This window comes from Eublepharis macularius, chromosome 3 (genome assembly GCF_028583425.1).
Source record: "Eublepharis macularius isolate TG4126 chromosome 3, MPM_Emac_v1.0, whole genome shotgun sequence".
Classification (NCBI taxonomy): Eukaryota; Metazoa; Chordata; class Lepidosauria; order Squamata; family Eublepharidae; genus Eublepharis; species Eublepharis macularius.
The window spans coordinates 83,264,088-83,329,856 of NC_072792.1; the positions used below are offsets into that span (position 1 = coordinate 83,264,088).

At 42.4% G+C, this 65,769-nt stretch overlaps 1 protein-coding gene across 1 annotated transcript; it reads right to left on the minus strand.

Annotated features, from left to right (window-relative positions):
* Positions 1-14,846: 14,846 nt before the first annotated feature.
* LOC129326233 (cilia- and flagella-associated protein 47-like) lies at positions 14,847-60,193 on the minus strand. The gene is made up of 21 exons (XM_054974395.1): positions 60,011-60,193; positions 57,961-58,112; positions 55,237-55,352; positions 53,214-53,352; positions 48,047-48,275; positions 46,394-46,554; positions 43,462-43,595; positions 40,626-40,861; positions 39,828-40,020; positions 37,168-37,339; positions 36,668-36,820; positions 35,279-35,462; positions 31,726-31,822; positions 30,657-30,873; positions 29,505-29,749; positions 28,106-28,236; positions 26,499-26,621; positions 26,189-26,320; positions 20,269-20,346; positions 16,758-16,902; positions 14,847-15,034 (listed from the first exon to the last, which is right to left on the minus strand). Exons 1-21 carry the CDS (start codon positions 60,191-60,193, stop codon positions 14,916-14,918), a joined length of 3,339 nt encoding a protein of 1,112 aa, XP_054830370.1. The 3' UTR covers positions 14,847-14,915.
* Positions 60,194-65,769: the final 5,576 nt, after the last annotated feature.

Here is a 65,769-nt window from a genome sequence, read left to right on the forward strand (position 1 = left end):
TCCCTATGTAGGGACTGGAATTACAGCTGATCTCCAAACTACAAAGATCAGTTGCTCTGGACAAAACGACACATTTGGAGGATAGACACAATGGTGTCATATCCATACTGAGTCTCCTCCCCTCTCCAAACTCTGTTATCCCCAGGTTCCACTCCCATATCGCCAAGAATTTCCCAAACTGGAGTTGACAACCTCATTCTTCAGACGTGCAGGAAAACAGTGTTGCACTTACCTGTAACTGTTGTTCGTCTAGGTCTTCATGCAGGCCCACATTGGGATTGTGCAGGCTGGCCACCAGAAAGATTTATAAGCTCTCAAGCTCTAGGGGGCACTCCCTCTTGGCAACACTCATGAGCAGAGCATTCCCACCAAAATGGGGCCGCAAGTACCTGAGTGTCTCACAGCAGGGTAGGAGGGATGGAATGTGTCCTGCACAAAAACCTAGACAAACAACAGTTATAGGCAAGTGCAACATTGTTTTCATTGTCAGTCTTCAGTGCAGTCCCACATTGGGAGTATAGAAAGCTACTCGCCAATGGAAGAGGGTGTGAGATGTTTAAAATAACAGAGAGTGTAGGACAGCCATCCCTACTGCTGCATCCTTCCTGGCATTAACATCCACAGAGTACTGACGAATAAATGTGTCTGCTGATGACCAGGTAGCAGTTTGGCAGATGTCCTGTAAAGGGGTCCCTCGTAGGAATGCAGCTGATGACTGCACTCTAGAAGAGTGTGCACTGAAGGTCACTGGGCAGGGAACCCTGGCTGAAGAATAACATTGTCTGATGGCTGCCACAATCCACCTTGAGAGGGACTGATTGGCCACTAGAAGACCATTGTGAGGGCCTGAATAACATATGAATAAGGCCCTAGACTTTCTAAAGGGCTTTGTTCTATTGATATAATATAGGAGTGCCCTCTTTACATTTAATTTATGGAGTGTACGTTCCAGTTGTGAAGATGGGTTGGGGAAGAGTACTGGAAGGATGGCCTTTTGTTGCAAGTGAAACTTAGAAACTACTTTGGGCAAGAATTCTAAGCTAGGATACAGTATTACCTTTTCATCAAAAAATTGTAGAAAAGGAGGGTCTATGCGGAGAGTCGCTAATTCACCCACCCTTTTACAGAAGTGATAGTCACTAAAAGGGCAACCTTCCAGGAGAGCAAATTAAGGTCGCAATGGGATAGTGGTTACAAAGGTGCTAGCATGAGTTGTCCCAAAACTAGAGAAAGACTCCGTTGGGGGTAAGGGAGGCCTCCTGGGTGGGAAGGTGTTTGTTACCATTTTCAGGAATTGTTTGGAAGCCTAGTGTGAAAATACTGTCTTGCCGTCAATGGTCTCATGAAATGCGGAAATAGCCGCAAGGTGGACCTTAACTGAGGAAGCAGCTAGACCATTCTTCAGTAGTGATGATAAGTACTCAAAGATAAAAACGAGTGGGCAGGAAAAGGGGGAGAAGATAGTTTGTGCTGCCCATGCAGAGAAACAGGACCACTTGTGGCCGTAGGAGGACCTTGTTGAAGGTTTACGGGCATTTAATATGATCTCAGTCACCTCCTTGGAGAAGAGCGCAATATCAGGAGCAGAAACCAGGCCATTAGTTTGAGGATGGCCACATTGTGGTGGAGTATTTGCCCTCTGTGTATAAGGTCCGGTACCTCAGGTAGGTGAATGTATGAACCCCGAGACATCTCCTACAGGGATGGGAACCAGTCCCTGCATGGCCAGAAGAGGGTGATGAGGATACAGTATGTTCTGAAATGTCGAATTCTGCACAATACCTGGAGGATTAGGGGTACCGGTGAGAAGACGTAGAAAAGGCCTCAGTCCCAGGGGATCTGGAAGGCATCTCCAAGGGATCTTGAGTCTGTGTCCGCTATGGAGCAAAAGGCTCTGGCCTTGGAATTTTCTGAGGTCGCAAATAGGTCTATATCAGGCATCACCCATTCCTGGAATGTGGGGTGTAAGTACATGGGGTTGATAGATCATTCTGGTGCAGTTTAAACACTGCTCAGGGAGTCTACCTTGTTGTTTGCAGTTCCAACTATATGTATAGCCTAGGGAAAGATGTTGTTTTGAACTGCCCAGTGCCATAGCATTGTCACCTCGGAATAGAGGATCAGTGAGGCCGTTCCTCCCTGCTTGTTGAGATAATAGAGGGTGGTTGTGTTGTCTGTGTGGACCTGTACCCTCTTGTTGCAGAGAAGATCTGCAAAAGAAGTAGGGGAGTAACAGATTGCTCTTAATTCTAATAGGCTGATGTGCATAGAACATTCAGAATGTGACCATGTTCTCGGTATCGAGATGTCCCCACAGTGTACACCCCAACTCATCAGGGAGGCATCAGTGGTGATAGAGGTGTTGGATAATTGGATTCCAAACAGTATTCTCCTTAGGAGATTAGACTCCAGAGACCACCAGTTAAGCGATCTAATTATTGTCCTAAGAATTGAGAGCCCCTTTCATTGAGGGTCTCTGAGGGGGTCGAAGTGCCTTAGAAACCAGTTCTGAAGTGGTCTCATACGGAAGCAAGCAAAGGGTACTATGCTAGTGGTAGCAGCCATGAGCCCTAGAAACCTCAGGATAAGTAGAGCAGGTTGGAAACATTTGCTTTGGAATCTGGTGATTAGACATTGGAGTGATCTGATTTTGTTTAGTGGCAGGAAGGATCTCCCCACTGTGGGATTTAACTTGGCCCCTATAAACTGGATAACCTGGGTGGGCAGAAGTGGACTTTTTCCAACTGATAACCAGCCCCAAGTGAGACATTGTTTGAATGGTAATGTCAATGTGTTCTTGGAGGAGGCTCCATGTATGGGCAACCAGAAGCCAGTCGTCCAGGTAAGGGTAGACAGAGCAGCCCTTAGACCTCAAGTGTGCAACTACAGCCACTAGACATTTTGGGAATACCCGGGGGGCAGAGGAAAGGCCAAATGGGAGGACTGTGTATTAGAAGATCTCTCCCTGGAAGTAGAATCTGAGGTACCGCCTGTGATCAGAGTGTATGGTAATATGAAAGCAGGCATCTTTGAGGTCAGTAACTGCAAACCAGTTACCTGGTTCTAGATATTGCAAAACACTGGAAAAGGTTAACATTCTAAACTCTTAAACTTTAATAAACAAGTCTAATTAGTGGAGGTCCAGCATAGGGCAGAATCCTCCATCCTTCTTTTGAACCAGAAAATATCTGGAAAAGAAACCAAGTGGGGAATCTCTGGTTGAGATCCTCTGAATGGCCCCTTTGGAGAGGAGTTCTTCAATAACAGGGGAAAGGGCTTCTACTGGGCACGTTGAAACATTGGAAGGTGGGGATAACTGTGGCAATTCCATAATATGCAGATGGTAGCCATAACGAACAATTTGAAGGACCCAAGAGTCCGACAAGATCAATGCCCAGGAACTATAGAAGGAAGTAAACATGTCTCTGAACGAGAAGGGTTGTAAAGGTTGTGGGGCAGTCAGTCAGAACAACACCTTTTGCCCTTGGCTCGATTTCGGAAAGCCAAGTTGAGGTTGTTTGGATATAGGTTTGTTAGGCCTCTTCATTCCTGTACAAGAGTAGCTGGAATAACCCCTCTGCGGGTAATGCAGATACGTGTACCTAGAGCATTGTTGGTATGATGAACAATTCTTTTAGTGATGCCTGAATGAGTATTGCTACTGTTGCTGCTGAGGGGTGATAACCCCCAGGGATCGTGCTGTCTGTTGGTTTTTGTCATTTATTTTAAGGACTCATCAGTGTGTTCGTAGAATAGGAAGGAGCCTTCAAAGGGGAAGTCCTCAATCTTATTGCATTTCTCCTGGGGCAAGGCCATGGAGCGAAGCCAGAGTGGCATCTGAGGACTAAGGCAGAAGCCATGGCTCTGGCTGAACAATCTGCGGCATGTTTACCTGCAGACATTTGCTGCTTGGTGAGTCTCATGGACCCTGGAGTGCTCAAATAAGAACTCTCCCTTGTTCGGGTAAGTCTTGGGTGTAGTTGGACAGGTGGTCCCAAAGAAACAAGTTCTACAAGCCCATTATAGCCTGGTAGTTCACAGTGCGCTGAGGAGTAGATCTTGCACCCCAGGGCATCCAGTTTGCATCCTTCCTTATCCACCGGAGACAAATGGGAGCCACAGTGGTGTCTAAACTGGACTTCCTCTGTAATGAGAGAAGATGGACATGGATGAATGAAGAGGAACATGCAATCTTTTTGTTGGAGTTTCTAAAAGTTCTCAGTCTTACGAGAGGTAGCAGGTGATGATGCTGGCTTCTCCCAAACTCCATGCTCAATGTCAAGGAGATTCTCCACTGGTGGGAAAGCTACAGAGGCTGGTGAGTTGCTATAAAGTGACTGGCATACCTTACTCTTAGGCTTTGGTGTTGCTGATGATACGTCAAGGTTAAGTGCACGCGCCATTCTGAGCATCTGCTCAGAGAACAGTTGGGAATGAACAGAATGAAAAGTCACCCATGGTTTCTTCCGGGGATGGGTCCGAGGCTAGATCTGAAATTGCATTGGAGTGTCAGAAGCCTGCTTTTTCCCCATCATCAGAGTCAGAGAGAGGGGGTGAGTGAGCATGGAACTGATGGGATCCCGTGGAAGAGGGTGTTGGAACCAGAGGTACTGAAACTGATGATGTAGGAGCCATTCCTGTTGGAACTGAAGGCAGAACCAACGATTAGAGAAAGGGAGCAGCTTGGAGCTAGGAAAGTCCTGCCAATTTGGGACCTGAGAATAGGTCATACTCGGTGGCCAAGGTGTGGTGAGGAGAGCCCGAATCCCGGATGGCAGTTTTCACGCTGGAGCAGGTTGACAGGCTGAGTCCAAAATAGAAGCAACTGAGATCGCTGGAGGTGGAGGGCACGGAACTGTACTTGGATGCAGTGAAAAAGCCAGGTGAAGCTTGCGCCTGCCCAGTCCCAATGTGGAACTGCACTAAAGACTGACAACAAGCTCATTTTTAATTGACTGTGACTTAAACCAGCAGTTTCAGGGTATCTTCCCACATTCCACTAAAAAGGATATGTGAAAGCTCCAGAAAATGTATATGAATACACACACACCATCTTCAGGAATGAATCATACTTCATGAAACAGTGAGCACAAAGAACACAATTTACTCTTTTTAAAATTATGCCCACAATTCGAAGAAATCTAAATAAATAATTTCAGACAGGAGTCTTCTGTTTCTCATTTTAAATGACAGCTCATCTTCAGGGGAAATGAAAGTGTTTTAAAAGATTGCTGAATATTTATGATTATTTTAAACTGAAAAATGATATCCAGGAAAATGCTGTTTTAACAGAATACTCTTGTAAATAAACACTGTATCTCAAGGGATCTGAGTGAGAAAAACATAAATGTATCTGCTATTAAATTCTGTATTCTAGCTTAATTCAAAATAAATTCTTGGTCTCTAAAACCTTCTTATGTTTTAAAAGCAATTTTAAACTCCTCCTCAATGGCCAATGTTAGAAAAAGACAGAATGATTGTACTAGACTTGACCATGAAAAGTTGGGTTCAAATTCCTTCTGAGCCATAAAACTTCCCAGGTAGTCTTGAATATGTCACAAATCCCTCAGCCCATTGACTCTCACAGAATTATTGTGAAGGTAAAATGTGAACACATGAAGCTGCTTTATAATGTATTAGACTATTGGTCCATCAAGATCAATATTGTCTACTCAGACTGACAGCTGCTCTCCAGTGTCTCAGGCTCAGGATCTTCCACATCACCCACTACCTCATCCTTTAAACTGGAGATGCCAGTGATTGAATTTAGTACCTTCTGCATGCCAAGCAGATGCTCTACCACTGAGCCACAGCCCCTCCCTGGTATGTTCTGCCCTCATTTCCTTGAAGGAAAAGTGGCATATAAATGACATACATATATAGAGTGGGTTGGAACCACTACTCCATCAGAAGAAGGAACTGGTGGTCACAGATCTTTCCTGCATTCTCTTCTTTACAACAGTCCCTGGGAAATGTGATTCCTGTGGTCACAAGACCCACAAGGACTAACAGCCACATTGGATGGGGAGTTGCAAAGAGGATAGGGGAGGGGATTTCTGCACTCATAGAGGTGGTAGGAAAGTACATCTCTCCAGCCAGCATGGCCTATGAAGACCCTACAACCCCAGGAATTAAATTTCACACAATCAGAAAGGATTATTGAAGGGAGAGAATTATGAGAAAGATCTACAATATTTGTGCCCACAAATTGTCAGATCTAATGCACTGTTTAGCCAAGAATACATGTTGGGTATTATTTAAGATGCCCTGACTTGGATAGCCCAAGTGAGCCTGATCTCATCAGATCTCAAAAACTAAGCAGGGTCGGCCTTGATTAGTAATTGGATGGGAGATTTTGGACAAAGAACAGGGTTGCATAGGCAGGCAATGGCAAACCATCTCTGTTTGTCTCTTGCCTTGAAAACCCTATCAAGGGTCGCCATAAGTCAGCTATGACTTGGGGCCATTCTCTACCACCACAACCATTATTTACGATACTTTAATTGAATGCATATTTAGGTATTAATGATTTATTTAAAGTTGCCCTACCCACCTGTTATGAGCCTGTACCAGACATGGTGGTCTAGCAGTGGAATGGCCTAAATTTGGACCCGGTGAGAGGCAAATCGCTATTTGGCCTTAACCTTTTTCTAAGTGGCTTGCCAGAGCACACAAGTGCTCAGTAAAGGTACTGGTGAAGTTTTGTTTATTTTCTTAGCTGTCAGGTCAACAGGATAGCCAGGCTAGGAAGAGGAGTGTATGTTTCTCTGTTCTGGGAAAGAAAAATTTGAGATGCTCCCATTCCTAAGAGCAGAACCTAGAAGCGGACTGCTGGACTAATGTAGACTATGGGCGCACTGCTGGTTGAAGCAACCATGTCCCAAGCAATGTCACCTCTGAGTGAAGAGACCTTGTGTCTCCAACTGCAACTCGGGGTGGAATTAGAGAGAGCTCGGCTGCAGAGAGATGAGAAAAAGAATGCAGCCAGGATGGAGCTGGAAAGAGAAAAAAATCAAGCTGGCACATGAGATTGAACTTGCAAGGACTGAAAAGGGGCTGCTTCCTCCAGATGCTGCTGTGAAGGGAGATAACCAAAAATATCCTTTATACAAGGTAGGGGAGGACATTGAAGTGTATCTGCAGAACTTTGAGCAAGTTTGCATGGATAGCAAGGTCCCCCAGAATTGTAAATGGAAAAGTTGAGACCTCAGCTTAGGGGAGTTCCGGCTTCAGTGTCTGGACAAATGGAAGGTGGACAGAGTGTGTGAGAGGGTAGGGGTTCCAAAGAAGGAGCCCACAAGAGATTTAAGGAAGTAAAACCTGAAAACAGGGAGTCGTACCCAGAGTTAATTTATAGACCGGGGAAGGCCTATGATATATGGGTTGAAGTAGCTGCTGTTAAGACCCTAGCTGATGTAAAGGCTCTAATGTGCATCAATCAGTTTCTGACTCTCATTCCTGAGCATATTAGATGCTCGCTTATAGATAAGAGCCCTTCCACCCTCCAAGAAGTTGGACGGTGGGCGGAGCATTTGGTGGAAGCAAATGGGGGGGGGCAAAGACCCAACAACCATCATGATCGGTGCCCAAAGGAACCTCTGAAGCTCCCAGCATAGACCAGGGAGTAGCCAGAAGCTAGAGGATAGCAGCACAGACAACAGCATCCTGATTCTTCAAGTATTAATGTGCAATTGCCAACAGGAGATTGGAAAGCACCCCAGTGTTATACATGCAATGAGCTAGGACACTTCCATAGTAAGTGCCCTAAGTCCAGCACGAATGCACACCCCATGTTCCCGATGGATATCCAACCCACTCCTCCTGATTTTGATCCAGAATATATTCCTAGGCACCACCGTAAGAATGTCGAGGTAAATGGATGTGATATCGTAGCCTGGCAAGACACTGCTTCCCTTTTGACCACAGTCCATCGCCCTCTCATGGATCCTAAGTATCTCATTCAGGGTGAGGAAAGACGGGTGTGGTGCCTCCATGAAGCAGAGGAGATTACCCTTCCCTGTGGCCAAGATACCGATTCAATACGAGAGGTGGAACGGACAAAAGAAGGTTCCTGTGTATGATTACACCTCAGTGGCTATGTTTGTGGGGGAAGATTTGGCAGAACATGTGCTCCAATGGAAAGAACAACAGGGATTGGGGCCTTCAAAAGCTGAGACTGATCCCATGATGGATGTGTACATGCAATTGCTAAGAGGCTTTGGGGCTACACCAGATTATCTCAGCCCAGGGACTGAGAACTTCATAGAAGTGTTAACTTGCAGCCAGACAAAGAAACAGCCAAAATGAGAAATAGCCACGGTAACCTCTCCAGACCCCATCATAGACCAAGGTGAAATGGAATTTTTTCCAGTGACTACAGCTGTTTCCCAGAAGGAGCAGGAGGAGAAGAGTCTTGGGGAAGCTCATCAACAGGCACTGAAGAATAACCCTCTAAATGAAACCCTCCGTTCTAGATTTGTGTTGGACCATGGTTTGCTGTATTGGGAGTCCCTTCAATCGGGGCATAAGAGTGAGTGGAAAACGCACCTGCAGCTAGTGGTACCAAGTAAATATCGTCTCCAGCTTAAGAGTCTAGCTCACAATCACCCCACTAGTCATACTGGAGTGAGAAGCGCCAAGGACCGTCTGGGACAACATTTTTATTGGGAAGGAATGGGTAAAGACATTGGCAAGTTTGTCTAATTCTGTGAGGTGTGTAAAACTGTGGGGAAAGCCCAAAACAATAAGGCTCCACTCCAGCCTTTACCGGTCATGGACATTCCCTTCCAACGGGTTGCTATTGATATGTTGGGGCCACTACCTAACAAGACCCCAAGGGGGAAGCAATACATTCTGACTGTGGTCAACTATGCCATCCACTGGCCAGAAGCAGCAGCACTTAGCCATACTGATGCCAATACTATTTGTCAAGCTCTCACAGACGTGTTTGCCAGGGCAGGCTGGCCTTTAGAGGTTCTCACAAATGCCAGGACTAACTTACTTTCAGACATGATGGAGAATATGTGGAGTAGTCATGGAGTCCGGCACCAATTGAATGGCTACCATCACCAACTGAATGGCTTAGTGGAAAGGTTCAATGAAATTCTAAGGAAAATGAATAAGAGGTTTGCTGCTGCCCATTCAAATAATTGCGATTTAGCTCTACAACAGTTGCTCTTTGTGTACAGGGCTCTCCCAAACCCTAGGTTGGGGTTCTCCCCCTTTGAACTGGTTTATGGAAGGGAGGCACGTGGGCCCCTGGAACTGGTGCATGCTACAATAAAGTTGGTTAGTCTTTAAGGTGCTACTGGACTCTTTACTATTTTGCTACTACAAACTAACACAGCTAACTCCTCTGGATCTGGAACTGGTGCGACATCATTGGGAGGGCTTGATACCCTCTCCAGGGACTAGGTTTTTTTGGACTTTGTTGATAAGGTTCAGAATCATTTAAGAGAGACTCTGACCCTAACTCATGCTCACTTGAAGGAGTTGCAATGAAAACAGAAGGCTTAGTATGACATGAACGTCAGGGGGCAAGCCTACAGCCCAGGTGATCTGGTAATGGTTTTAAAACCAGTGAAGGCTAATAAAATGGAAGCCGCCTGGGAGGGACCATTCCAAGTTACGAGTCGCCTGGGAGAAGTGAATTATTTGGTTGAATTCCCAGACATGGATCTCCCACCCCGAGTTTACCATGCCAACGCCTTAAAGTCATACTACTCTCAAGAAACCATCGTTTGCCACCTCATCCCGGAATTGGCTGATAGTTTTGGGAACCCCAAAGAAATGTTTGCAGGAAGTTGTGGTGAGGGTGGGGTAGAGGATATTACCTTCTCCCCCTTATTGTCTAGGGACCAGCAGGAAGAAGTTAAGCAACTGTGTACTGAATTTGCTGAACAGTTCTCTGCCCTGCCTGGTCACTCCCAAATTGCAATGCACTCTATTTTTACAGGGGATGAGCCCCCTGTGGCAGAACAGGCCTGTAGGATTCCATATACTCAGTAGCAGGCCATCGAGAGAGAGTTAACTGAGATGTTGGTGATGGGAGGCATAACTGGTTGTGCTGGTCAACAGACTCAATGGTGAGGTCCGTCTATGCGTGGATTATAGGCATCTCAACAAGATATACTGACCAGACCAATACTCCATGCCCTGCATAGATGATTTGTTGGACCAATTCACCTCAGCTAGAAACATCTCCACCTTTTATCTTACCAGAGGCTATTGGTAGTACAAGCATGACAAACAGTCGAAAGAACATTCTGCTTTTGTGACATGTAAAGGACTTTATGAATTTACTGTTTTGCCATTTGGGCTTCAGAATGCACCCACCACCTTCCAGAGGGCCACCAACAAACTCCTGAAGGGGTTGGAGGATTTTGCAATTGCATACTTGGACAAGGTTGCTATATTTTCCCTGATATCGGAACAACATTTGGTGCACCTGTGAATGGTGTTGGAAAGGATAAAAGAAGCTGGATTTACCTTGAGGGCCAAGAAATGCCAAACTGGCCTCAACCAAGTTACATACCTTGGACACAAAGTAGGACAAGGGACCATTTCTCCCGGACAACCAAAGTTGAGGCCATTCGAGACTGGCCCATACCAAGAACAAAGACACAAATCTGATCCTTCCTGGGGTCGGCTGGATATTACCGGAAGTTTGCGCATAACTACAATCAGTTAGAATTGCTGCTAACAGATCTCATTGAGAGGAAAAGGGCCTGAGAAGTTACAACAGACAGTACAATACGAGCAGGCTTTTGAAGAGCTAAAAAACTCATCACCTGTCCAGTTCTAAAGGTTCCAGACTCCAATAGACCCTTCGTCCTCACAACCAACACTTCTGACCATGGGTGGGGGCAGTGTTATCTCAGAAGGGGCCGGATCAGGAGCAACACCCAGTTGCTTTCCTTAGCAAGAAACTTACAGAGTGGGAAGCGGGTGAGGGAATTGCCGAAAAGGAATATTATGCTATTGTATTTCCTTTGGGAAAATTCCAGCTGTACTTTGGGGTCGATGTTTCCTGCTCCAAACTGATCATTCCCCTCTCCAGTGGCTCCAGACTGCCAAGCTTACCAACCTGAAGCTCCTGCAATAGAGTCTAGCCATGTAAGACTTCGATTTCAAGATTGAGCACATTGCAGGATCTAAGAATAAAGTAGCTGATGATGTTCTATCCTGCAAAGCCTGTGATGATTAGTTATCCTGCTGTATATAGATATTCTCCATTGTTTCACCACTACAGTGTTTATCCATGTTTTCCACTTGGTTCTATCTTAATGAGTTACAGAGCTTGAGTATTAAGTTTTAGATGGTTAAAAGAGCAACCCACAGCTTAATTGTAGACCTCATTGATGGGGATCCAGATAGCCAGACCCCATGATTTGGTCTAGTAGGGGGGGTGTTATGAAACTGGGCCTAGAGAGGCCTAGTGACTCTACGGAAGTCTGCATTAAAGTAACTTCAGGGACTACATTTCCCAGGTTCCCTTTGGACATTTGGAGGAAAAAATTGCACCAATAGAAAAGTAGGGGGAGGTGCCTGAGAGAAGGGATAAAAGGTCTCACCAAGTGGGAGAGTGTTCCATCCTAGGGAGCAGAGCTGAGGAGAGGCTGCTGCAAACCTCATCCAGAAGGGGTGAGACAGTTTGAAGTCAGTAATCAAGAGACAGTTAACAGTCTAGTCAGACATGTTAGGGTGTTAGAAGGGGTGAGACAGTTTGAAGTCAGTCATCAAGAGACAGTTAACAGTCTAGTCAGACATGTTAGGGTGTTTTAGTTTGTTTGTTCACCAACTTTTATTTTTCTCTTTATTTTACAAAGTTTGGGACAACTCTTATTAATAAACATTTTTAATAAAGTTCTTTATTATTCTACCATTGCAAAATTTATTATTATTCCACCAGTATCATCAGGAGATTTGCACTCCCTCTGCCAATCTCCCAGCACAGGGTCATCCACCAGGGCAGCCAAGGCCATTTTAGTCTCATAATCGGGCCTGAAACCAGATTAGAAAGGACCTAAACAATACAATTAATCCAGAAAACCCAGGAAATGTCCAAACATCACCCATTCGATCACCTTGTTCGAGAATGGAACATTCTTAGACCAGGGTAGTTTTTTGTAGTAGTGGAGACAACACAGCCTGTTGCAAGGCTGGGTGACCATCCCCCTTTCACAAGGTGGCATTAACTACCACTTAGACTGAGTCAGCCAGCCCCTCCTCAAACAAATTTAAGCAGCTAGGAAGGGCAAGGGTCATACAAGTAGAAAGAAAAGATAGGTCACCACATCTGTTATGATCCCGGGTCTACGTAGTGAGACCTAGTGGCTCTGGGGAAGCTTGTACTAGATTGACTACAGGGCCTACATTTCCTAGGTCCTCTTTGGACCCTGTGATTGATTAATAGGGGATTTGAAGGGGGAAACTGCACCAATAGAGAAGTGGGGGCATGGTGCCTGCAAAGAAGTGATGAAAGGCCTTGTCACAGTGGGAGGGTGTTCACTCCTAGGGAGCAGAGCTGAGGGGAGGCTGCCGCAGACAGAGTGATCCCTCATCCAGAAGGGGTGAGACAGTTGAAAGCTAGTCACCACTCCAGGAGACAGTTAAGAACAGTCTAGTTAAATGTATTAGGGTGTTTGATTTTGTTGTTCATCTATCTTTACTGTTCTCCTTACTCTACAAAGTTTTGAACACCAGTTGGATTCGGTTTCGTTTTCCCGGCCATGTCAGACGCTCCTCTCCGCAGGTCCGGGAGGAAACGTCTGAGCAGCCTGACCGGGTGGTTGACCTGCGAGGGTTAACCCCCAGGACTCCCAGTGAGGGAGTGAGGGTCCGGGGCGCCGCGGGAAGAACCCCCTGAATGCGATGCAGGGGGTAAATTGCCCATTTGCCCCAACGGAGGCCGGCAGACTTGCGCAGCACATCGCGTGCAGCCGGGCCATGGAGAACGGCAAAGAGCAGAACTAGGCGAAAGCCTGTAAGTAAGCGAATTCCTTCTGTATTACAAGCGTACGTGAAGGATTGGTGGGATCTGAAGCTAAGAAGGCTCGGGTTTCTTCCCCCTCACTGAGTTTCAGAATTTGGTCGGCGGTTCCCCCCCCCCTAAAATGGCGACGAAAAAGCAGAGTCCCACTTTGGGCAAGTCAATCTCGGCTGCCCTGCAGGGTAAAGGGGAATCTCTCGAGGACTTGGTGAAACGGTCGGTGACTGAAGCCATAAAGCCCTTTGTTGACAAGCTAAATGAAACAGATCAAAGGGTCGGCTTAATTGAAAGCGAAGTGAAAACCATTAAAGAAACAGCGGGGGGGGCAGAGAAGTCTGCTCGGGAAAATGCATTACTCGTGAGGGCAACAAACAAAGAATTAAAGCTGGTGGAGAACCAGCTGATCGGGCTACAAGTGGAACGAGCACAGACAGTTTTGCGTCTCCAGAACATGAAAGAGGAGGAAAATGAGAATTTGCGGGATCTGGTCTCGGAACTTTTGGCGACACCCACGAGGGCAACTAAAGAAGAGTTAAAAAGCACCATTTTGGAAGTCCGTCGGGCTTCTTCAAAATATGCAACGAAGCGTCAGCTGCCTCGCGAGATCATCATTGACTTCTCATCTAAGAGGATTCGGGACACTATCCTATATAATACATACAATGTGGATCTGGACTTTTTGGGTAATAAGGTTATGATACTGAAGGACGTTCCATTTTTAGCTCGGAAAAGAAGATTTAAATACAAAGGGTTTGTGGCTCTTTTGAGGAAACGTGAAATAAAGTTCAAATGGCTATTTCCGGAAGGTATTTGGTTTAATTACAAAGATCAAGCTTATAAGATAATATCAGAAGATCAACTAAGGGACTTTGAGGGTCAGCATCCAGAGTTCCAGCAGGATTTGCAGCAAGAAGAGAAGGGTTCCAAGTCTGAAGGGGGAGGGGAGGAAGGAACGAGCGCGGCGACTGCAGCTGTTCAGAGAGAACTGCGTCCGAGGCACAGGGGGGGGGGGGAGGAAGACCTAATCTTGATTATAATCTGTATTTTGCAAGGTCTACCAATCCAACAGTATTTCACAAAGTTTTAATTTTAAACAATGGCAGTATGAAGGGAAAGCATTATTTGTAGATGTATTGTTTGTGCTGTTATGTGTTTTTTTTTCTTCCCTTCCCTTTGCCCCCCTTCTTTCCTTTGTATTGTTAGTAATTAAAAAAAAAAAGTTTTGAACACCAGTTATTACTAAACATTTTAAATAAAGTTGTTTATTATTCTGCTTGGGTCCTCACACTTCATTCAATCACACACAAAGTAAAACCTACTGGAAAAGTGTAAGCAAAAGTGGTCGGTTGGCCCTTCCGAGGAAACCTGTACCAGAGTAATGGCAGACTACAGATAGCTTCCCAGGTCCCTGCCTGCTGTGACACCACCTTGAGCAATAATCAAAATTCTGTCATTTTCCCCACAATAAATGCTCAGATATCTGATGCAACAGATTTTACATTTTGCATAAATATTGTGGCATTTCAAGGCTGTTTCCCCCTTGCACTTTTATTTTTAAAAACCAAGCATAATTCTAAGCCCTAATTCTAAAACAAAAGTGTTACATTTAATTAGCATCTGGCATTAGCTCTCAGGCACACAATATCTACAACCGAAAAACTTGAATTTTGGTTTACTGATGTGACAACATACTAAATGTCATAATAAATGCTGAATATAAGAGGATGCACTATGTAACTGCTAAACAATATCTTACCAAAATATGCACAATATTAATCTTCAAAATTTGTAAACTGAATTCATAATAAATAATTTGATAAATTGCTGATACTTATATCTGGAAAACAGCTGCTTCAGTGGGACAGGTTTTTGTGACTGTAGCTTACAACAAATCTTCTTTCCCTTATGGTAAAATTTCATGTGCCTATTTGATACCCCATAAGCTTACTTCTTTTGGTGCGAAATTCAACGAACATTCCAAAGTGGAATTTGCATCTATGGTCACAGTATACAAATGAGGAGTTGATGGTGAATGGCAAGCATCTGTCAGAAAAAGGAGGGTTGCATATATTATTATTCATACTGATCAGTTTTGTAGAATTATAATTCTACAGAATTGTGCTTAGAGGAGAAGTGGAAGGAGTTCAAATAGTAGACTTCTTCTGAAGGTACCAGCAAACACTTCCCTCACCAACTCTCTGAGGTAGGAACACTCCTGACAGATCGACCCCATTTCAAATGACCACAGACCAAGTGACTAACCCACAGTTCAATAACTGGTTTGGCAGCAGTGGGTTTACTCCCAGTGGGTTTACTCCTAGCAGTACCAAGCCTGAGCTTTTATTTAAAAGCTTCCATAAAAACGAACATAGTAATGGAAAGTGCAGATTTCTGGGAACCTCCCAGATAAAAAAAAAAAAGAACTAGGTAAACCTATTAGAACAGAAGAGCAGGAATGGGAAGAACATACCCCACCAGCATGGACTTGCTATACATGCAGAGTCAAAGCCAACAAAGCAAAGCTGTCTTAGGAAATTGCACCCAAGAGTTTCTGTAGACTTTGAACATTCCACATGAGACAGTGCAATCTGAAACTTATAAGGGTATAACTGCTTAGGATTGCTTTTGTGGGTCCAAAAGACCCAAAAGAATAGCTAACAGGGAATAGCTAACAGGGCTAAAGCTCAGGGACAACAAATATAAAGGTTCACAACTACATTAACTGGAGAGTTCCAGCTGGCCACCACACTTCTGATTGAAAGATACAGTTATCTTAATAACAAATCAGGTTCAGGAGAACTAGATCCAACTCACTAAAAAAAGTTAACATGTAGTTCAGCCCTTAGTTATGGGAAGATCCCATATAATATCCTAGTAGATGCTACTCTCTTATGCAGGTCAGGAATGCACATTCCATTTTTTTCTCCACTGGGAAACCAAATAAGCTTAGAAAAAATGGAATTTAAACAAATCAAATAAAATTATATAGAAACAAATAGGAAGAACACAAAATATCCTGAGCTACTCTACTGAGATAATCCACCATGACCAAGGCCTGATGCTAAGAGCCAAAGGCCAAGAGTGCTTAGGCTCGTGCACAAGTGCTTATGACCCCACCATATCCAAGCTTTAAATACCTGCAGCAAGAGTGAGAGAAACACTCAGGCTGTATCTCAGAGCTAAACTACGTAAGACGAATTATACAAGGATGCTCAAGTGAAGAGAGATGCAATGTTAGCTGGAAAGTGTAGTTCGAATTTCACCTCTTTCTACAGAGCCAGCAAAGATCGCTCCTCAGAGGGTCTGTTAATTTTACCTCTCTACAGAGCCAGCAAAGGCTTGACAGAGCCTTCAGGGAGGCAAAGAGGAAATTAACAAACCCTCTGAGGAGAGAACCTTTGCCAGCTCTGTAAAGAGAGGTGAAATTCAAACTCTGCTTCCCAGCTAACATGGCGTCTACCTTCACTTATGTGTCCTCGTGTAATTCATCTCATGCAGTTTAGCTCTTAGAAGCTGGCAGCCATTTTCCCACATTCCCTCCATTTTGCTGGAATCGCCAAGTTTTTCACAAAGCATTTAATTTTACTAATAATAGCTTGCTGGATTATGTTTCTATACCTGTAGTGGACAGAACATTAGATAACAGTTGCAGTATATCTTTTAGGACTCGTTTTTAAAAAATACTTTTATTACAGAAATCCTTTTCTTTTTGATCCCCAAGCAATATTTTTAGTCAATTACAAGGTTTGAAAAAGTAAATATATACCTGGCTGAGAAATAAACTGTAGTGTAAAGTCATCATGATTGGATAAATCAAATGTCACCCTGGCGCATGTCTTGCCTTTGTTCTCAATAAAAAATGGGATTTTGGGGGTAGAGCCAACATAAACACCAGGGAAGACAAATGAGTGCTGTAAAAGGAAGAAGAAATACACATCTAAATTACTTGGGATAAACCATAAGCAAATAGCTCTGCTGACACTTTTACTGAGAAAGCAGGGTAGGGTAGCAAGCCAAATTCTTAATACAGAGTACATGACAGTCCCTGGTTACTCCCCTCAGTCTCACACGTCTCAGGCAGGTTAAAATGAAGTGGCACTGTCAGCAATAAAATATGTACCTTATCCTTATCTTGGTCATTAAGCCAATGATATCCTCTGTAAGAAAACAATTAACAACCCAGCTACAGATATCCTGGGTTTCAGAATATAGGAAAAAACACAATATTAAATCAAAACTGCGTTAAGTTCCTCCACAAATGAACATAAAATCACAGGTTGAACAGAGATCTCTTCTGAATTTAAATATATTCATAATTTAAATGAATGCTGGATACATAGCCATAATTATCTTATATATAAGCAAATGTCTTGTCAAGGTAAAATTCAGACCATTCACAACCTCTTCATCCTGCACCATAGCACTTCTTCACCCACTTCTCTCTTTTCTTCGTTTAGCTCCTTCTCTCCCCACCTAGAGAAATTCAGCAGTCACTTCTGTTCCACTAGCAACTCACAACTATGTGATTTCCTCTTTTCTCTGCCCTTCCAAAGTGTTATAGAACAGAGCTACCAAATCCTATCTTCCTCTTAATTTCTATACAGATGTCTCTAGAGCATCACTTCCTTTTGATTAACTGTTTCCTCTTAAACCCCTCCCCCTCCATTTTCTACTATTAAATGCATGGTATGATCTAAGAGGCAGGCAATGGAAAATCACCTCTGTCCATCTTATTTATTGGTGTCATTTATAATCCGCCTTTCTCACTGAGACTCAAGGCAGATTATATAACATGAACTGTGAACTTAGTAAAATCAACATCAAGGACATTTCCATAAACAATGCCATAGGGTAAAATGTCTGTCATCGATATAAACAAAAAAAACCATTAGATTTATATACCACCCTTTAGGACAACTTAACACCCACTCAGAGCGGTTTACAAAGTGTGTTATTATGATCCTCACAACAATCACTATGTGAGGCAAGTGAGGCTGAGAGAGCTCCAAAGAGCTGTGACTGACCCAAGTTCACCCAGCTGGCTTCACGTGGAAGAGTGGAGAATCAAACCCGGTTCTCCAGATTAGAGTTTTGTCATGCCTAATCACTACACCAAACATGGCTGTCACACCCATGACATCTTGAGGCATAACAGTGAGACTGCAGGAGATGCCAGTAGGGCTCCAGCCCATGCAGCCTCACCGCAAGAGTGAATGTCTGGTCTATATTGTTCCCCTTATGAAACAGGCCAGTGGTGCCACTGTTGCAATGGTGACAAGCCACCTCCACCACAGCAGGCCTCAAAACTGCACTGCTCACTTTACTTACATCATTCCAATTGAAATATAATAAACTATTAAAATAATAAAGAGCTCAATTTTTGTTAGTCTATGCCTACATGTTTTTAGGGCTAGCTGACTTACAATAGATAACCTATATAAAAACAACATTAGAAACCTCAGAAATGGCCCCAGATAGTTTGGCCAGGACTTTGGGGGCTGTGACCGGATGGCTGAAACAGAACTGACTGAAATTGAATCCTATGAAAACTGAGGTCCTGTACCTGAGCCGTGGGCTCTTAGGTTCTGGGATTTGACTCCCAGTCCTTGATGGGACACCACTTGCACCAGTGCAGGTGATGAGGAGTCTGGGCATGACCTTGGATGCCTCTTCATCAACGAAGGCCCAGGTCTCAGTAGCTGCCAGGTCTGCATTCTTCTACCTTCGTCAGATCAGGCAACTCATCCCTTACCTTTTGGCCCCCGACCTTGCAACAGTGATCCATGCAATGGTCCCTTCAGACTAGAGTACTGCAACTCACTCTACGCTAAGCTGCCCTTGGGCCTGCTCCAGAAGTTGCAACTGATCCAGAATGCAGTGGCACATGTCTTGACTGGAACTCCATTCTGGGCACATATAACACCAATACTGCACCCAGGGCCGGTGCCAGAGGTTCTGGCGCCTGAGGCAGCACGCACACGCTCTGCGCGCGCACGCACACCACGGACTGTGTCATGACATCATCACAGATGTCATCATGTGCCGCAGGGGGGCTGGGCAGCTCACGGAGCCCCAAGCAGAGAAGCTTCAAGCTGCTGCTGGGGCAGCGCGCGGAGGCTGCTCCGTGCGCCGCCCCAACAACAGCTCACGGCTTCTGCGCCCGGCTGGGGCAGAGGAGCACGCAGCAGAGCTGGCGTGGCCAGCTGCAGCAGCAGCTGCAGCCAACCAGCCAGCCCCGTGCCGCCGCCGCCACATGCCCCAGCCGAGCGCAGAAGCTGCGAGGCACTGCTGGGGCAGCGCGCGGAGGCTGCTCCGTGCGCCACCAAAGCAACAGCTCACGGCTTCTGCGACCGGCTGGGGTGGAGGAGCACGCAGCGGAGCTGGCGTGGCTGGCTGCAGCTGCTGCTGCTGCTGCTGCAGCCAGCCAGCAAGCTCCATGCCGCCACTGCCACGCACCTCAGCTGGGCGCACAAGCCGCTGGGGCGGCGCTGCTGTGGCGGCCGGCTGGGGTGTGTGGCGGTGGCAGCACGGAGCTGGCTGGCTGGCTGCAGCAGTAGCTGCATCCCAGTCATGCCAGCTTCGCTGCGCGCGCCTCTGCCCCCGACACCCCCTCCAGCGCCCCTACAAAGCCCGCACACCCGAGGCCACCGCCTACCTGACCTCCATGGGTGCGCCGGCCCCGACTGCGCCAGCTGCACTGGCTCCCACTGGACTTCCAGATTAAGTTCAGTGTTTTGGTTTTGACCTTTAAAGCCCTTAGCAGACCGGGACCAGCATACCTACAGGACTGCCTCTCACCGTATGTTCCCCAGAGGGCCCTTTGTTCAGTAAATCAACATCTGCTGGTGGTTCCTGGCCCCAGAGAGGTCCATCACGCCTCGACCAAGGCCAGAGCCTTCTCGGCCCTGGCACCAACCTGGTGGAACCCTCTGTCTTTGGAAACACAGGCCTGGCAAGATTTACTATCCTTTTGCCGGGCCTGTAGGACGGAGATGTTCTGCCTCCCTTCTTTGCCTGGCATCCTGTCAGGGTGGGGGGGAGACACACACTAACCCCCAGTCTGTATAACATCTGTCAGTTCACCACCCACCCCACGGGTTTTAGTGAGGGAAGGACAATATGAATGCCGCTGGATTTTATAAACTGAACTGGATTTTATTATGCTAATTATTTTATATTGTAATGTAATCCACTCTGAGCCTGGCCCTGCAGGGAGAGCAGAATATACATATAATATATAAATAAAATTAGAAATATGAAGATTCTTTCATATTTACCATACTGAGCTCTATGTCAGGAACATCTACAGATCCACCAATCCTAAGCTCCAAAGATTTGGCATGCCGTACTGCAACCTAATTAATGGAAAGAAAGTGAAAAGTTTGATACATTTTGTTAGAATGTCTCTCCTTATCAATCAGTCTTTCTAATGTGCAAGTTCCCTGCCTTATTGTAATAGTATAAAGCAAAAGCAAACAACGTTTTTTGTAGTGTAACAGGCCACTTGCACAAGCAGTTACTTCCACAGATAAATTGCTGCATTGTACCAGCTGCTGTAATACATAGTCAGGGAATTGGATTTTATAGAATGAATATCATAATCTATTTTCTTGCCAATCACATACCATCCTATCATAACATAAGCCCTAGGGATTCCCAAGTCAGATGTCTGCATTAACTACCATCCTGCTAAAAAAGCAACTGCTTTTATCATTTTTCATGTAATCTGAAAGCAGTTGCCCTTAAACTCTTAAATGAAGATGCAGAAGCCATAGGCAATCGTTCAGGGGAAAGTATAAACTGATTGTCTAGGCCCAATCAAGAAGCTCCTCCATGTTCCTCATGAAATACATGCCCAAGGATAAGAATAGCCGTAAAGTGACGAACAAGACCTCATTTTAGGATCTGTGAAGGAAATGTCATTCATTCCAAAAAATCAACTTGGGCAACTGCCATACTTAAACAAAACATAACATAAACTTTGGGGGGTTTTAAGGAAAGAAATACAAATTACTTTGCCCATGTGTCTGTTTGGGGCTTCAAACATGTTCACATCTAAAATTCTATGAAGACTACATGGTACATGCAATCGTAATACATGTCAGTTACTTAAAAATCATCATATACTTAGTTATCTTAAGAGCTTTGGAGTTGAAACTTACTCTGATAGTGGAAGACTTCACTAAACCACAAGCTATCCCCAGTACAGAGCACTGCAGACATCCCAATACTTACCCATAATTAAAAGTTTAGGAAGGGAAGAAGAATTATATGCTTGCTCCTCAAGGTTGAAAGTAAGCCGGTACATGCTGGTACAGAGTACCAGTAAGAAAGGTGCTATCTTCCATTATCTGCTTTGAGCCCCTCAAGACAGTACTAGCAAGAAAATTAAGTTACTTTGACCTCTGTTCCCCTTCTCCCTGATGTTGAAATATTCCCTACCCCCACATCAATTACTTCAACCATAGTTAACCATGTTGAAAGCATCTGGTTCCAATTCCCAGTTTATCAGTGGAATTTGGTTAGTGTTAATCTTAAATCACAATTAAAGCTGGTGGAGAAGGGGGGGAAAGAGTATATAAATTCATGACCCAATTACTTTTCATAGCATTCCCTAGATAAAATAGAATTATAGAGGTAGAGAACCAGTTAGGAGGATCAGCCATCAGAACATCTTGAGCAAGGTGTTTGAGCAAATAGCAGTATACAGCAAACAGTTTCATACAATCTTGGAAGAAACATGTTGTCTACATTTCCAATTGAACTCACACCTGTGTTTGAGATAGAAACTGCCTTGGCCACCCTGACTGAGGATTTTTGCTAGAATAGTGTTATGGGGATGGCATCCCTGTTGACTTGAGGTTGATTTTAAATATCAGCAACTATAGTATACTTTCAGCAAGACTGGACAAGTTTGGAATGGCATGCTGTGGTGGATTTGCTCCTATTTGGACATGTTTCAAGAAGGGACTGCTCCTAAGCCACATGATATATATGATCTGGGGTCCTGGAAGTTTCCATCTTGTTCCCTATGTAGTTAAAAAATATATACGAAACTGCTGAAAGAGATCTTTGGGTCTGGAGTGAGGTGTCACCAATATGTGGATGACACGCAGCTCTATTCTCCTTAACAGCAGTATCGGGGGGTTGTAGAAGCTTGTAGGAAATGCTTGGGTGACCTTGGGCTAGTCACAGCTCTCTGGAATAGAGACGGGCACGATTCACAAAAAAACCGAAACATGAGGTTCATGGTTCGTGAGTTTTCATGAACCAGGAACCAGGAACCACAAACTGGCACGAACTGGGGCAAGTTTACGAACCAGTTCATGGGGTTTAAATGCCTCTTTCTGGCTGCTTAGCAGCAGCAGGGAAACAGGCATTTGACAGTTTAAAGGGCCCTTTCCTGCCTTGTAAGTTTAAACCATCAGCTGGCACCACCTGCCAGCTGATAGTTTAAAGGGACCTGCCGCTTACAAGAAGCAGGTCCCTTTAAACTGCCCAAACCCCAGCCCCCAGCCCCAACCCCACACTTACCTTGCCCTGCAGGCCCACGGTGTCCTCCCCCTACTCAAATGGCCATTTGAGGGGCAGGAAGGCCGTTTTGGGTTCCTCCACCGCCCTGCAGGCCCACGCAGTGGCAGAAGAGGCCAAAAACAGCCTTCCCACCCTTTGTGGGAGGAGGGGGGATGCTATGGGCCCACAGGGCAAGGTAAGTGTGGGGCGGGGGTGGGGGCGAGGGCTGGGGGCTGGGATTTGGGCAGTTTAAAGGGTCCCTTTAAACTATCAGCTGGCAGGCAGCGAGGGGGGAATCCCCCCTGCTGCCTGTCAGCTGATAGTTTAAAGGGCCTTGCCGCTTGCAAGCAGCAGTAAAAGTTTATATGGCCATTTCCCTGGGGAAATGGCCATTTAAACTGCCCCTTTAATATGACCCAAATTAACCAGTAGACCAGTTCGTGGAAGTTCATGGAAATGAGCTTCCACGAACCACTGGTTCGCAAACCATGAACCAGCCTAGTTTGTGCTTTTTTGGGGTCTTAATTCGATTTGTGCCTGTCTCTACTCTGGAGCTCTTTCAGCCCCACCCACCTCACAGGGTGTTTGTTGTGGGGTAATAATAACATACTTTGTAAACCGCTCTGAGTGGGCATTAAGTTGTCCTAAAGGGCAATCGAATGGTGGTGGTGGTGTTGGAGGAGATGGATTAAGGCCAGTAAACATAACCTCTTTCTATAAAAGACTGAGGTTCTATTGATAAGGCCATTCCATGAATGGGGAATCAGTCTATCCTAGAGGGGGTATACTCTCATGAGAGTAGGCTTGTTGCTTTGGGGAGCTATTGAATCCTTATCCGAGGATGGAGGCTCAAGCCTCCTCTGCAGCACCTTCTATTCCTTGAAAATCATGACTTAGCCATACTATGTCCTGATCACATTCAGATTAGATTACTTTAATGCATTCTACACATGCTGCCTTTGAATACAATTCAAAACCTTGAACTGGTCCAAGATGCAGCAGCCAGAATGCTGCTGGGGGCTGGGTGGAGGGATCATATTGATTCTACGCTGAAAGATATGCCCTGACTGCCTGTCTCTCACCAGGAAAAACCTCAAAGTGCTGGTGCATTCCTTTAAAAGCCTGAACATTTTGGGATTGGGTACCTTCTTCTCCCTTAGTGTCCTGCAACTAAGATCATCATCCCAAACCCTGCTCTCTGTGTCCTTATCTGCAGAAAACAGGCAATGGGGCTTTTTCAGCCATGCATTTAGCTGGATGTATTTTCCATCCTCTTTTGTATTTTAATGCTGCTATCATACTTTGAAATTTTATGGCTTGCCTCTTGTGTGAATAATTTTATGCTGTTGATTTTATTAATTGCTTTACCAATGAGATAGTTTTATTGCTGAGAATTTACTGCTGAACTTCTTGCACTGTTGCTAACTGTTTATATTATTGCTAAATGTGTACTTATTGTTGTTTTGTTAGTTGCCTCAAGCAAGGTTTTGGGAGAAATGGGATAAAAAATTCTAAATAATTGAAAATGGAGGTTAACCACCTCCAGGCTTTAATGGGAAACCATTTTAAACATCATGAAGTCAGATTATATTAGAAAGGCATTTGTTACACAAATTCCTTGCATCAAATACCCATTCTGAACAATGTAACAGTTGATAAAGAATGCTTTTTTCCTAAGATATTACAATGAAATTCTTATAGTAATAAACTTTAAGGAAAATTATTACAATGGACAAAAACATAAAGGTTTAATGATAAAATGTGAATGCTAATATAAATAATATTACTTCTTATATTTGTTGATAGCTTTAATGATTGGCTGCCTTCCATAAAGGCAATTTTCAGAGGGGGAGCTGTATTAGGTTGCAGCAGCCAAAACAGTAAAATAGTCTTGTAGCATCTTAACAACTTATGGATTTATTGTGATGTAAGTTTTATGAGTCAGAGTCAATGTGACTTATGAAAGCTTGTGCCACAATTAATTCATTATTTTTAAGGTGCCACATGATTCTTTGTCTTCTTTTAATGATTGGTTGTAATTTGCTACTGTTGACCAGTGCCTATTTAGAGGATGCTATATATGTTATTATTATGTTGACTGTGGATTTTATTATGCATCACCTCAATGCATGCCATATAAACTGCTAAATAAAAAATATAAATACCAATGTTATTGTAGCATCTGTGGAATAAAGAGGCAAAGCAATCTGAGATACTGTTGAAGGGGGAAGCAAAACTAAATATGATACTGCTGTCCTACAGTTGTGGACTTAGCTAGGCCTGCGGACCTAGCAATTGTGGAATCATTTGACGGCAGGGCATGGAAAGGAGGAGTGTTACACAAACCCGGTGAATTCACTTTCAGGTAAAGACCCAGAAGTGGTGTCACCATGTCATGGATGGAGTGACCAGAAGTGACATCTCTGCATCTGCAATATTACCTTCCTCCTATAGTCCCCACTGCAAGACTGGGGACATAATGGGTGAGCTGGCAAGGGAGGGAAGTTGCCATGGTAGGCAACCTGGTAAGCCTATACTATTCTCTATACTTATATGTCACTCTCCAATAGAGAATGCCTGCCTGCAGCAACCCAATTCAAGTGATGCTTTTCCCCTCTCCTCTCCCATCCAGGGTGGATTAGCCTAGTTTAATCCAAAAATATAACTCAGTCTCTCCTACTGTTGATGTAAGTTTCTCCCTTTAATAGAAGCTTGTCAGAACTGGTCTCAGACAGTTTAGCTATGTGTTTCACTTCCCAGTTTATAGGCCTATTGGGGTATGTCTCACCTGGAAGAAGTTGCCATATAATAAACAAGTTGTGCTGCAGGGTCATTCTCTGAGTACTTTTGAGTTCTAGCTCCCCTCTCCCAACATACACTTACTATAATCTTCTTAGAACTGAAAAAAATCTACCTGTTGCAAGAAAGGGGCTCACTGACTTACCTACAGAATACATTGCACCCAGGAGGCAAGCCTGGGCGAGGGCTGGTGCACATCCACAGCTGTGGTTAAGAGCCAGGAGAAGCAGAATGGGGAGGAGCGCTTGGTATGAAGAGATTGAATGCACTGTCTTTTTAACTACTCTTGTTTTAATTTCTGGATTTATTATTTTTAATGTCTACCAATCTCTGCCCAATAAATATTTTATAAGATAAGATGTTAATTTTTAATGCTTCTGGCTTAAGAACTTTGCCTTGTCACTCTCCATAAGTTTTTGATGTTTTGTATTTTATATGTTTTTGTTTTAAGATTACAATGTTCTAAAACAATGTATAAATCCAGACCATGAAAAGTAGAATTTCATCAGCAGTGACTATTCCTCCCCTTATTTCAAACATGCCAGCCTTTGGGCTGCTTGCCTTTGGAGATCTCTTCCCATTCAGCTTTCCAGTTTTCTTCTTCCCATGTTCATACAGCTCTTCTAGCCTAAAAAGTAGCATAACATTTTCTAGGCAAGTAGCCCTACTGTTACCTCACAAAAGGTGGAATTCTAAACAGTGTATTGCTGACTGTTTCCTTGCATCAGCTGATGGAATGTTCATAAGTATTCCATTACACCAAAGCATCTTATCCAATCACTGCAAGAGGCTTCATAAATGCCCCCACAAAAGCCATTAACATATTAAAATACAGATAACTTTTAAAGAAAAGAACAAAATATATAGTTATTCATATGTTGGTACCTCCACTCTGCTATCAAATTTCATTAACGCATTAGGTGTGAAGCAGATTTTGAGTTCAGTACGACCTCCCACAGGTACTACACCCTGAAAAGGAGTGATAACCATTCCAGGAAGAGGATTGGCATCGACAACCTGTGAACACAACAAGTATTAGAAAACCTTGATTCTATGCCCATTGCTGCAAAGAGATAAGCCTGTCTGCCTCCAAAAACCACCATCTTGAGCATTCCAGCAGCAGTATTTGCATAGGCTTGGCAGGCAGAGATAGCAGGAAGGATTCTACAGTTATCCAGACTGGGGTATGTCTCACCTGGAAGTAGGCATGATTATGTCCCACGTTTTGAAGAATAGCTATTTTGCAGGTAGTTAAATGTATAGGAGCATGGTTAAAAGTTATCCGTTGTTCCTTAAACTGAACACTGGTGGAACCAAGCTAAAATTGAGAAAGAAAAACAAAAACTAATAATGTTTTACCATAAATGCACATTAAGGCCAAGTTATTCCCCTGATGTTGCCTCTTAGGATTGTTATTCAGAAGTTTACTGCCTCTGAATAGGGAGGGACTAGTCAGTCACCATGGCTGATGACGAGTCACCATATTCATTAAGGATAGGGCCATCAGTGACTGATGGACCTATACAAACTTATAATAAACTACAGAAGCAAAATGAAATAAAGTAACTATTTATTAAACTAAACAAGCAAGTATTGAAAGCTATAGTAAAACAGAAACATTCTGTTTTAACAGTAATGCATAAGATCACATGATTCAAACTAGAATTCTTAGCAGAATATGTTTGGGAACCTGCCAATCACAGATCTCCAAGGCTTTTCTGTACCCTGTAATGTTTCTACAAACTGACTACCATATTGAGTGACATGTGACATTGGCAAAGAAGTAGCCTGGAAAGCTACCTTAGTTCATCTATGCTATAGACTCTTTGACATTATTCAGACATGATGACAAACCATGACTTATAGTTACATAAACAAGCCTGACTTATCTATTCCCCTTCTTCTCTTTGCATGTTAGTAAAAGCTTTGGCTGAATCTACACTTCCTTTTTGTTTCCATGCCTTTTTCGCAACCGCGGCGCTGTTCAAGCAGATACTCACACGTTTTCCCATTCCGCGTGTTCCCCGCCATCACTGCGCCTCCTTTCCATACCACGTGATAATGGCGGAAATCTGTTTTTGCCCGACCCTTTTTTTTAAAAAAATGGGCTTTCATAGCACATTTGCACAATAAAGGAAGATCGGTATACCGGAAAACCTACTTTGTGAGCAACAGAGTTTCCAGAGAATGTTTTAATGTGACAAATTATTTTCAAATTTGCCCGCCATAACAACCAGCCAATTGTTAGAAAGTGGTCTGTGACGAGCAAAAAATGGGCCAATCAAAGTTGAGGGGGAGGGGACCTTGCCATTTCTTAAAAGTCGGAATATCGGTATAGTGCAAAATTAATTATTATTTTTTTTTAAAGTGAAGTGACATGCGCCGTCAACGCTGACGACGGAGGAGGGAACCGCCCACTATAATGCTTTACTCAGTGGCGTGTGGAGAACTGATTGCTCCACGAAGACACACTGGGAGGGTGAATGTGATGATGCACAGCATGGTAGCGGAATGAACCCAACTGCCATGACTGTGTAAGATAAGCGGATGGTGAGTGCGTGTGGATTTGGCCTTCCACTTTCACAGTAAACCATAGTTTGTTATTATACCTGAACCATGAACTATGGCTTGCTCCTGTTTGTAGTTATGTTATGCCTCTTTTTCCTTTTAATTTTCCATGGTTCACTCAGCTTAAGTTCAGACCTCTTTTACATTACTTAAGATGAAAGTTGCTTGTTTAAACTGAGGCTAATATCACACACAGTTAGATTTTCCTAAGGCAAACTGAAAAAATATTATTACCTTTGCGAAGCATTTTAATTTAAGTGTTTTTCCTTGATGCACACATAAATCAAATTCTCCAGTTACTGGAGATGAGAAACTTGGATGCCAAACTACTTCACACTCTAAGTCTTTACAGGCTTCTACAGTACCTAAATTAATATGAAAAGGAATAAGATATTACATCTGCTATAAAGAGTATTGATAAAAATAACTGGAAATCTTATTTGAAATCCTGCTTTCCACATTTCCAGTTTGTAGATGTACTTTGCTAAGAGATGCTACTAGTGTTTGTGCAAAGAAATATGTGCAGAAATGTACTGCTTTCCACATTTCCAGTTTGTAGATGTACTTTGCTAAGAGATGCTACTAGTGTTTGTGCAAAGAAATATGTGCAGAAATGTACTGCATAAAAACAAAGATTTAATTAGAGATGAAACACTGATTAAATTCCACTACAGAGATTTAAAAGGAGGACCTGTTAATCAGGCAATGCCTCTAGGGGAAACCAGCTTTACTGCAAAGGGTCTCACAATGTATTTTTATTTATGCACAAACAACACTGATACTTCCCCTTTTGATTTCTCACTTTTGTTAACCACTCAGGTAAATAAAAGAGAACTGGGAAAAAATGTCATTGCTCATAGTTAGATCTTTATGCAAATTGGCCCAATAGAAAATCAGTGTTTCCATTTGACTGGGTGTCTCTCATAGAATATGATTCCAACTTTTCTCATTCCTAAATAAGCTCTCATTAACCATGTACATTAATATAGGCAAATCATATAACTCTGCCTATCAACTCAAACAAAATGAGAATTTCTATTTAATGATGAATAAAGACACGCTTCACGGTTTCAAAGAGTTTCAAGAGAATGCAAAATATTTATTAATTTATTTATTTTGGATGTTTCCATCCCACATTAGAGTCCTGCTTCAGGCAGTTTACAATTAAAACCATGCTATAATGCTTTTATGTATGGAAAGAATGGACAGACAGAGAATGCATTCGCTGTTAGTCCTGAGAAGAGGGTCCACAGACTGAAAGACATTTTGATGAATCTTCTAAAAAATATGCCCCAAATTAAACCCATTATTTTCCTCCAAAATCTTTGTTTTATGCATATGCAATTAAGCAAGATCAAGTGATTAGTCAACTAGCAATTTATTAACAGAGAAACAACCTTAATTCTTAACAATGTCAGGCAGTAACTCAAGTACATGTCATTATACAATTGGCCAAAGATTCTGAATAACAAACAGACTTGATCACATCTCTGCATTTTCCTCTTCATTCTTATTCTGGAAAGCCAGATATGGTTTTTGCTGATCAGCAGTTTAAATTCAGACTTATTTTAAAATATTTTCTCAGACCACATTTCATTATTTGATCACTGCTTGAAATAGTGTTACAATATACCTTTGTCAGGGCATATGGAAAAAGCCATTCCTTCATCTGTGATTACAGGCTTCCAGGTGAATTGCGCATGATAGTTTTTGCGGTTATACAGTGTGACCGTAGTTCTAAACCCACTTTCAGCCAAGAAACTAAAAGTAGGATACAAAGTCAGCTCCCTTGTTGATAGCTCCAAGGCAACAGGTGCTACTTTTGCTACCACCAGCACATGCCCAGTATGATGTTGATTTATTGTATACATAAAGGACCTGTAATACAAAAAAATTTCATGAGACCTAGGAGGTTTCAATAGTCATCTAGACAATCACATTAGTATGAATTTAAAATACAGTGGAATACTGTATTTAATTAAAATGCAGCAAAAACTATTTTACACAATATTCTTTTTCCAGGGAACTAAAATGTAATAAACTTTTCATTCCACTTTTCTTATTATTTAATATACAAATACAATTTTATCTTTTCACAAAGCAAAAAATTACTTGTCTGCTTAAAATTTTCTGAAATCAGGGCTAGACACTTTTTTGTTATTATATATAATAACTAGTACCTTAAAACACAACTGGTACAACTATACACAAAGCAATATCCCTGCTACATAAATTAAGTACTGCCCTCCAACTGTCAAACAGCACTGACTGTTAGACTTGAATCCCAAATGCTATTTAAGACAATTAGTCCAGTCCAGACATTACATTGCACAGGTCTGCAGGCTCATGCACTCCCTCGTCCCTTCCCCTTCTACACTCTGATTCTCCCTCCCCTTTTTTGGAGGAAAAACAATGGTATGCTGGGACATACTTTATGAAAATCATAGCATGCTTCCAAATCTGAGTTTGGTTTGATTCTCTGGTTTAAAAACAAACCATGGTTTTCCCAATTCAGATACCACTGCAAACTATGGTTTGCTCAAATGAAGAAGAGGGAGGAATTGGAGCACTACGGAAAGCTTGGTTGGAGGGATCAAGAATGAGACTCTTGAACCAAGCCATAACATATGGAAACATTTTGATAAACTTGATTTGCAATGTTCCTTTTGTTACTACTTAGCAGTAAAAAGTATGATAGTCTCCTCTCAGAGCCTTACTCAAAACATTCCATGTCTCTTAGCTGTTAAATTAATGCATAGATCAAGAGTCAAATGTGAAATCTTACTTTTGAAAATTTCCTAGTTTGTCAGTCTCAAACACAACCGGAATATACGTTTGTGAATGAGGTGGCATGACATGAGACAAAGGGCTAGTTTGTTGTAGTTCTTCACTTTCAATTCCTACTTGTATCCAAACACGAACAGGGAGATTATTTACAATATGCATTTTTCTGATAGATGTAGAATGCACACAAACCTCTCCAAAGTCAATCGTAGAAGGGCCTGAAAGGAACAGACATATAAAGACAGGAAACTCAAATGTCTAGAAATGTATAGTACTTGAGAACAAAAGAAAAAAACCACAATAAGTTATTAAACTTTATGCATTCATCTTTATCAAACATAGAACATTGCAATGAGTGAATATATAGCCCATGCTGCAATCTATATACATATCTAGAGGGCTGAAGAGCAAGTAGTTGTGATGATTTGGTTGACTTATAAGATATTTTGGTAGGCTTTGTGACATGTTTGCATCTTGAACTGGTCCAGTGTTCATGATCTGAGAATGTTTTGTCTTGTAATATCCAGTTACCCCATATTAATAATACAATTTCTTTGTAATAATATACAAAAAATACTTTCCCATCTTATTCCAAATATTAAACGGTATCAAGAATTTGGAATGAGAAGTTCACACAACTTTCTAATGATATGACAGATCCTGGAAAGTTGATCTATTTATACCAGTTTGTAAACATTACATTCAATTAGTCCATTTGTGAAAATTTCAAAACTTTCATAATTCAGATAAAACAAGTTAGAAGGAACAGATGCGAAATACATATATATCAAACATTTAAAGTGCAGGAAGTCATTTGTCAGAGAGTTCAGTAATTTCTAAATTTCTGAATTTGTCTACGGATCTTCAGTAGTACTGCATTGTGTTTTACCACCTAAAGAAGAATGTTGCATAGTATGAAGAACTACCACTGATTTCACTGTAGGTTAGTTCAATAAAAAAGTATGGTCTTACCTGAAAATTATTTTTTTAAAAAACATGGATGTGCTTTTTGTGTCAACAAAATGAAATATTTAAATGCATGAAAAGTCTTATTAATGACTACTACTTACCAATTAATATTTGACGAAGCTGCTTTGGTGTCAAAATTAAACTACAATCTTCATTCTCTTGTGGAGAGGATGGCACAGCATGAAGACATTCATTATCCTATGAAAATGCCCAACAGAATAACCACATACTAATACATAAATTGTCTTTTGTTCAAGAGTATAAACTCAGTACATAATCTATTTGCCATCTACAGAAGATGAGTGAGCATGTAAAGAGAGATAAAGGAAGGTCTGTAAGAGGAAACAGCTTCTAGGAAAAATTAACCTTGTGTATTAGCATCAAGAAATGGCAGAGGTCAGTACTCCTCACATTTAAGCGTAGACCTTTGGAAATGTAGGTTGTAGGGCAGAGTAAAGAAACTACTTAATTTGCATGTGGGGAGGAGTGTATGAAGCTTCTTTGCTCTCCATAGCCTACGTGGGTTGTGGAGCATGACGGTTGGTTATTTTTGAAAATGGGAAGACAGAGTGGGGAGTGAATGTTTGAAACACTAGTGTTTGCTCCAAGCAACTGTTTTATTGCTGTTTTACTGCTGAAAATCCTCAACTGAAGAAGCAGCAGGCAGGAGCTACAACAAAAGCAAGTTCAATTAGACTTTCACTCAGAGCCTTGTTGCTGAGCTGTTCCTTCCAGATCGCTAAACTGATTTCTTCTGGTGAGGGACCTACATCCTACCCTAACACAGCGAAGATGGTGATAGATGAGGAATGGAAGGATAACACACATAGAGAGAAGAAAATCAAGATCTGAAACGGGAGAATAAAAAACATACAGAAAACACCAAAGGAGGATAATACATATATACACAGAGAGAAGAAAATGGAAGATAAACTTATGCACAAGAGTACCAAAAGGGGAAACGCATACATAAACACACAAAATTGTTCTGTCTTCACAATGGCCCTAGTTTACTTTCCTGAAGCACACGGCAGGCACAGGAGGAAGTGCCTGTGGCCACCATGGCATCCATGGGCACGTTAGGGAACCCTGATTTAGACTATAGCCCCTTCTGCGCCAGGAACATGACTCCTCACTATCTCAGAAGTCAAGCCAAAAGGCATGCAATTGGCTGGTTGGGCCATTTCACATCGCTCATGTTTCGTCAGTGTGGTGCCATTCTTCTCAGTCTGCACCATGTCAAAATGCATCAGAATTGGTAAGTGCTGGTGCTTTTGTCATCGATGCTGTCATTGTTGACATCATAGTCTTCCCTTCCTTTCTTTTTTTCTCCTGTACACACAATGAATCAATGCATCACTGGAACTTTGGATCAATCTATTTCCTGGATTTCTCCCTCTCAGCTATTGGTGCATCAATCTTACGCTGATTTTTTAAAAAAAATTAAAGGAGTGGGAGAGCAAAGAGGGGAGGAGGAGGAATGTAAAGGAGGGGGGAGTGACTCAATAGACAACAGTGGCCAATCACAATGAAGTGGGCCGGCAAAGGGTGAGAGTAGAGGGTGGAACACTAAAGACAGCATAAAGAGTGTGCATGGGAAAACAGCAAAATGAAAAACAGATTTTTTAAAAAGTCAGGATATAAGTGCTCGCAGGAAAGCAGCAGAAAAGCTTCAAAATAGCCAGAGTGACTACTCATGGTAGAAAATCTGGTGCAGATGGTCATGAAAAAAAGATGCAGTATGGGAACTGAAACAGCAAAATTGGCCTGTGCAGAAGGGGTTTGTTTGTGAGTCCAACTGCAGTACTGTGTCATCTCTGAATTCTCTAGCCTACCATTAGCATCCAATACAGTGTCATTAAAACAATGTGAAACATTTCTGGTAGGAATATGTCAGCAGCACCACTCTACAGGAGGATTAATTCAAGCTGAAACTACTCCAAAGATCAACAGGTAAAGTGTTTGCAGAAATTGAGAACACATCTTTTGAGCTAAAGTTTAGGAAGTTTTTCACTGTTAGTTTAGAGCTTACTCAGGTGACACTCAAAACAAGATACCACTGCAACATAAACACTACCTAAAGCTGTCTGATCACACACAAGAAAAACAGTAACAGCTACACATTAATTACAGACAGGAATTTTTTATCTTGAAAAAATCTTTTTTTTAAAGGAGGGGGTAAATTTGATATGGCAGTACTACTACAGTGCAATCTTGTGTAGAGAAAGGGGCAAGCTACACATCACATTTACCACATTGAAAAAAAAATCTTATCTACCACTAGGGTTGCCAGACCCATCAGGCGGGAGGCAGGAGACCTGGGAATCACCTTTGTAAATGTCTTCGCGTGCACATGCTCCCATACTGTGCAATGACATCACATCTAGGAAGTGATGTCATTGTGCAGGGCCTCATACCACCCTGGGAGCACTCCCACACTCTGCAGGGGCAGCTCAATGGGCCCTGGAGAGCTCCTGTGCTTCACAGCAGGCCAATTTGAGCCCCAAACAGGCCTGATTCAGCCCGTTGTGGTGTAGAAGTGCTGCCAAGAGGGCCCTGGAGACCTGCTGCACAGTGGGCCACTTTAGGCCACAAATAGGTCCAATTCAGCCTGTTTGGGCCCAAATCAGCCTACTCTGGAGTACAGGTGTGCACCACACCACTCAGGAGCACACTCCAGGAGGTACATTCCCCTGCCTTTTTCCCCACTGGCCAGGTAAGTGGAGGCAGGGTGTGTAGGGTGGGAGCGGGGGATCCCCCACCCCCCAGCAGGGGACTGGCAACTTTACCACGAATGCCCTCGGCACCTATAGCAGGACTCCAGTTGTGATTTCCCCATGTGAACTCCATTTGGAAATGCCATAAGGATAAATTCTGGTCAGGACCACAGCGCAGAGGAGAGGAGGGGTTACTGCCTTCCCCACATGCCCTTTTCCCAACCCAAAGTGACCTAAGGAGCATTGTTTCCTCAATGGGAGTGACACGTGCAAGCATTCAGTGTACAAGCAGCCCCTCCAAATATGTTAAATAACCATCCTACAGGGTCATTCCAGGTTAGAAAATCAGAACGGTTGAAGGTAGAACCACCTTATCTCCTCTGAGCTGCAGTCCTGACCAGAATTAGGCCTATGTAACACCTCTAAACTGAGTTTGTGTTAGTTCCTGAGCTGAAAAGGCCTTGATGGGGAGATTTTTGCATATCTTTGGAGCAGCACATAGAATATTCTGAGCATACGCATCTCATGAAAACACCTCCACTCACAGGACCACTGTGGTTCAGGAAAAAGTCATGGGAGTCTCTCGTTTCCCCCACACCACAGCCCTAAGCCAAAGTAGGTTTCTGTAGGCTTTAAAAACAATGTTTCCTACAGCTGCTATGCAAGTTGGATCTCGGCAATGCAGACCCAGCCTTTTAAAAATATATCTTGTAGTTTGGCCCTTAGAGTGAAGTGCTGTGAACACTAAAGCTACTTTCCTATGCCCAAGTCTCATTGAAATCACTAGAACTTACTTTTAAATTAACATGCAACAGATCAACCTGCAAATACAATTGATTGGGAGAGTTTTAATATATAGCTGTATGAGGGAAAGACCACATAGAGATGATTCCTAGAAACAAACCATTATACTTAATAATTCAGTAATCTAACTTACCTCTTTCTCTATAGATTTAGATTTAATTGCTGCTAACTTTTGACTAGTTAGCAGGCTACTTCCAATTTCAAAATCAGCATTTCCCTCAAACTTATCTTGTGGTAAAGCTTTTAACCTTGGTGATTTCAGCCCTGATGCTGGCTGTAACCCTATCTCAACAGAATTATTCAGTTTTTCAAAGATCCTGGAAGGAGGAAATGAACAGGGAAACAAAACTCAGCCATTTTGTGTGCAGAAAGTAAAATACTGAAACACTGAACGTAAATATAACAGCTTGCATTTTAAGATCTGTGAGCTGTTCTCTACTCACACAAGAGATATTTTGCACCTGTCCCTGTCTGCTGTAGTCTACCATTCAGAACTATAAACAAAGCAAGACTAGTGGGCACCCCACCTCACCTGAAAAACTGATGCACTTCAATTACAAATGCCTTCTAAATAACATCTTCCATCTATATAATGTTTTCAGAATATAGAAATTTCTTGTTAAGAAAACTGGTGTCAGCTGATATACCTTAAAAGGGTATGGGTTCCAAACTTTACCCATCTGACTCAGCCTGTCTAAAGGGTTGGTTACAGCTTTAAGAGCTTTGGCAGGAGCTGCTGTGGGGCTCTTATGGTGGTTTGGCAGGGGGCATGGATTCTTTGGGGGGGGGGGGAACATGGCCAGCAAGCCATGGCCAGCCTTCCATGGAAAGGAATCCCTTTAAAGGATCTTGAGAGCAAGGCACAGAAGGGGTAAGCCCAGCTCAGGGGCTGCCGGAGTGTGCTCACTCCCAGATGGCAGGGGAATCACACAGAAACTTACGCTCACATGGATTCCCACTGACTGCCATCCTGCAGTTTCCCCCTCAGCTGGTAAGCTGAGGGGATGTGGAGTCATCAGCTGGCAGCCCCGTGAGCTGCCAATGCTCTGTAAAGCTACAATCAATAAAGTTGTGGCTTTTTTAAACTCCACCTGATGACCATGTCTTCCGTCACCTTGCCTCTTACCCTCCACCCCTTGAGCTGGCTCCACATGTGAACCTTCATGATTTTTCAGCAATATAAGAAGCCAATGCAGCTGGAGGGACATATATATCAAATCAGTGATTCAGCACTCAAGGATGCACTGAATAAGTAGGAACTAATTTTTTTAAAAGGTTAATCGACCAAACATGTTACAATAAAATCTAAATCTCTGCATGTTATCCACAAAGTTTTCACTGTATTCAACCTCATTCAAGTGCATAGTGTTACCTCTGAAATTTAAATTACATATTAGCCATGCTAAGATTTGTGGCTCTTCCTAAAAGCATATAAATAAAGAAGTAAACAATAGTGCTACTGATCTATAAAATGCTTGAAGATTACAATAATTTAGACAGGTTATTTGGAAGCACTTTTTACCTAGAAGCTCCTTTATGCAAACGACGGTTTCTTAAATTTCGAATATAGTCTGCATAGTAATCTTTATTCGCTTGTTTTTCCAGTTCTTCATATGCTGTGTAAGAGTATTCTGGATCGACATAATTATATCTGGGAACCTTTGTGAAAATAGTCCTAAATATTTAAACAAAAATGCAGCTTCATTAGATGCACAGATGATCCATTTGCTACAAAGCATATATTATTCATTATCTCGATTATTTCACTAATTGTAACCAGCATGTAAACCATGAATTCACCCTTCAAAAGACAACCATTACAAACAATAGTTACAATCTGATTTTTTGAAAAGAAAAATAATTTTTTGGCAAACTCTTCTTTCTCCACAAGTAAAAAACAACTGAATGCACATTTACTATATATCTGTATTCATTATGACAAAATATTTAAAATGTCATATTAAAAATTTATAGTAATTTAGGGAGGGATTTGATTATTGCTTTTTACCTGTTTCCTATTACCTGTAATTGTTATTCCATTCACTGGGCCGTATACTAGTTGGACGAACATTAGGAAGAGCTACCAGTGCATTATTAAAGTTTCTGTTTAGAACATGATCATGAATTTGTGTTCGATCAGATTTAAGCAGTGCCATTGGTGTTACATGATCCTCCTTGTTGGCTACAAGTACTCCTATTGAAATGGAAACCAATGGTATTATAACCTGATTAGAATTTAAATAAAATACAGTGAGTTATATCCAGCAGTCCACAGACACACCGATCATAGATTTTCCCCATATTCCTCTATCTGTAGCAGTAGTTTCTGACCCTTGGAAAGTTGATTCCCAGGGTTGGATGACCCACGTGGACTAACAGTCCTGTGGGTCAGGAGGCTGCAGTGAGGAGGAGGAAAATTGCCCTCGATTGCATAAGAGTAGCTCTGCTTATAGAAAATGAAGTAGAAGGCAATTTTTCCCCATCCCCACTACAGCTCCTGACCCATATAGCTATTATGTGAGCCCTGGGACCCTGAGCCTGGAACAAACTGCCAGGAACAGGAGAATGCAGGAACAATCCCTGACCATAAGCACCTCCCACTGACAGATCTCTGGGTCCATAAAGTTTTCAAATAGAAGGCACAAATGAATTCGTTTCCTGAAATTATAGAATTCTTGATTCCTTACAAAAATGACATGTTCAAAAGCAAAGAATCATATTCATACTTGTTTTACCAATATATATACACATCTAAATATACATATATGAATACACACACACACCCCTATGTACATAGTATGGCGGGAAATTTTCCCTCAGAAAATGCAAAGAATTTATAATTTATACCAATCTTTTGTTTGTATATATAAGATTAATCCAGTCTTCTTGACAAGATCAAATAAGACTAAGGTTCCCAGGTGCCCATCAGAGGCAGGCAAATTCCCTGCCCCTCACTGGGCAAATGCATGGCAGTTATTGGGCTTCTTCTCTTTTGTGTGCATGTGCGCTTCTGGCTGGTGTGCTATGACATCACTTCCTGAAGTGACATCATCACACTGGCTGCAGGAATGCTTCCGTGCTTCACGCGCCCTGCACGAAGCACAGGAGCACTCCTGTGGTCAGCAAGATGCATCACTTCTGGAAGGTATGTCATCATACACACACAAGCAAAAGAGAAGAAGCCTAGTAAGTTCCTCCCTCCCCCCCAGTTGCCAAGAAGACCTGGCAACCCTAGATGAGACAGAAACTCTACAAAGTCACAGTCCAGATGCAGCTAATATTAAAAAAATAGAATAGAAAAAAATTACCAATTATTGTAATAAAATCTTCTTAAATCTTAATGTACACGTTTATACAAATAATAATAATTTTTATTTACTATGACATTTTTATCCCAGCATTCCCCTAGATGCTCAGGGCAACATACACATTTCTCACTCATCCATTTTATCCTCACAACAACTCTGTGAAGTAGGTAAGGCTTCAAGAGAGTGACTGGCCCAAAGTCACCCTGTGGGTTTTTTAGCAGATGAAGGGATTTCAACCTGGTTCTCCCTGTTCCTAACCATTGCACCATGATTTATTTATAAAAATAAACTCAATTTCTAACTCCAAACTTGGCCCAATGCCATTACCACCATCATGCATAAACCCCCCCAAAATTACAACAAAATCATCTCATAAAACTATTGTAAAATACACATTTCATAACAGCTTCGGCAGAAATTACTACAATCATGATAAAGCAAAGCTATCTATTATTCCAAAACCTACTCCAGTTTCCTTTTTAAAATATGCCCTAATTGTTCAGGATAGAAAATACTATCTTCTGCTGTTCAGGTTCCTGACAAAATCCAATAATGTTTCACAGCCAACATTAAATATCCTAATTCTAACCTCTCCCTTCCTTGCATGGAAAGTTAAACCACTCCGTCAAGCTGCGTGAGCCAGCAGTTCGCAAGTTATTGGACGGATCAAGATGAGTAATCTTCATCTAGTCTGTTTGAGCTAGGATTGCCAACCTCCAGGTGCAGCCTGGAGATCTCCCAGAATTACAACTAATCTCCAGATGACAGAAATCAGTTCCCCTGGAGAAAGCAGCTGCTTCAGAGGATGGAATCTATGCCATTATATCCTGCTGAGGCCCAGTCTCTCCTGAATCCCTGACTTCCCTAGGCTCCACCCCCCACCCCCCCAAATCTCCAGGTGTTGCCCAACTTGGAACTGGCAACCCTAGTTTGAGCTCAAGCTGTAGGATTGTGGAGTAACAAGACAGCCACATTTCAATGAACCACCAAAGCATTCAGATTAGTTGTTATGTGAAAAGGTTACCAAGTAATAACCTTATAATTTCAGTCCCTTTATGATGTTTGACTGAATTCTCCCAGAACCGTGAGAATTTATTTTAAACTCATTAGAACCTTCACCTGCATTTCTTAACATACCAAGATTGGTTTTCATTTTTTTTAGTTATAATTTTTTTTTATTTAAGCAATAAACAGTAAACAAAGTTTATTTGTTACGAAACTTGTAGTTTAGGGTTTTTTTCTTTCTTTTGTTCCTATCTTTTTAAATTTTATTTTCTTTTTATTACTATTAGTTGCTTGTCCTGTTTGTTATTTCATGTTTATATGTACTGTTAGTGTGGTCTTTTCAGGTTGTTGTGTTCTTTCTTAACATACCAAGATTGTTTTTCAACACAGCTTTATTTGTGACAGACTTGCAAGTGCCAGAAAACTTTAAGTGTATTTGATGAAAAGATCTCATCATCAGATTTGGTAAACAATCTTTCGTTGCCACTGGACCAATGATATCTATCACCTGCTTCACTTTAAATGTTCCTATATGACGTGGGAAAAACGAAAACAGTACATCCTAAAGACAAGAGACAAACACGTAGACATTAATGCATTTCAGCAGAAGAGATAGAAAGTTAATTTGTTTAAAAGGACTATTAAATCAGGCTTGCTTTTGCTTCTTTAAAGCTTCAGAATTTAAAATCCTCTGATTATAAATAAATGCCTTTTTTCTTGTGTTCTAACAAGTGAAAATCTCTAGTTTCACATAGCAATGTTAATTTTTTCTCATCCTCATTCAGCCTCACTGTTTGTACAGTGAGAACTACCCCAGTCCATTACTGCCTACATTAAATGGATAATTAAGAGATGGGAGGAAAAGGGGATAATTATGCACCCTGTGCTATTAAAGCAGTAAAATAAGTTCAGATTTTATAAGAAAGTCAAGTATTGAATATATTTCAATTTTTCCCCAATTTTTCATTTTTTCGGGGGGTGGGGTGGGGTGGGGTAGATAGGGTTTTTTTCAACAGGTAAAAAACTTCCAGAAATTTTACATTTCTACCCACTATACAATCAGTCCAATCTTAAGCAATGGTGCTTAGGGCAGCACTGAATGCTTCATAATGAAAAATACTTTGAAAGTTATACTGTAGGTAGATAGAAACAAAGAAGATGCAGTACCTGTGAAGATTTTGCTTTTACTTTTCCTTTTTCAGGACATATATTAAAATGTGCAATCTTACGAAAAGCAAATGCTACAGGAAGAGTATCACATTGATTAATGAGTGTGCAAACAATATCTGTATGTTCACCCAAGAAGCATTCCATAAAATTAACAGTTGGTCCTGGGCTGAATGTTAACATGACAGGGAGTCCTGAGCCTGTCAAAGCCAATTCAACTTTATGAAGATGGTTCTCTGTAAAAAAAAAGAGAGAGAGAGAGAGAGAGAGTAAAAAGAATAAGCTAAAATTTCCAGTGAAAAGGGTGACAGTAACTTTTGGACAGCAACCACTATATACTATAAATAATACAATAATACTTTATTTCTATATAAATACTTCTATAAAAGACTGAACTGACATAATGCACCTCTGTCCAGGAGCAGAGCCACCACATTCCCCATTGTGGGCCCTCCGCCCTCTCCCTGGAACACACAAGGCCACACTCGCAGCACTCCCAACTCATCAGGCTCTGTTGAGGGGGCAACATGGGTTAGCAAACAGCCAACAATCTGGCAGCCATGGCCTGCCTCCCCCAGCTGCACAGTAGGCTAGTGGCCCCTGCAAGAGGCAACTATGCTGCCTAGTTACAAGGTGCCCTCATAGGCCCTACATCAGGCTGGCTGAGAGCCAAGAGGGTCACATCAGAACCAACCCTTGCACCAGCCCTGGAGGAAGCATGGAAGTCAGCCACTCCATCTCCCTTCATGTCTCTAGACCCAGGCAGGAGGCAGGGATGCTATGAGCAGAGTGGGAGGAACCCAGCCTCCTCCCCCACCTCAACCTAAGGCTCGGATAGCCCTGAAATCCACAGGAAGGGGAAACTAAACAAAGGCTGGACCCTCCACTCCAGGTGGTGCTCCTGCTTCTGACCCTGAGATTGGCATGTGCCTTGGGAACTGGGGAGGGGGGCTGAGGATTGGAGAGGATATAAATGAGGGCTCTGCAGCCAAGTGAAGGAAGAGTCCAGAGTAGCTATGACAGAGAAAGTGCATGCACACATCCCTCCAGGGAAGTGAAGGCTCAGGGTGAAGTAACTCTGCCCCACTCTCCCATATCTGGGGCTTGGGGTAACCCTCTGGGGAAAGGTCACCAAGATGGTGGACAGCTGAAGGATGGACCCTGAGGCCCCTAAGAGCTTACAACCGTAACAAATACAGGATTAATGCAAATAATTACTTATACAAAGAGTACATAGAAAGACATACACACACACACACACACAGGTACCTGACTTTTTATATGTATGCACATTGTAGCCAGACTTCCTTCCAAAAGCTTGAGGCAAGCAACAATGCATTATAAATGCGTATGAAATATACAATTATAATCATATTTAAACTAAAAGAAAACATTGGCATAAAAATTCAATTCAAATAAGTAAGTACACTGTTTGCAAAAGATGCTTGACTCAGACTTTGAAAACTTTCAAGAAGGGAAAATATTCCTGGTTCTGGTACAGCCCCCCAAAGCACCAGTGACAGTCTCTTGAGAAATTCCCCAATCTCTACATTTACAGCAAAATTTCTGTAGAATTACCAAATTTTAAGCTAGATTCTACTTAAAATAGGGGACTAAAACAGAGGTGAGGAACTTAACAGACTCTGGAAGTCTGCCAATCATACCAGGCCTGGACAGAGATCTGTCATCAGTGCATATTGATATCTAAAGAACTCTGACACAAGGTGTTGCATTCATGATGAGGATGACAAAAGAGGATGATAAAATGGGCATGATTCTTGACATCCAAGCCACAAAAGGTGAAGGGGCTTCCCCACCCCAAAGAATAAAGTATCTTCTACAAACTGTGCCTGAGGCTTGTTTGGGTTGGCATATACTGTAAGAAGACATGTTACTTCATTTTTTAAAATTACAATATGCCTTTAAGAAACACCATTGCCTGCAATAATCACAAGTTAAAAACATACACATGTTTTTTGTGGCACAGAAACTAAGTATTTGCAGCTATATCTACCAGCCTTTGTGTAACAGTCAAAGACATTTTTCTCTATTAATGTAGGTATTTATTATCAATCAATACATCTAATTCTTAAAATGACCCCACCTGTGGACACTTAAATCCATGAATTGAGATCATATAAAGACAAAGGAGATCTTTCTACAAACTTGGGGTGGAGGGCAGCCAGGTTTGCAGGAAAATCCTGAAAGTTAGAAAAACCCTAGAGAATTAGGAAAAATGGAGAGGGGTTAAAACTCCCCCAAATAACCACCCACCATGGAAGACGGAAGAGGGGGGATCCACCACCACAGCATGAGCCATATATGCAGAGGGAGACGGCAATGCTACTCCTCCACCCTCATTCCTCACAGAGTAGTAGGGAAGGGCAGGCAGGCAGAGTAACAAGAGAGGTGGCAAGGCAGTCAGGGAGAGAGCAAAATGGTTAGGGAACAGGTGGAAGAGTGGGCAGAGAGGTAGGGTGGGGGATTGGTGGGAGAGCAGAGCTGCAGGAATGGGGACAGGAATGTAGAATGGTGGAAGATGTGGGCAGAATTCACCCTCCTCCATGAGTTTCTTGCAGGTCCCTGCAGTGGTGGAGGAGTAGAAGCCCACATGTAGATGGGTAAATGAGCTAAGGAGGGGGAAGATAGGATTCCTCCTCCAAACCGCCCACCCCCACCCCCCGGTCTCAAAAGGTCCTCACTTGTACAGGTTACATTAATGGGTTTCTATAAAGTATAAGCAAATACTTTTTAAAACATATTCTTCCTACAAAACATGCAGTTAAAAGTTCAGTTCTGAATTTTTTTTCACGTGTCATATTTATCAGTACTATACCTCTGGTAGAATTGTTATCCTCAGTCAGCATTTGCAAAAAGTCATCTGTACTTCCTACAGTTTCAAACTTTAGAAACAGAGCATAATCTTGTCTTGACAGGGTTCTATCACATTTAACATCCCTTTTCAACTGCCTGTAAAATTCACAAAATTTGTATATTAGGTATCTAACAAGTGCAACAGAAAAACTAGCCATGTTAAGGACTATAGTTTTAAATAATAAAGGCTGCAAATACGAATTAGAAAATGTGAGGTTTCCTAAGCAACATCTATGTCCCTTCCCTTACTGACACCCACGTTCCAGGGATTGTTTAAGGTATTTTGCCACCATACTCAAGGTACAATTTGGATCCCTGTTTTCCCACCCCTTACCATACGTTCCTAAACAACACAATATGAGTTCATAGAAAATAACCTATAATTTACTGGAATGTAATTTTCTCTTATTTTTCATTCATTTAACATTAATTATTGACAGCTTGTGCTGCGTTGTGCTTAGAGTGTCAATGTAAGAATTCAGGAGGCCCAGATTCAAATCCCCACTCTGTTATAGAAGCTTGCTGGTTGACCTTGGTCTACTCACACACACTCAGCTTAACCTCCCTCACAAGGGCTGTTGTGAGGGTAAAATAGCAAAGAGGAGAATGATGTATCTTGCTTTGGGGGGAAACGTGGGATATAAACAAAATAAGTAATATTTATTCATAGAAATGGATCATGGCTCTGTAACAGAAGCATTTAAATGGGTGTTACAATTGTTCTTCATTATAAGCAGAAAGTTTATAAAGAAACAAAGACCACCATATTTATAGCAGCAAAGATACTTGCTGAGTGAGTAATTGCTGGATTAGAATTTAACAGTAGATTTAATTTTATCAAATAGCTGTCATAAATGGTCATTATAAGTATCTTGTACTTCTTGAATGTTGCAGCATCTGGGAGCAGCACTGGCAGTGTGATGTCATTTCAGGTGATAACCTGGAAGTAATATCACACCCTCCTCTAGGAATTCCCCCAATATCTATGGTAAACACAGACGATCACACAAAAGTGTTGTCACCACATCTGCAATATTTTCTCTCCTCTTCACCACACACAATTTTTCTGCCCACTGCTCCACTGATTAAACTCAGATGTTAGAGCACAAAGGTAGGAGCTTTGCCACCATAGGTAGGCCACTGGTAAACCTACCTTATTCACAATTCCTCCTCTGTATCTATATCTACTGATCGAAGAATAACTTCATTCATGTGATAAAATATCCTTTAGTCATGAAGCTTATGCAACAATAGATTTTTCAGTCTTTATAGTAGCGCAAGACTCTTTTTTGGTTTTGCTACAACAGATTAAAATGGCTAACTTTTTAAAATTTGTCTCTAGAATTACTTAATTCTTGTACCAAGACCTGACGAGAATTTTGTTTTTAACACTAGGCTATGTTCTAAAAGGAAAAAAAATCTCTAATTACATACAGAGTGCCATTTCCACAGGTTGCTTCAGGGAACTAAGACTGGATTTTCAAATATAAGGGCTAAACCTACAGTATTTTCTCCCTCACCCCTTTGTCCAACAGCTTTCAGCCACTTTTTCAAAAAAAAAAATTAAGAAACAACAAATTCATTTTAACATGATGATTCTTCTTTTTTTAAAAAAAGACTAAATTCATCCTCTCCTCCATCTTTAGAAACTTCTGTTTCAACCCGACTGGCTTCCTAAATCCAAGCAGGCTGTAGAATTTGCATTTAACTTTGAAGTTTCTGGGAGAAAAGTTTAGAGGGAAGGGAAATTAGAAAAAAAATTATTATTATTGTTATTATTGTTGTTATTATTGGAAATTAGAAAATTAATTACAAGAATTTATTTTGCGACTGCATCTGCATGTCTCCATAATTTATATAATGAATAATTATAAGAGGTGGGGGATATATGTCACCATAACCTGCAAGGTTTCAGGTTAGAGGAATATATATCACTTGGCAAACTTGGGTTTTTATGAAGCTCCTAGTTTCAGCTTAAATCATTGTAGATATCTATAAACTGTTAAAAGGGCAGAGGCAGGACTATGAGGGTCATCTGAAGAGTGGTATCCCTGGCAAAACTGAAGGATAAGCATACAGTAGTCCTACAGAGCTTTCCCAACAGGCAGCTCCCAGACAGGCAGCATTGAAGCAAAGAGTGGTAAAAAAATGATGTCAAGTGGTCACACCTGGGGCATGTGCAGAGAACAATTATTATTTAATTATAGGAATACATCTAGCTATCTCTATAGACCCATAACCTTTTTATTGGCAGAATAAGAAACACTTGAATTCTTTCTTGATTTTTTTGTTTGTCATTATGTTAAGGTTCCTCCACAATATTCTCAATGTGCTGTTTCCCATCTAATCTAACACATTCTTAATATCACACATACCACACAAGGTTTACCCCTTTTCATAATTTCCATTTATGTGTGGCCACAATTCATCCTAGCCATTGTCACAAGACTTGAGCATGCATAGTCTCCGACATCTTCAATGGCAGAAGTCAACACAACAATCTTCTGAGAACTTTCCTGACTGGGAACTCTAGCCTCAGCCAGATAGCTGAAAAATAATCAGTGACTTGATTTCCAACTGTGGTAGGAAGAGGAAACAGCCTTTAAAAACAAGAATGTTCTCCTATATCCATAGGAACAGTTAGGTAAACAAGTTACAGAATTAGAAAGCAATCCTAAACACATCTACTCAGATGTAAGTCCCATGTCATTCAATGGTGCTTACTTCCAGGTAAGTGTCTTTTGAATTTCAGCCTTAGACCCACATTCTTTTACAGCTTTAGAAAGATGATAATTAATCCTGGCTCAAGCATATAGGAGAATATATTTGAAGTTAGTTTGTGATACCTATTTATGACATCAATCTTTGTAGTTAAAGTCACAATACATACTTACTTTGGACTAAAACAAAGAAAAACTACAATCTTCTGGTAAGGCTCTAGTGTTCCTTCATTGGGAATACATGAAATCAGAGTGGAAACATCTAGCTGTGATTTATTATCACTGTAATTTAAGTCTTGCAAAGCAGCATCTGTGCTCTTTTGAATGACCGTGCCCTGTAAGACAATATAAGAGTTAAGCTGTCTTGAACCACATGGAAAGGCAACTAAATGTTTTAATTAATAAAGAAATAATTTTTACAAAGAGTTATTCTCTTCCATCTAAGTCATAAGCTTTGAAAGCATCTTAAGTAGTTGTAAACATATCCCTTTTTTCCAATATTTGTAGTTGAACTTTTAAAAAGTTTTCTTGTTTTCAAGTTGAGAAAACTAGTCAATCAACTAGAATGATTGAAAGGGATGGAACACTTCCCCTGTGAAGAAAGGTTAAAGCACTTGGGGCTCTTTAGATTCGAGAAACGACGACTAAGGGGTGACATGATAGAGGTTTACAAGATTATGCATGGGATAGAGATGGCAGAGAAAGAAGTTTTTTTCTCCCTTTCTCACAATACAAGAACTCATGGGCGCTCAATGATATTGTATTGTCGAAGGCTTTCACGGCCGGAGAACGATGGTTGTTGTGGGTTTTCCGGGCTGTATTGCCGTGGTCTTGGCATTGTAGTTCCTGACGTTTCGCCAGCAGCTGTGGCTGGCATCTTCAGAGGTGTAGCACCAAAAGACAGAGATCTCTCAGTGTCACAGTGGGCACTCACACAGCACCACAATACATCAACATTTTCACAGCTGACTTGGAACAGCACTTTCACATCTCCCACCAACACAACTCTTGTACTTGAGATTTATTGGTGATATTTTCATCATGGAGGAGAAGCACTGGAGGAATTTCACCAGACCTTCAGCAACTTCCACTGCACATCCTCTACTTTTTTCATTGAAACATTTGAAAAATTACAGAATTATTTTAAAATGCAATAAAGACCAATATAATAAATACAATAAACAATTCCATTCTGCATCTTGTTCAGAAGGTCATTCTTATAAAAGGAATAGGACTGTAGTAAAACAGAAGTATTCAGAAGGGCACTTCTTATAAAGGAACCTGGCCTATAGTTCAGTTGTCTGTGAAAAATTGTAGTTAATTTTGTCTTTATCCCCTTGCTATTACATTGTTTACTGAATACATTAAACTATTTTTATTTCATTATTTCTCTGCATGATTGTTTTATTGCACTGTTTTATTGTATTTATTATGTAGTCTTTATTGCATTTTTTTAAATAATTCTATAATTTGTCTCATGTCTCAATGAAAAAAGCAGATGACAAATGAAGGAAATAACTAATAAATTTTGTTCCTAGTAGGAGCAGTAATCGGGACTGGGATTTGACTCCTCCGCATGTCCTAAAACACAGCCAAGCCATTCTGTATAGTTTGAACCCAGATTCTGTGCCTTGCCCTCATTTGGGTGTGTTAAACTACTAGAAACTGGGTTTTATACATATAGATGACAGTGATACAGAAAGTGATTTATAAAAAATCTACACTTTCGTTCCCTCTTATACTAGTATCCACTTTCACACAGATGCAAAAGGGAAAGACTATTGAGAAGCACATAGTTTAGAAAACACAGACTGTATCTTTCCTTACCATCTCTCCGCCAACAGCATTATCTTGCAGGATGGCCACCCAGTCCATGGGCTCTGGGCTTTTATTGTGAAGAATTACTTCTTCAGTCTTGGAGGTACCAAAATAGACACACCCAAAATGAACATGTTTTATTGTGTCTGAATTAGGCACACTCAATATTTCGATAATCTGCTCCACTATATTGGCTTTTATCATTATATGAGCATTGGAACTTCCCTGCAACTCCACACTTTTGGTAAGAACAATAAGTAAAAAGAAAGAGAAGGAAAAAAAATATGCACATATAAGATTTGTGTCACAATACTCTATTAATCTTTCTGAACTCAATATTTTATTATGGCATTTGAAAATAATACACACATAAGAAACTTATAAAAGTTGCCCAGCCCCAACATTCAACAGCAGGGATGAAATATATTGTTAGGACAGCAAATAGCCATATCACAAATACATTACATATTTTCCACTTTTAAGGCTTGTAGAGAGGTGGTGGTCTCAGTGTCACATGGCAGTCTGAGTACACCATTGTAATGTCCTTATTCCTTCATCTCAAGTATCTGTTTGTAAGAATAAGGAGCCCTATAATGTTTTGCATGTAATATATTTAATTTAGATTTTATTTCTGCTTGCTCATGTGGGGTTTTTAATAATTGTAACTGAGTTTAAATGCAGGCCTCTGAGGAAAGAATAAGGGGGTTGGATGGATGAGTGGAGTGTGATATGATTGGCCAGTAGCTGTACCCTAGGGGGTGGAATGAACATTTAGTTAGAGAGCTAAGGAAAGAGTTTTTTCCATGTGGGCTCTGGCAAGTTACAAATCTGAGGGTTTCCTGTAAATTTAGATTTGATTACAGGCTCACTAATTATAAGTTCCTTCTGTGTGAACAGGTGTTCTTAGAATGCTTTTGCCCTTCTCCTTCTCTTCCTCCCAAATCCATACACCTTTAGCTGTTTGTACAGGTAGTTCCGGTAAACGCCTTTGCCTCTCTCAGAAGCAATTCAGAGAATGCATATCACTTCCATTCTGCAATCTTTCCATTGGCTTCCCCTCAGTTACCAGTTTCAATTCAAGGTAATGACTATCACATTCAAAGCCCTTCATTGACAGCCCATCATATCTGTGTGACCAGCTGTCCCCTATGTTCTGCCATGGCAGCTTCACTCATCTCGACAAGGCGTTCTGCCGAAACCACCCTGCACTTGGGTAAAATCAACAGCTGCCCACACAAGTGCTTTCACTATAGTAGCCCCCGCCTTATGGAATGGCCTGCCTGAAGAGGTCAGGAAACCCATTCTCCTGGCTTTCCGCAAATGTTGCACAACGGAAATATTCAGGAGAGCTTTCTACTCAGATTATAGGGCTGTGGAGGAAGTAGCAACTCAGAGAGATACATGGGTAGGGACAGGGACTATATACTATTCTGTTGGGTATTGTCTGCTGGTGTAGACATGAGCCTACTGAGGAGTTTTCCACATTGCTAAACATGCCATGTAAATTAGTTAGTTTAAGAACTATTCTGAAACCGATAAGCTTAGTAAACGAGGATATTCAGTCCTCCATCTGTCCCAAATAGGAGGTCGGGGGGGGAGGGGTAGCAATCCTTGCCCGAGAGTCTCTCTCTTTCAGGCCGCTCCCCACCCCTGAGATCTCTGGCATTGAATGTGTAGGCCTGGTGTGGGGTGCTGAGAATTTGGCTATCTGTCTGGTGTATCGACCGCCTAGCACACCAACAGATACCCTGTCGCGCCTGCTAGAGGTGGTAGCGGGGTGGGCCTTGAAGTACTCCAGACTGATGGTGCTGGGTGACTTCAACATCCATGTTGATGATGCTTCCTCTGTCCAGGCTGTGGACCTGGTGTCTTCCATGGCAGCACTGGGACTCTCCCAATTTGTGTCGACCCCTACAGATCAAGCAGGCCACACACTAGATTTGATCTTTGGGATGGGGTTAAATGTGGATCTGGAAGGGGTAGAACCAGTGCCATGTTCAGAAAACTCGGTCCTGAAGGCTCGGCTGGGGATACCACCAACCCTTGCAAGGGCGGTGAGCTGATTTATGCTCGCCCGCAGAGACTTATGGACCCGATTGGGTTCCAGAATGCTTTGCGGGATCCAATGCTCCACGGCGGTTCATTAGATGAGCTGGTGAAGGAATGGCAGTGCCGGCTCTCTGAAGCCATCGATGAAATCGCCCCCCGTCGCCCTCTTTGCCCCCGTGCAAGATGGGCTCCCTGGTATACAGAGGAGCTCCAACAGAAGAAGCGGGAGCTAAAACGGCTTGAGCGAATGTGGCAGCAATCTCGGGATGAAGAGGCAACATCATCTTATAGGACGTTTATGAAAGCCTATGAGGTGGCAGTGAAGGCTGTGAAGAGTTTTATGCAGTCTCCATTGCGTCAGCTAGCTCACGCCCGGCAAAATTGTTTAATGTGGCTCAGTCATTGGTCTCCTTGCCAGAGGGAGGCCATCAAATTTTGAATTCAGATATTAGCTGTGAGGCTTTGGGGAGCTTTTTTGCTGATAAAATCTTGTCTCTCTGCTGCAAGTTGCCAGCCACAGTTGATTCAGTGAATGAGCTGGAGACCCCTTGGCCGTTTTCGAGGCCAATATTTGATCATTTCAGCCCACTCTCTGGGGAGGAAATTGACAGGACCCTGCGATCAGTTAGGCCCACCACATGTCCCTTGGACCCATGCCCATCGTGGCTGGTAAAGGCCAGTGCCGAGGGGCTGTGGTTCTCGCTGGAGGCCATTGTTAACCTATCCTTAGGCTCCGGGGTTTTTCCTGAGCCATTAAAGGAAACTATGGTGAGGCCTCTTTTAAAGAAACCATCACTGGACCCCACTGAACTGGTCAATTACCGCCCGGTTTCAAACCTCCCGTTTCTGGGAAAGGTGATTGAGCAGGCAGTGGTGGAACAGCTGCAGGGCTTCCTGAAGGATGTCTCAGCCCTAGACCCCTTCCAGACCGGGTTCTGTCCAGGACATGGGACAGAGACGGTGCTGGTCGCCCTCACAGACGATCTTTGTAGACATCTGGATTGAGGCAGCTCGGCGCTGCTGATATTATTGGATCTGTCGGCAGCGTTCAATACAGTCGATTACGATCTTGTGACTCACCGCCTCGCCAATGTGGGGATAAGAGGGACTGCCTTACAGTGGCTTGTCTCTTTTCTCCATGGTCGGGGACAGAGGGTGGCACTTAGGGAGAAATTGTCATCCTGCCACCCTTTGGTGTGCAGGGTCCTGCAGGGAGCAATACTCTCCCCTTTATTGTTTAACATCTATACGCGCCCCCTTGCCCAGTTGGTGCGAAGTTTCGGACTTGGGTGTCATCAATATGCAGATGACACCCAGTTGTATCTGATGATGGACGGCCGGCCCGGCTCAACCCCAGATGTCCTGGAACATGCTTTTGCAGCCGTGACTAGTTGGTTGAAGCAGAGTCGGCTGAAACTGAATCTGACGAAGACTGAGATCTGTACTTGAGCCGGGGGATTAGGTTCGGGACTCCGGCTCCCGGCCCTTGATGGGGCACCATTAGTGCCAGTTCCAAGGGTTAAGAGCCTGAGGGTGATCTTGGATGCCTCCCTGAAAATGGAGGCACAGGTCACAGCGGTTGTCAGGTCCTCTTTTTTCCATCTGCGGCAGACCAGGCAACTTGTCCCTTACCTGTCAACCCGTGACTTAACTACAGTGATCCAAGCAAAGGTCATCTCTAGGCTAGATTACTGTAACTCACTCTATGCAGGGCTGCCTTTGAGCCTGACCCGGAGATTACAGCTGGTACAAAATGCAGCGGCGCGTGTTATTACGAGAGTGCCAAATAAGGTGCATATAACACCATTCTTACGCAAGCTGCATTGGTTGCCAGTAGAGTACCAGATCAGATTCAAGGTTCTGGTACTGACCTATAAGGCCCTGTGCAGACTGGGACCAGTGTATCTATGGGACCGTCTCTCCCCATATATTCCCCAGAGGACACTCCGATCAGGGGACAAACAGCTGTTGGTGGTCCCTGGCCCCAAGGAGGCCTGCCTAGCCTCGACTAGAGCCAGGGCCTTTTCGGTCCTGGCTCCCACCTGGTGGAATGCTCTGTCTGCTGAAATCAGGGCCCGGCAGGACTTACTGTCTTTTCGCTGGGCCTGCAAGACAGAGTTGTTCTGCCAGGCATATGGCTGAGGCTGGGCCTCCGCCAGCCTGGAAAAAAGGGGTGTATAAAACCCTCCCTGTGAAGGCTGTTCACCATCTTGTTTTAAATGTGTTATTTTTAATGAATATGAATTTTTAATTGTATTTTAATTGTATTTTTAATATGTTGTTATCCGCCCTGAGCCCGCTTGCGGGGAGGGCAGAATACAAATTTGAAATAAATAAATAAATAAATAAATAAATAAACCTCTGCAACCATCATGCTTACGTTCTTATAAATAAATTCTACTTTTGTTTAAGCAAAAATATCCTTTTTTATTTCACAACCACCCTCATACACTGACCAGTCTGACAAACTATCATCTGTAACAAGTTTTCCTATATTACCAGTTAAACGAGGAGGGGGCAGCAAAAACCTTTTGAAGGAGTCGGGGGGGCAGCAATATATAAGTCACACAAACACAAAAGGGAAGGTATTCTCAAGGTAAAGTAGAGAACAACTGAAGTTCTCTGTGAGTGGAAATAAAAGAGCGCTGGCTGAAATCAGAGCCCTCCCGAGGTATAAGTTTAAAATAATATGAGGAGTTGAATTGAAGGTCCAAAGGCAAAGGTTAAAAGAAAAAAGAAAATCATTACAAACCCACAGTCCCCAAACAAGAAAAGAATGGACTTTGTTAGCAGCAAGCCAGTTTGCTTTATCTAATTAATCAGGTATTACAATATCTAAGAAACTGATTTACTCTCTAGTACTCTAGCTAAAAAGGCAACTGAGACATATAGAAACAGTTCTATTTTCTCGTGCTTTTTTTGCACAGACTACAATTAGGGTAGCAAGCAACATTTCCATACATTTGACTAATATAAGGAAGATATTCCTTACAAGCAACTACAGTGATAGTGGAGATATGAATCCTTTAACCGCATAATGAGGTACACAAATCACTTATGCTATACACATAAAATCCAAACGCAAATCCAAATGCAAGAATTCAGTTTATAAACACTTTGCACTTACATGGCTGTTTGATTAATGACCCTTGGGATATCGGTACAGATCTCCATTTTAACCACTTGAAATGTTTTGGGTTCTACCACTCCACTGGTTGGTGCTATAACAATGTGAACACTTCCTCTATAATTTATGTTAAATGTACCTAAAATATAGAAACATATTATGTATTGTGTATAAAACCATGAGAAAGATTCAAAACCTCACTCCAATACAGGCCTACAGGCAAGACAACAGGAGCAAAAGGATGTATTGGATCATTCTAACCCGGCATTTTGAAGCCGACTGTCCTTTCAATTAGAAAATATTGATGAAAACATGGCAAAAAAATTAAATGTTACATAAAGTGGATAAGAAAGTGAGCCAAACCACAGAATCCATGGAAAGACTTCAAAATCCATGCAACACACCTCAGTCAAGAAAGGGAGGAATAAAATCATAGACTACAGGTCAAATCACAATATGCATGATATAGTTAATGAATCAAGACTATGGAAATCTTTTTTCCAATGCATACTCAAGTCCTCGTCCCCCTACTCACAACTCTCTCACATAAACTCTCACTGTCACTATCTCATATACACAGGCAATAAAAATAAGAGCTGGATTAAGAACTTAAAAGTGCACGGGGGGAAGCATAAGAATGTCCCCTTGTGATCCTGATCAGGTTGGACAACAAAGTTTAGTAGGTCAAAGAACTCACAACTAACTGTACACTACACATCTGATCCTGACCAGCCTTTTTGTCTTATATACTCCCTTCCGTATGTTTTTTAACCTTCTCCACCTCCCAGCTTTTTTCACTAGATAGACTGTTGGTGATTTTCTTTAAATATCCAGGTACTCTTAATTATTGTGACATGACCATCAGGAAAGCCAGGAGGTGCCTGGAAGGCAGGCACATACCAAGGCTAGCTTCCAAAGGGGTAATATAAACAGAGCCAGTTCAGTGCCCAAGTACAACAAGCAGCTACTTATGCAGTGTGCACCAAAGTGGAAAGTGGGGATTGACAAGGCTTGTATTAGTCATCATCTCCCAGACCCATGCCACTGTTACTAAGCTGCAAGATGGACTGCAGCACATCAGAAAGAAACATGTACCTCCTCTACCTGTGCTGCCACCAGATTCCAAGACTCGGAGCTTATGGGAGGCATGCACTCCTCCACTTGTGTAATGTCCACCACCTTCAATGTCCATCACCTCCACCACAGCCTGGTGGAGCCAGCTCCTTGATTTGGACATTGCTGGCCCAGGGCACTCCAAGAGGATGTCTCAGGTAGGCACTTTCTTCCATAGTGTTGCTTGGGCAGCCAGGTTTAAAGTAAATGCTGTGCCGCAACAAGCAATGGAAAAGTCGATGGCACCTCCCATGCTACTGCTCTTACTCGAAAACGTCAGCAGTCTCCTAGAAGTGTACCAGGTTAGTTAAATGGCCAGCCCTCCCTGCAAAAATGGATATTCCCCCCCACCCCTCAAAAAATTTGACTGCTACTTCAAATTTTCCCTGCTACTCTCACTGCCTGGTACTGGCAGTTGGAAAACCTGGGCACAAACAGGTCTGAATAGCTGGACTGACAGCAGTGAAAGATGACTTCCCAAGCCAGTTTTTCCATGCTGCCTTATTTACTAACCTTCACTGTTGCTACCCAAAGAAGGAACAATGAGGTGAGCAACACAACCATCCAGGCTTCTTTTCATTGCTGTTCACAATAGGGAAACACAGAAAACACCACCACTCACAGCCCCAGTATACTTGCATGTACAAATGCACAATTTAAATAGTAATGATGATGATGAAAAAATTGTCCAGAAAACTAGGGAGCGGGTGTTTCTCTTGTCCAGGAATGTGACAATCAGAAGGCACAAAACTACTTAGTCCAGCAGATTTCCAGTTGTTGGGAAACTCGTTTGAAGAGTTCAGCAATTTATAGGCCTTTAAGACTGATAAGATTTATTCAGGATATAAGGTAGTTATATCTTAACTACATTATCTTAACAGAAAATAAATTTGAAATAGAAAATGTTTACCTGAAGATGATCCATGGTTAGCAATTTTAATTTCCTTACTGATTACTTTACTGTTTGCAATCACTGTGCCAAAATTTATCTCAGGTGCAATTTCTAAGCAGCAACATGGAATTAATCTGCAGAAACAAATGCCTTTTTATTGGTTTTATGTCCAAGTTACTTTGCTAGTTTTATTCTCTAAAGCATCTTAGAAAAAATGTTTTCCTTCCATTTACAACAAATGCACAATTTAATTATGTAACCTAATTTTGCAGTAACATCCACAGATGGAAGCAGCTTATTAAAATGCCACTGTGTTTTCTTAATTAAGGTAACTTTAGGACAGTTTAATCACATTGGATTGAATCATGTTGGACTGTAGCTATATTTGTAATTGACTGGAACTCTGTTGTGTCAAAATACAATTCAATATAAAATTAACAAACCAGACTTCCTCAACAAATTGTTTCCCATTATACAAATTTTAAAACAGTGCAAGCTCATAATGCCAGATACAAAATACACTGAGGTCTATCTAGTGAGATTCTGACACAACTGTGATTGATGAGGGCAGATGGGGCAGAATATTTATGAAGACTGACCAGCTTTGAGGCAACCAAGGCTGGAATAAATCTTATCTGGCTGGATAGGCTTGGTTTTCAGTCACCTCTCTCCAATATGTTAACACCCTTGTTTGGGCTGAGCTGGTTCTGGTGGACTCCCAGCTCCAGAACCCAATGCCCAGATTTGTTAGTCCTTTTTGGTACAGTTGGGATAAAAACCTGAAAATGAGTTGTCCCTTCTATGTGTGCATGTGGGTGGGTGTGACCATGTGAAGGGAAGCATCTTCTTCATGTATATACCCTTTTGAATCTCTCAGCCAGGAGGGGAGATCAGATGCCCAGTATTGGTATGTCTCAAGGTAAGCAACCTCTCTATTTTTCTTTTCTTAGTCCATACCTTAATTCTGTACACAGCATATACTAGAGTTGTGCCTGTGGTAATAAAGCTGTATTAGTTACAAAAATTATTCCTATCCACACACTTTGTTTCTGATTCATGTTATGAACACTGCTCATTCTGGCAGTTCCTCCTGGCCGCCAAAACAGAGAGTGGGCTGGGAACAGGAGGTGGCAGTGACTACTGAAGGAAAGGCTGTGAACCCCTAAGAAAAGGATTTGGGAAGCACATTTCCTGTGCACATTTAATGGAGAGTAATTCACACTAAGTTCAGTGGGAGTTACTCCTGAGTAAGCATAAATAAAATTAAAAGTCATGACCAGCTTTCTCTGGAATGTACCCATTATAAACAGCTGTGCTCTGTGCCCCGTTTGTTGGTCATTCAGGGCAAAAGCTTGGCTGCTGTGTGAAATAGGATGCAGGACTAGATGGTCTGGTCTGATCCAGCAGACTCTACTTATGTTCCGTGGTTTGTTGCCCCATCTTTTTGAAGTACTGAATAAAACTAGAAGGATAAATTAGCAACTAAATGTCAAGAGAGCTGTAAGTGCCATCAGAATTTTGACACTGAAAAACATGAATTCAGCCAGTTCGGTGTAGTGGTTAAGAGTGCAGGACTCTAATCTGGAGAACTGGGTTTGATTCCCCACTCCTCCACTTGAAGCCAGCTGGGTGAACTTGGGTCAGTCACAGCTTCTAGGAGCTCTCTCTGTCCCCCCCACCTCACAGGGTATTTTGTTGTGGGGATAATAATACCATACTTTATAAACCGCTCTGAGTAGGCATTAATTTGTCCTGAAGGGCGGTATATAAATTGAATGTTGTTGTTGTTATAACAAAAGAACCATTTCATGTTAGTTTTAACACATAGTGAAGCTCAACATAGTGAGGTCACTCCACAGTGAGCTTTCAGAATTTCAAAAGATGCTATTCTAAATGAGCTATTGCTTTAAAAATAGCAAACTACCATGTCAAACCAAATATTGGTTAAATTAAAATTACTCTTTATAGAGCAGAGCTGGATAGGTGACTCTCAGAGGTGTTTGGAGTCACAAACTGGAAACATGCTTGAAATAATTTGGGCATGCCAATTTCAAAAACTGTCAGTCCCAAGGTGAAAGTGGGGAAAATGACATTCTATACAGTACAGAAGTTAAAGCTCTCAGAAGCAAAATCTGTTTTAAAATGAAATGATTGTATCCATCAATGAAGGAACATAGTTGCCTGCATTACCTTGGTCACACCGTGAGAAGACTCACTGGAAAAGACCATAATGCTAAAAAGTGGAAGGCAGTAGAAAAAGAGGAAGATGGCTTGACTCCATAAAGGAAACCACTATCTCCAATTTGCAAGATCTGAGCAAGCCTGTTAATGATAGGATGCTTTCGGAAGTGGTTAATTCATAGGATTAATTCATAGGAAGTGGTTAATTCATAGGATTGCCATCAGTCAGAAGTGACTTGACAGTGCATAACTGCACTGCAAAAAAACCTGCACAAGTACTAGAGGGTCTGAACAAAGCTGATGCTGCTTATACTTGTACAAGTGGAAAGAACAACAGCCAGTAGGAAAAAAGCTAGTCCAGTCAAAGCCCATTATCATTACGCTTCAAAAATATGTCCAGAGCCATTCCAGACAGAACTTAGGGTTACTTCAACATAATAATTTTAAACCAGGGGAATGAAAAGGGAGAGACGTCATTTTAACTCATAACACAGGAAGAGACTCTCAGATATTTTCATAGATATCTCAGATATTTTCACAAAAATATATAAAATTATATACCCTGTTAGAGGAATCTCAATTATATTTTTGTCTACATAAAGGAGCAGTCTATCCTGAAGGTCTTCTTCACTATCAGGATGATATTCCACAGCGGCTGTTATGTGAAGGCCAGAAGCAACTGGTTTCTTTGGGTTTTCCACAATTAGTTTGAACTACAAAACAAAGTGAGCAAATCAAATAATTTTAAATTTTTTAAAAAATATCTAGGTAAAGCATATATGAAAATACCCCATTTTCAGAATGCTAATAATAACTACATGATATGCTAATAGGTACACACTTGAAATGAACAACTCATGGGTGGGAAATAGAAGTATTCTCATTTTTAAAAAAGAGGGAACAGAAAATGTAACACTTTGATTATTTATTTATTTATTTATTTATTTATTTCATCAACAGAAACAGCAGAGGTAAATAGCAGGGGGAAATAGTCATTGTGACATGTGCAGAGGGAAAAGAGAGAATTAGTAAACAGTATACCGACAGAGAGTTCGGACAAGTATAGACTTAGAAGTTCCCTTTGCAACCTTGTTTTTGAGAGACTTTATCGGGTAACAGATATGATACACCTTATTTCATGTATACAATAAAACCGTTCTTCATGACAAAGAGCATCACTAAACATGTGCTAGATTGGCTCATATCACCTTCAGATTCCATCTTTGAATCTCCTTCCCTCCCTCTCAGGGTATTGGGGTCTGCCTGAGATGTGTGTGAAGCTATGTACAACTAACTATGGAGAGCCAGTTTGGTGTAGTGGTTAAGAGTGCAGGACTCTAATCTGGAGAGCTGGGTTTGATTCCCGACTCCACCACTTGAAGCCAGCTGGGTGACCTTGGGCTAGTTGCAGCTCTCTGGAGCTCTCTCAGCCCCACTCACCTCACAGGTTGTTTTGTTGTGGGGATAATAATAGCATACTTTGTAAACTGCTCTGAGTGGGCATTAAGTTGTCCTGAAGGGCGGAATATAAATCAAATGTCATTATTATTATATTGGAGCTGGGGAAAGTTAACCTGAAGAATCAAAGCTAGACTTGGTAAGGGACAAAAAAAATCTGTGAGTTCATCACTATTGGCATTTGGAAAGAAGCACTGAACATCTGGTGTCATTTGTTATTTACATTTGGAAGCTGCCATTCTACTTTCTTTTTAGAAAGTCAAAAGTGAAACTGGATGCAAGCTTCACCCAGCACCACTTGATCTGGCTGGCATTTTACTCAAGAGACCGACATGAGGCCTTAAAATCTTTTTCTCCCCCCCCCCCCCATTTTTAACATCCTGATAAAGATTACAGGAAAGTTAAACGTAAACATTGGTTGGCCCTAATGAAAGCAAACCAGAATAGGACAGGTGGGGTTATGCATGACTACTGTAATCCAATGGCTCTTTCCAAACGACTCACTATAGGATATGGAATGCACTAATTTTTAAAGAACCATTTGAAAACATTAACACAAAAGAAATGGGTTGCTTACAACCTTTTAGAGGCTGTCTCCATTCCATCCAATCCATTAAGGATTACACATACAAACAACATTAATGTGGTGGAAAGTGCCGTCAGGTCATAGCTGATTTATGGCAACTGCTGGTGGGGTTTTCATGGCAAGAGACTAACAGCAGTGGTTTGCCATTGCCTGCCTCTGCAATCCTGATCTTCACTGGAGGTCTCCCATCCCCATTTACTAAGGCTGCTCCTGCTTAGATTCTGAGATCTGACGAGATCAGGCTAGCCTGGGCTATCCAGGTCAGGGGACTAACACCTGCCCCTAAAGTTCAACTTGTAAGCAACCAATCTCCTTTGTTTTAATGCTTTCCAACAATCCTTCAGAAAAATCGGCACATTCCTATCAGTCGGCCTATACTGCATACAACACGAAGTGCCTGTTGCTTAATATGAGCCTCTTCCAAAAAATTTTTTAATCCAGAGGAGTATCAAAGCACCTCCACATTTGCAATACCTCCCACTAAGAAGCACTACTATTCTACCCGTAATGGAGATTCCGGCCTCACAATTACTTACTACTTATCAGCCCCACCGCCCCTTTCCCCACCTGAGGTCGCTGCGGCGGCAATACTTGAAGGAAGCAACTTTGAGGCTGCAGGTTCTGAATGCTCAGCATAGCCCGGTACTGGCCTCCAGGCACCGCGTCCAGGAAGCGCAGCTCGGGCGGGGAAATGCGCACTCCAGCCACGTCCAAGGTGGTGGCGGCGGCGGCAAGAGTCGCAGCCTCCATGGCCGCTCTGTGTCCGCTCGCACCCTCCGAGAACTTCGTGCGAGGCTCCAGCAAAGCTAGCAACCAACACTAAAGCATTCGGTCTCCAAAGCGTCCAAACTTTCTTCCCCCGTCTCCATAGCAACTGATAACAGTATCTTGGCAACGAAGCCCACGCTTTAATTGGAAGCGCGGCGCCAAGGGGAACTTCCGATTCAGCAGCTAACATCCAATTAGGATCCTACAACGGACGCTTTCAGTCCCGCCCCATTGGCGCGCAAGCGGTGGCTGCTGTTCAGTCGTTAAACTATATAACGTTGGGATTTTATTTCCTAGAAATTAATAAAGTCCTGAGTCAGATAGCTAAAGTGTATCGATGTTAAATGAGATAGAAAGCAACTATAGCCGTTTATATCGACATGCCCAGTGGAAATAAATGAGTTTTCGATTAAACCTATTTAAATAGGATCCGAGTTATAGTCCGATCCTGTGAATGTATACACGGAATTAAATCCGTCTGAATTCAATTAGTCTCGCTCCTAGATAAACGCGCAAAGGAGTAACAGTAAACTCTACTGAGCATACATTTGCAAATAATGCGTATATAGAATTTGACTGTAAGTCTGTTGAAACTAAAACAAGTCTTGTGACTAACTAAAGATAAATGCAGCTGCTAGGATTGCCAGTTTAAGGCTGGGGATTTCCTGGAGACTTGGAGGTGGAACTTGGGGGTAGACGGAGTTTGCAGAGGGCAGGGACCTCAGCCGGAGTATAATGCAGTAGCGTTCCTCCACCAAAGGAACCATTTTCTCCAGGGGAACTGATTTATGTTGTCTGGAGATCAGTTGTAATTCTGGGATAGTTCCAGGCCACAGCTGGAGGGTGGCAACCCTAATTAAGCACAAGTGAAACTTGTCATACTTGACTTCGTTGAAAATATGCACAGGCTCAATAGTGTAATTGTTCTGAGCTTTTTCGCGTGCTTTCATTGAATACTGAATTATAGCATAAATCATATTTATGCTATAAATACGGTTTTAAGCCCCAATCCCAACAAGCAGTGTTGAATGCCTGTATTCCTCTATGTAAAAACTATGTAAATTGAACGTCAACTAGGTCAAGGGAAACTTTATAATAATGCTTTACAGTCAGCCAACACTTCAAAGACATGGCCTCTGCAAAGGAACAAGATGCGGATAACAGTGCCATCTACTGCTGTCTACCGTGCATGCCAAAATTTATTCACAATATTTTTTTTCTGTGAAGCAGTGTGTTTTAAACTGTGCTAAGGATCCCTGGGATTTATTGTTTATTAGATATTTATATCCTGCCTTCCTCCTCAGTGGGGACCCAAAGTATCTTAAAATATTATTCCCTCCTCGTCCATTTTATTCTCACAACAACCCTGTGAGGTAGGTTATGGGCCTTTCCACACACGTTGAATAATACACTGTCAATGCACTTTAGTTATCCTTTAGAAGTGGGTTTTTTGTTCCACACATGGAAAATCAGTTATAAATGTTCACTAAAGCATATTGAAAGTGGATTATCCAACGTGTGTGGAAGCAGCCTATGTTAGGTTGAAAGTGACACACCCAAGGTCACCCAGCAAGCTTCCACGGCATAGTGGAGATTCCAGCCTGGGCATCCTAGATCTCAGTGTAACACCCTAACCACCACACCATGGTGACTCTCTGAGCATTCTTTCTCTCTGGAGGAGGGGCTTTTCAGTGATTAGGGTTGTCAGCCTCCAGGTGGAGCCTTGAGACCTCCCAGAATTACAATTGCTCTGGGCTACAGAGATCACTATACCTAGAGAAAATGGCTGCTTTGTATAATGGAGTCTATGGCATTACATCTCTCCCCTCTCTAAGCTCCAGGGCTCATTTTGAGGGGGAACGCACAGGAACGCAGTTCCAGCAGTTCCCCAAAGAGGTCACATGACAGGTGGTCCCGCCCAACTGACTCTCAGCCATTTTGGGTCCGTTTTGGCCTGGACTGGGGCCAAAATGGCCCAGATCAGGCCTCTGATGGGTGGTGGATCATTCTCCCGCTCAGCAGTGGCCCAATCCTGACCATTTTGGGCTCATTTTCAGCCATTTTCGGCCCCTTTTTGCCATTTTGGGCCCCATTTTGGCCCTCCTGAATGGCCAGGATTGGGTCCAAAACAGCCAGGATAGGTGATGTCAAGGGGTGTGGCATATGCAAATCAGTTATGCTAATGACACACTTCTGGTGATGGCAAGGGGTGTGGCATATGCTAATGAGTTATGCTAATGACACACTTCTGGTGATGGCAAGGGGTGTGGCATATGCTAATGAGTTGTGCTAATGAGTTCCTCCAGCTCTTTTTCTATAAAATGACCCCTGCTAAGCTCCATTCCCAGTTCTCCAGGAATTTCACACTCAGAACCTGGCAATCCTATCAGGGATCCTCAGTGACAAAATTAGTTTTGGTAGATAATCTGGCTGTCCACTATTTATCTTCCAAGTGCTGAAATTACAAGGGAGGGATTGACCACCACCCCCCCCCCTTCAGCTATTGCTTTAGAAAATTCCTGGAAGAGCATAATTTCCCCATCACCACATATATTCAAGATCACTCATGCTTCCTACCCACCTGGATCTCTCTGCTATGTCTCTCTATGTGCCTTGCTATGAAAACTAGGCTCTAGGTTTACATTGCTTTGTCTACTTCATCCAAATCCTCCTATGTTAGAATCCAAGACAGACTTTCTCCTTGATCTGCTGGGTGCCTGTCTGTCCTTCTCAGCCATTCAGTTATTTTGCAGGATACGCCACCTATCCCTCAGTTTCTCTTGTCCTACCCGAAGAGTCCTCACTGTCTCAGAGTCTACTATAGACACAAGCTAAAACAAAGCTAAAGTTGGTTACTAGTTCCTTATCCACAGTTGCTAATTCATTACTTGCAAACCCAACCACAAATATTGAAACAAATATCTGCACACCAAATTAAGCTTGGGACCATTTGAAATCAATGGATAAGAAAATGGAGAGAAATCAATGGGAAGAAAATGTCCTGCCCATGTAAACAGAGGCTTAATGGGATGATGTTATGCCATGTCTCCGTGCTATGAATAGCTTCAGTTGCCCATTTCCACACATTAAGCCTCTATTAATGGGGAAGGATGTTTCCTCTTCAGGGTGGCAACCCAACAAATCATACATCCCCCAGACTAAAGGAGTTCTGTCCTTCTAGGGGCCCTATGCTGTTCCCCTGCCCAAAGCCTAATTTTAGTGCTAGCCATCAAAAATGGGGCACCCTGTGGAGAAATGAAGATTAGGAAACTCTGTGCACCTGTTCTTCTAGTCAATTTCTTTGTTAAATTAAAAGTTAAAATAAGGGTGCTATAGTGGCAGGGCTGAGGGACAAAGAACCTGGCAACATCTGTTTTTGAGCCTCTATGAATAAACACCCATCCTTTCTTGTGCAATAAAAACTTTATTTAAAACAATTTTAAATATATAGAATGGAAGAAGTATAATACTTATTGCAGGTGCTATCCAGTAGGTTGCCATTATAGTCAAACTAAAGCATTCTGGATGATAGTTTTACCTTTCTCAGAATACAGTTTGAACTTCTATAAAAGCCAGTTTGCAAACCCACAGAGCTCAATTTTATCTCCTTTGCTATTTAATATTTACATGGAGTCACTGGGAGAGGTCATCAGGAGGTTGGAGCAGCAGTGTCACCAACATGCAAATGATACCCAGCTCTACCTTTCTTTTCCATCTAATTCTGAGAATGCTGTTGATGTTCTGAACTGGTGCTTGGGGTCAATAATAGGCTGGATGAGGGTGAACCATCTGAAGCTTAATTCTGGCAGAGATTCTGTACGGTGACTTGAGTACTATAAGGTAGAAAGGCAGTTTACAAAGGTTTTAAACAAACTCTTTAAAGCCAGAGATTGGAGCTGTGAACAGACTAGACAAATCTTTGTACAAACCTGGAAAATGCCCCACATTCACTGAGAAATCTGAGATCTAACAAAAATACACAAGCGGGGATTAACCCCCTCCCCCCCAAAAAAGATAAAAGGAACATCTGTATCTTTAAGAAACAGATGCCCTCAGTGGCCGTTGCTAGGCAACCCCAATAGTTTTGCCAGGCTTGGTTTCTTCAGTAAAAGGTAAGGGGGGAGAGCAGCGTAGGGTTACCAGATCCCATTACCCTCCTGGCAGGAGGGGAACCCAGCACTTACCTCTAGGAGGTACAGCACAGCACGACGACATCGTTTCCAGGAGTGACATCATCGCACAGGCCCTAAAAGCACTCCCAGGCTTGGTCAATTTGGATCCCAAACAGACTGATTCTTAAATAATCAGCCCGGTGTGAAGCATAGGAGCACTCCCAGGGCTTGTACGATGATATCAATCCCAAGAGTGATGTCATTGCACAGGACCCGGGAGTGCTTCCAGACATCACACTGGGCCAATTTGGGCCCCCAAAGGGGGCCTGTATGATGTCATTCCTGGGAGTGACTTTGTTGGGTCGCACCAGGAGCCCACCCCAGGAGGCTCATTCCTGTACTTTCCCCCCTGCTGTCCACATGAATGGGGGGGGGGGGAGACTGGGAGCAGGGGATCCTAGCCTCCTAGGGTTTCCAGGTGCCTGCCAGAGGTAGGCAAACTCCAGGGGATTTGCCCTCTCACCCAGCAATTGGCGGGAGGTAGCTAACCCCCTGGAGGTTGCCTGCCTGCCACCACTTTCAGAAGTGACATCATGCCAGCCACAGAAGCATTTCTGCATTTCGTTTGGGGCCGATTTGGGCCCCAAATGGGCCAAATCGACCCCATGAGGAACTCAAGAGTGCTTGCACAGCCAGCACAGTGACATCACTTCTGGAAGTGACATCACCGCGTCGGCCCTGGGGCACACCCTCAAGCTGCACACATGAAGGATACCTCATGCCTGACATGAGGTAAGTGCCAGGGACCCTATCCTCCCAGTGGGAGGGGATAGGGACCTGGCAACCCTACTACCCCCACCAGGGAACTAGCAACCTTAGAGCAAGACCCTTTCCAGGGCTGTTCTGGCCTTGAAGAAGGACTCATCAGAGCCAGGCCTAGCAGCAATCACTAAGCGACTTGCTATCTCCCGACTTACGCTTAGGACTTTGAATCTCCATTCTGCCCTGTAAAGTCATGGGGTGACCTTGGGTCAGTTACCAATTTGGGCCTAATTTACCTCACAGGCAGGAGTGGGTTTATTTATTTATTTAATTTATTTATTACATTTCTAGACTGCCCTCCCTGTCGAACAGGCTCAGGGCAGTGTAACAACATACAATTTATAACATACAGTTTAAAACAATAAAAACATTATAAATAAACATTTAAAAACATTATCCATGTGCAATAAAATTTCTCAGATGGTGGATATAAGTATGTGTCACACTTTATGGTTGACCAATAAGAGCACCAGGACATCTCCAAGTGAGCTGATAGCTCCTGCCTCCCACCAGGGCTAGGCCAGCCCTGTAACAGAAGGGCTGAGGCCAACATTCTTTTTTTTTTTAATTTTTATTGGATGGGTCATTATACAAATATAAAAACATACACAGTTAACTTTCCAT

Coding starts and splice junctions, on each gene's coding strand:
- LOC129326233 (XM_054974395.1), bottom strand. CDS start 60,193: ATGGAGGCTGCGACTCTTGCCGCCGCCGCCACCACCTTGGACGTGGCT. Junction 58,113..60,010: donor TGCCGCCGCAGCGACCTCAG/GTGGGGAAAGGG, acceptor TTTGTTTTGTAG/TTCAAACTAATTGTGGAAAA. Junction 36,821..37,167: donor GAATGGAATAACAATTACAG/GTAATAGGAAAC, acceptor TTAAATATTTAG/GACTATTTTCACAAAGGTTC.